Genomic DNA, 72,089 nt, shown 5'->3' on the forward strand with positions numbered 1-72,089 from the left:
AATAAATTAAGATCTGAAGCCAATAACGCAGTAGTAAATAATAGCGTAGATAATTTGATTAAAAAGATTTATGGAAGTAAATATAAAATTCCATTAGACTTTGAATTGATAAATAATAATGCACCTTTATATAAATACGCAATTTAAGAAGATATTATATTTGAGATAACATTTGCTCCTGTAAATGAAATTGTATTATCTAGCGTTGTTAAAGATATGGGTTATAAATTATCGAATATATGTTTAGAATATAACACAGTAACTAATGAAAATATTGCTAGCACAATTCAAACTCAATACAATCAAGGATTTTCATTATTATATGATTATATTGATAAATTTAAAACTGTAACTATTAATGCAAATGATGAAATAATTAATGAGAATATTAACTTTCCTAGAAGATCTATTAAAGGTATATTAATATTTTTTACCATTGCAACATATTCTAATGGCGCAATAAATGTTGATAATTATTATAATCCTGAAATAACAAAAGTAGAAATAACTATCGAAATAATAGCAAATAAAATATTTTGCCAAGGAATGAGAATGATAGACCAATGGCCAGAAATTAGAAAACATTTTATGAATGAAAAAGTAAAATCATCTGAAAATTGTAATATTAATCAAATTGATTATTATACCGGTAATAAATATGCATTATGGTTAGATTTTAGAACAACAGAGGATAATTCATTACATGGTTCTGGGAAAAAACTACAGAACACTAAAGATGGAATACAATTATTCATGAAAAAGAAAAAAGGAAGCTTAAATTTCAAAATGCACATTTATATTATATCTGACGCACAATTAAATATTGTAAATTCACAATTAGATAGTATTCAATATTAGAAATATAAAGTTAAAATTAAGGATATATAAATGAGTGGTAAAAAAACTCCTAATACTAAAGAACAATATTTAAGAAATTTATATTACAACCCTGAGAGTTCGGTTGCTTATTCTTCTACTAAAAATATATGGCGTAAAGTAAAACAAGATAAATTAGATAAGATAATCCCACAAAATTTAGTTAAATATAAAGATATAAATGAATTTATGTTAGAACAACCAACGTATACAACACATAAAAAAATTGTTAGAAAATATAAAACTCGTAAAACTATGGTAAGTTATGTAGATCAACAGTGGCAAGGAGATTTAATTGATATGAAAAATCTTAAAAAAGATAATGATGATTATTGGTGGATATTGAATATAATTGATATTTTTAGTCGTTATGTATGGAGCTTCCCACTTTATAGAAAAGATGCTGCACAAACATCACATGTTTTAAGAAAATTTCTTTCAGGTGGTAAACTAAAACCAGAAAAAATTCAATTTGATAATGGAAAAGAATTTGATAATTCATTAGTTCATGGACTTTTAGATTTTCATAATATTAAATATTTTTCAACAAAATCGGATAAAAAAGCAGCAGTTGTTGAACGATTTAATAGAACATTAAGAACAAGAATGTGGAAATATTTTACAGCAAATAATACTTTTAAATGGATTGATGTTTTACCAAAATTGATAGAAGGATATAATAATTCTTATCATTCTTCTATTGGAATGAAACATATTGATGCTAGAAAACCTGAAAATGCTGAAATTGTTTGGAATAATTTATATGGAGCATTTCTTGTAGATGATTTTGGTGAACCTAAATTTAAAGTTGGTCAAAATGTTAGAATTTCTAAGTATAAAAAGATATTTGACAAAGGATACGATCGAAATTTTACTAGGGAAATATATAAAATAAAAAAGGTAATAACAACAAAACCATATGTCTATAGATTAGAAGATTTAGATGGTGAAGAAGTTGATGGATATTTTTACGAAGAAGAATTAAGTTTAACTACTGAAAATCTAGAACAAGAATATAAAATTGAAAAAGTACTAAAAACAAAAACTGTTAAAAGAAAAAAATATTCTTTAGTAAAATGGGTTGGATGGCCAGATAAATTCAATGAATAGATATTATCAAGTAAAATTAAAAATATATAAATGAATAAGGAATTATTTATATTTGAGCCTCATAATATGTTAATTTCTGGTGTAACAAATTGTGGAAAAACTTATTTTATATTAAATTTATTAGAAACTGTTTACAAAAACTATTTTGATAATATAGTATTATTTTGTCCAACATATGAATTTAATCAAACTTATGATAGAAACATTACTAGAAATAATAAATTTATTATATTAGATCCTAAAACAGTAAAAGAAAATTTAGATAATTGTATTAAAATAGCAATTGATATTTATAAAGGATCAAATACATTATTCATTATAGATGATTGTGCTAATCTACATGATTCAAAAGTTAGAGAAAGTGAGTTATGCTATTTAGCTTTCTCTGGGAGACATTTTGGGATAACAACTTGGGTTTTAAATCAAAAATATAATTCAATTGTTAAAGACTTTAGAGAAAACATTAGATTTCTAGTTTTATTCTACAATAAAGATAGAAAATCGATGAAAAATGCACTCGAGGAAAATGATATTATTCCACATGATTTACATAATGAATATATGGATGAGTTGAAAAATATTAAAAGATCAAAATTACTATTTAGATTACAACACCCATTTAAATATGAATTTATTTAAATTCAATTAGTTTGTTAATCTAGTTGAATTCTAGTTATTAGTAGTTGTAACAAAAATCCAAAAATCAAATAGATTTAACAATATTTTAACTAGCTTGTTAATCTATTTTAATTCTAGTTACATTCTAGTTGAATTCTAGTTGTTAGTAGTTGAAACAAAAATCAACTAGATTTAACAATATTTCAACTAGCTTGTTAATCTAGTTGAATTCTAGTTACATTCTAGTTAAATTCTAGTTGCAACATCACACAACTAATTTTTTTGTTATATAAATGGTAGGTGAAAAGAAAATAAAATCTAAAAATGTTCCAATTGAAAAAACTTTAGATGATTTAGGAATAACAGAAAACAAATTAATTCCAGATGATGGTGCTTTAAATAATGTTACAACAAATAATAATTATGAATATTATCTTTATTGTAAACATCAATTAGAAATATTAATAGCATCTGGAAAATGTAAAAATTTAGTCGGTAAAAATTTAACTTATAATGAATTAGATACAATGAAATCAGATGAAATTATTAGATTATTTAAGATTTATGAAGCCGCGAGAACAGCTAGAATTAATGACGCGATATCAGAAAATGTAGTAAAAGGTTATAGTAAATTATGTAATTATATACTACCAATTGAAGATGAAAATAGATTATATTCCGATTTAAAAAATGATTATTTAGTTATGACTGAATTAAATAAATGGATTGGATATTTATCATTTCAATTAGGCGGATTTATGACATTATTATCAACTGGGGTTATAACATTTTCAAATATTGAAAGTAAAAATATTTCTATAATAAATGAGCGAGGTGAAAGAAGTGAAGGAATTAACTGTGAAGAAAAAACCGAGAACTCAGAAACAAATTGAATGGTCTCGACAATTAGGAATTAAATCACAAGAATATAAAAAAGCTGTAAAAGAAAAAATAAGTAATAAAAATGTTAATAAAAATGGTGAAAATATTGTTATTTCTACTCCTTCTGATAGTAGAATATTTGATAAATATTTATATTTTACAGTTGGATTTGTAATTGTATTCATTTTGATTGGGTGTAATTGGTATAAGAAATCAAATAAAATTCATGATATTAGTAATTCTGAAACAACTGCTATCAAAAATGAAAATACTTCTGAAATTCCAAAATTGATAATAAAAAAAATGGATTAATATTTTAGAAAAAAAGCAAAAAAAAATAATCGAATATCTCACTACTTTTGTCTATCTATGCGGAGCAATTAAATTGTCCAGATAAGTCATTTCGGATTCTAGATATTCATTATTTTTATTAATTTATTTTGTTTTTATTTGAATATTTGAATTTGTTAAACAATTAACATAGTAATTGATTACTAATTTGATTAAAAATTATATCATAATGAAGTTAAAAATACATAATTCATTTATCAGTTTTCATTCTTACATTCTTTTCATTCGGAATAATTTATAATTTCAAATTTCACATATTTTTTTAGCACCAACAACATTTACTTAGGTGTTTTAGCTAAGTATATAAGGCAATTCATTCAACCACTGGAGTAGCTCTGGCCAGCAGAGGCATTTTGAAAATGCACCTTCGTCCACTCTCCGGGTTTCTCCTTCGGTTTCGAATTTCGAGGTTGGTAGAAATTACATTAGGCGCCTTTAATATAATGTGATTTCTACCAATCATTGAAGGAGATCCCGGTTGACGTGGGTCTCCGGGGGTGTAAGTAGAAATGACGGGGGATAAGCGTCCCGTGGCGCCTTTCAATAATGGGATGCTTATCCCCTGAAAACTCTGTAGGTCGAGGATAGGGCAATTTTGCTAAAACTTACCGTAAAAACATTGAAATATTCCTTTTAATCACGAGAGAATGATGACTATCCTCCTGTCGTCACGGCCGAGCTAATTTAAATAAACCTCGTTTTCAGCAACTAATGAAAACGCAGTAATTCAATACCAGCTAACTGGCTTGTGTGTGTTGTATGTACTGCGTGCTTATTATAACAACAACGTTGTGCAACACCTGTTTGATTAATCAATATTCAAATGAAGCACTCTCTTATAATAATATGTAACAGATGTACTGTATGATTGTAGTTGTTTATAAAACGACTAAGGTCATTTTGGATTCTAGATATTCATTATTTTTATTTTTTATTTAATCAACAATTTCTAAATCATGATGACCGTCTTCATTTTTCCCATGATATATTATTTTAAATCCTACTAAATCTTTCAATTCCTCCATACTCAATGAAACCCATTTATCGGGTAAAAACACTTTAAATTCTCGTGATGTACTAACATTACAGTAGCTTAAATTAGCTGATACTTTCTCTCCATATTTAGTTTTTATCTTTTCTAATTTCAATATTTTATGTTCAATTTCTTTTGTAACATCAACTAACTTTTTTATTTCAAATTGTTTTTTTGTTGGTTTTATTCTGTTATTTATTGTTGCTAAGAATGCTTTTCTATCTCCCATTTATTAGGAAAAAAAATTACTTGTGGTGATGAGTGGTGTCTCGTCCTCTGATCTGAAAACGCCATCTTCTAATTACTCATGTCAATAACCATGAGTACGCACCAGTATTTACTGACGCATCCTCCCTCGGCAGGGATTCCAACCTGATGGCATCGCTACACTCAGCCACGACACGAACCCCTGCCACACTAGACTGGGTGCTCAGGTACATGCGCAGCTTTGCCGCACGAAAACCTGCGGCACCAATCATATTGCTCGTTGTGAGTAAGTGAAAGTTGGGGGTTTCATACCAGGGGCACAAGGCACGAGGCTAGGTAGGTTTTTGGGTAAAAATGTTGGGTAAAATATATTGGGTAATTTTTTTCTATATAAATGGGAGATAAAAATACAAGTAAAAATGTTGATAAAAATAGAATATTTTGCAAATATTTGTGATACATATGTCAGTAAATCGAATATATCGCATCATGATAAATCACGTCAACATCAGAAAAATGTAATTGATGTTGAAAAAATTGATACAGATGAAAAAATTTAAAAAAAAACAGATTCTATTAAACTGAATGACATTTATTGCAATATTTGTGATGAATATATTTAAAAAAAGAACTACAGTAGACTTCGCATACCTCGGAGTCATTCACCTCGGAATATTGCTTAGCTCAGATCAAATCAAAAATATTTTTCTTAATGCAATTATTTCTTAAATGAAAATCTCCGAGTAGCGCGGAGTTGCATACGTCGGAATATCGCATACCTCAGAATGATTTTTTTAATAAATTGAGTCCTAAAATCGTGTACCTCGGAAATTCTGAACATCGTCCCGACAATATTTTTTCAAAAACGCATCCCTAGCCTACTGCATAACAACTTGAAACAGATTAATCAATACCTGTTCTTGGACGCGACGTGAATCAACATCTGTACTGTGTTACCGCGTGTATTGCGATAGATGTGCTGATGATCATAAGAATTGGAAGCGTGCCAGTCGCGCTAGTTCTCGGCTGTCTTTAATACGAATAGTCAATTGAATGGATGAAGGCAGAGCTATAGACTTGTCACCGCACATCAAACCCACATGTTTTTAAATTCTCTCAACTGGGAAGGAGGCTTTACTTGGTGTACTACAGTACGATGTTTTTATATAAAAGATGACAAGTCAAATCTCCCGGGGGATATGAGGTTTTGATTGAAATAACAATAAAAACCTGTCAGATATGGTACATATACAATGTTTATTCAACATAGATTAGTATAAATTGCCCATGGGCAGTGTGGTTTACCTTGAAAGCTAGAGGTTGTTTGTGGTAAGGACATTGCTTGAAAAATCTTTTAAATTCGTGACTTCAAAGTTCTATCTTGTATTTCATCTTTCTCAAAGAATTATTTTGTAGTCAAATAAGACCAAAAATATACATTTCGTAGGGTACAGGTAGGCGCGGCAGGGAAACTGTTTTATATTTTCAAAGAAATATTTTTCACAATATGAAAAAATATTCAAATAAAATTCATATGATGTCACATATCAGAGGGTGGCTGAATATTTAGTATTGGAAACCTCTTCCAATGTATGGCCGCGGAATCTAAACCGACGCAGTAAGAAATCGGCGTATTAGATCGTTTTAAATCCTGGAATTTACTACTACAATATTCAGACCTCGACCTATACTTGTAGTTTGCTACTTAATATTTTCAGGTCACAAGAAATTACAATTTCTTATAAATTATATCAAACAGAAAACATAGCGCTTATCTTCTGTTGATGAAATGTCAGACGCGCCAGCCAGCAGCGTTTACGGTATCACAATAGTAGTGTATACTGTACGAGCGTGAGTTTGTGTATGCAACAGTCTTTAGCACTCTGCGCGCATGTGGAGGCCTTGTGTAAGTGAATGTTCGCTTGCACTTCAGTGTCAATCAAATCAATCACCGGGTATTAAAATGAAACAATACCTATAATAATAATTACATTCTCATCAGCAATGAGCATTTTAAATTTGCACGTAATACGGCACCTAGTCCAATGAAACGTTCGCCATTCTATGGCTTTTCCATAATTATTTTAGTAGCGCCGGAATTCCCCGTATATCCCAAAAACAGCCAATCACATTCGCTCGTAGAGACAATGCCCCCCAATCGAGGTCATTGCAATTTTATACGCGAGAGCTAAGAATTTTCCCGCCAAAACAGTTTATCGTAGAATTTTAACAAAAGTTGACCATGTACATCGACGGAGGTTCGTCATGTCTTCAAGCGCATCGATTATACGTCGTTTAACCCGAGAACCAATGAAACAAATGCTCACATAAAAAAACGTACCGCGATTTTACATGAAATTGGCTCAATGCCAACTTCATATCGCTCACAAAGGTAAACCAATAAGAAGGATAATTTGCCCACGTGTCAGCAACAATTTTTTTTTATGACAAAATTTGCGGACCTTTCAAGGGAATCCATCAAAAATTCGAGGGTGTTTTATGCTAACAAACAATTGAAAATTCTGGCAGCCATATGGAATGGCTGCTGACCAGCCTTTCCAATAGGGATAGCCATGAGAGAAAGTTTCCTGAGATATTCAAGTTAGGTGCCATATTTATTGGTCAATGACTTCCACTTTTGATTGAGGCGGACATCTCACCTGCCCAGATACTCACACTATAGACCGGGAGCTGGCTCAATTTATTCAAGTGAAGAGAGGAATACCTGTTTATACCTTCATTTGATTGGTATTATGGCAGGTATACAGGATCAGAACTTCTGCCCATGCGCAGCCTGCTAGTTAGACCCTGGTGGCAATATTTTGAATAAAAAAAACTTGAATAGAGGCTACAATGTGGGTCTAAAATATTGCCACCTAGCAGGCAGTGCATCGGCAGAAGTTCTGATCCTGTATACCTGCCATAGTACCAATCAAATGAAGGTATAAACAGGTATTCCTCTCTCCACTTGAATAAATTGAGCCAGCTCCCAGTCTACTAGGTTTTAAAAAATCTACAAAGAACTATTGCTTCCATTGCGCTAACGAGGTCTGAAGGTGATGGCGCACGGCGGAAACTTAGTAAAATATGATGACGTAACAAATGATACAGTAGCCTTTTAACTGGAATCAAATGGAACCAGTGATTTTTGTCTGACTAGCTGTAAATGGAAATTAAATTGATTTTACCTGCTACCCTTGATTTATTTTAATTTGCTGTTAACAGAAATTGGATCAAATTGCAATAGTTCTAAAATTTCTCTAATTAGTAAAAAAGAACAAACTGTGTTCAATTTTATCACTTTATAGGGTCCGATCTAAGGAATGTAGAGGCGCAGATCCAGGGCCATACAGTGACTACAGCACAGTGAAAAAGGGCACCAACTTTGAAAGGGCCAGTATTAATGCCCAGCGAGCGAGTTTGAGTTTGAGTGCAATCATTGGTATCATGCCACTAAATTTGTCTTCACATTCAATTCGCTTTTAGCCTTTTTTAGATATTTGGTCAAAATTGGCCTTTTCTCGATCAAATTTATAGAGCGACAATAATTTCTTTTTTAGAATAGTGCCCTTTTGAGTAAAAAATGCCTTGGATTGCCTTTTATGATTTTGGGCAATTTATTTCATTCACATTTCGCTTTAGGCCTTGTACAGAAAGGCAATTATTTTTAATGACGTACAAATTTCGTGCCCTTTTAGTTTTTTCCCGAAATTTTCAAAGGCATTTGAAAAGTGCGACTACCGCACGTGCTGCATGTGCGATAGTCTGGATCCGCGCCTGCATCATGCTGAACAAGTGTTTTCATTGGCAACCTATGTGGTTGTCTTTATTCGAACCAATTTGAAAGGTTTTTTTGTGCATTTAAACGGTCACTTCTTTGTCTGACAACTTGATCCAATTAGGCATAAAGAAATCTTCATATTTAAACATGACATCTGCCCACGAATATTTTTTGCGTGCACTGCCGTAGTAAATGGTCGTACCATTGGCTAAAAATGCTGAAAAAAATCCGAACGAACCAGTAGTCAAAATTGTGTGGTTGCATTTCGATAATATTGCCATATCAGTTATTTGATCATGTCCCTCAGAGTAAATGGTTCTATCGGCAAGTCCAACGTTATTTTTACACCACACTATATCATTGCTGCAAACTACAAATACAATATTATTGTATTTGCGTTTCATGATTTCGAATGCTCGATGAAAGTAGTCACGTCCTGCAGTTTTCATGCCTCGATTAGTCCACCGTTTATTCATTATATCTCCACGACGAACATGAACCCCTATGTACGTATATGGTTGACTTGATGATGGCCCAGCCTCGATTTTTGCAACAGAATTTTGGATGAAATCAGCTGCATTTTTGTCTATGTTATCAACAAATCTGAATTCTTGACGGATGACATCTGCCATGTACGAGAAGTATCTCCAAGACTGGAAATATCCATCTAATAATAGAGTTCCTTTTTTTGGCAGCAAAAAATGCTCCCTGGAATATTGACAACAATGTTCCTTATATGTTGTGTCACCATACATCAGCCATGAGTCATAAAGCCACCGGCTTATCGAACGAGCCTTACTGATCTTAAAATACTTCCACAAAACCGCATCATCAACAAGATATATATCTGGTTTTCTCACTGACGACTCATAAGCGATGCCTAACAATGAGGCATACTGGAACATGTTGTTGCCTAGCCTGTCCCTTATCTTAACTGTCATGGCGTAATCGCCTAGTGATGAATTTTCAAATTCATATTTCCGTTTGTATTTGTGTAGATAGATTGTTGTTAAAAGGGTTACAACAATAATGAGAAGAATTAAAGCACGCTTAATCCGACGAGATATCACTATATCATGCATGGTTCTTAACTTTAAAATTCAGCATATCTGAAAATGAAAAAGAATTGTACATCAGTTTTAACAAAAAACTTGACCCGTTGCTAAGGTTGTTTATAAACTAAATCCTCAGATAAATCCGAAGTTAACAGTACAGATACAATCACTATGTCAATTATGTTTCTATGCCAACTGCAAAACATGGTCTTGTCCACTCTGTCCGACATATTATCAGTTTAAAACAATATTATCCTGGAGCAGATTCAGGGGCTGATTTTGATTGGAGCGCTCAACAAGAGGCCCACGGGCACAGTGGAAGTAGAATGATTCAGTATTCAAGATTTTACAGACAGATGTTACCAAAATGTTCTTTCTGTTGATATATCCTCACATGAAAAGAAAACAAAGCCAAGCCCATTTTAGCTGCCCCAAAACATTTACAACATGAAACTAGGGGTCCAGGGACACCATGCCCACTTGGGAAGTGGTTTCAAATGCTCAACAATCTAACAATTTCAATATTCAACGCCCCCTGGTGACCATATACAAAAACCAATGACCTTGAAACTAACCACAATCATAGAACATGTCAGCAGCTACGATTTTGTAATTGACTGTGATAACAAAATAAGCCTCGTTACCAATTTAATATGGAAATACTAAGTTATTCAACTATTCAACGCCCCCTGGTGACCATATTCAAAACCCAATGTCCTTGAAACTCACCACAATCATTGAACATGTCATGAGCCAAGCTACAACTTTGCAATTGTTCATGGTAACAAAATATGCCTAGGTACCAATATAATAAGGAAATACTTAGTTATTCTATTATTCAACGCCCCTAGTGGCCATATAGAATAACTAATGTCCTTGAAACTCACCACAATCATAGACGATGTCATGAGCTACAAATTTGCAATTGATTGTGCTAATAAAATATGCATTGGTACAAATATAATATAGAAATACTAAGATATTGTATTATTCAACGCCCCCCTGGTGGCAATATACAAAAACCAATGACCTCGAAACTCACCACAATCATAGAACACGTTATAAGCTAGAACTTTCTAATTCATTGTGGTAACAAAATATGCTAAGGTATCAAGATAATGTCGAAAAACATTTTCCCACCTACGAATGAGTACTGATGACACCAAGATGGCCGCCAATTGCGTCATAATTGGCTGATCAAAAATACCTAACCCAGGTATAAAACTGATAAAGTAACTGCTAATGTTAATTTTAAGATATCATTTATATCAAATCTATCAACATTAACACTTCCCATTTTGAATACTTTTTTTAATACCATTGAATAACCAACAGTTCCAACTGATAGTAATGCTCCATTATATAATCCAGTTATTATCCACTTATTATCACTCATTTATTTATCAAAAAAATTACTATCTTCAAAATATTTAGTTATCTTAGTGATGATTAATTCAACATTTATTTCATTACTAGTTTGATTTGTATATATTTCAATTATTATTTTTTTAATATCATCGATGAAAAAATCTTCACCTAATTCATAAAATCTTAAAGATTCTCTAATTAAATTAGTAATCTTTTCTACATTAAAAGTTTCTTTATCTATTGTTTTTTCATACTCAAATGTTGTTTCATTAGAAAATGTAATATTTTTGATATGTGTAATTACATCATTAATGTTAAATTTCATTTCTTTCTCACGTTTAAAATCAAATCCAAAACATATACTCGGTCCAACAGTTATATTCATTTATATAATGAAAAAATTACTCTCTACATCTTATAAATAATTCATATATCACAGGAAAGTTATTCAAATTAATTAAATAACCATTATGATTTCTTATTTCTAATCTAAAATTATTAAAATGTGGAATACAAGGTTTGAAATCACATTCAGTTAAATTATAATTTATTTGAGTTCCAAATTGTTTGACAATGGTAAAATATTAATAAACCAGAATTACAAATTGTATCTTTAGTTGCTTCGAATGTTTTTGTAGGATCAATTAAATTACAATAAATATAGTAGTGCGTAAAAGGTATTATATTTGGTGTAGTATAAACATTTGAATAAAGTATATTTGGATTAACTCCTAGCATTTTAGCTAATGGTTTTCTTACTGCGAATTTATATTGTTCATTGGTTAAATTTATTCCTATTTTATTAGTACTATCAATTTTATTAAATTTAATGTTAAAATTGGAATCACCTCTAATTTGTATTCGTGCTTTTCTATTAATTTCTTGAGCTAATGTTTCTAAATTATATTATCCTGGTGTTAGCATAAGTTGAACCCATTTATGATTATTTTTATTAAAAATTAAGAAGACTCTATGGTCATTAGTTTTATCTGATACATTATAAAAAGAGTTACATAAACTTATATTTACTAATTTCAAATCTACACAATTCTTAAATTCTCTATCTAATTGTACTAATAAATTATGAGATTTATAATTTGTAAGTCTTCTAGAATCAACAAATATTCTGCATTCTTTTAATTCTACCATTATTTATAACATAAAAAAATTACCACTCATCACCACAAGTAATTTTTTTCCCTAATAAATGGATGAGAAGATACCATGTGAAATTTGTGGTGAACTTCTAAGAAAAAGTAATATGGCTCGACATATGAAAAAACATGATGAAAATTATAAACCCCCTAAACTAAACTGTCCAAAATGTAATAAATAATTCTCAAGAAATTATGTTAAAAAACATTCAGAGAAGTGTAAAATTAATGGCGCAACGGCTAATGTTGATAGTAATGAAAGAAATAGTAATTCTGCTGAAGTTGAACCTGAAGTTATTTGGAAAAGTCCTTTCTTATTCTATGATAAGGATAATATAAAAGATTATTTCTGTGAGCCTTGTCTAATGAAATATAGCCCTGAAAATATAGAAGATTGGGAGAATCATCAATTTCGTAAAGCACATATAGATAAAATTTCTAATAAATTTGAAACTGAATTCAATGAAAGAAAAAATAATTTATTAGAAAAAATAAAATATGAGAAAACGTTACCAGATAATAAAGAAACATTTGAAAAGTTAGAAAAACAATATAATGAATTAACAAGAAAAACATATTATTGTAAATATTGTAAATTGATTATTACAACAAGTAATTCAAATCTACATAATAGAACAATAAAACATAAAGAAAACGTAAGAAAATACCAGGAGCTTAATGAAGATCTATTACCAATAAATTATAAACGAAAATGTCCACAATGTAGTTATGCGACCTTAAGGCAAGAAGGTACTGTGTTATTTTGTAATGAATGTGGATGGCAAAAGAATTTATGGAGTGAAGAAAAAACTAGAAATTTTCTCATAGATCCAAAATTAAATTATCTAGATGAAATTTTTAAAATATTTTCTATAGAAGATCATACACCAGAATATATGCAATGGCTTAAAAAAATGAAAATAATAGAAAATAAAAATGGTGAAATAACTAAAAAAGATATTATAAAAACAATTATTCCGTCAACATTTAACACAAAACAAAAGAAAATGTATTAAAAAATATAAAAAAAATATTCAAACAAATATTAATGTATCATTTGGAAAATAGAATAACAGATCAATAAATTATGAATTCTTTTTAAATAAGATTGTAAATTATTTAAACATAGATATTATAATTCCATGTGATGAATTAACAAACAAAAAGAAACAAAGAGAGCGAGATGAAATGTGGCGCAAGATAGAACTTTATTTAAATAAGAAAAATGAAAAGGAAGAAGAACCTAAACAAATTATACAAGAACAATTAAATGAAAATGAAGAAGCCAATAGTGATTTCGATTATGATGATATTGATTTCATGTTTTAATGTCCATAAGGTAATGTTTTTATACCATCATCTGAAATATGTCTTTTATCATCAAATGGATTTAAACTAGTTTTTTCAACTTCATTAATATACATCTCGTGATCTTCTGATCTTAAACAATTCATTTTGTGTTTCATTACAATTGAGTTATATAAACACTTTATATAATCTTGAAATTCTATATGTTTATCAACCACATGTTTTGTTATTCCTTTTAACTTTTTAGCTTCATGATCTTTTGTTCTATAACTGTACATTTTACTTCTTATCCCAACAAATTCAATCATTTCATCACCCCCTAATTCATCTTTAAACTTACCAGGAATCTTTTTTTTATCATTGCTAAATAGTTCATGATCTTTGGGATAATTGCTAAAATCAAAATGATTTTTTAATGTTTTTAAGTCTTTTGTTATGTCATTTGTCTTGATTTTTAGTATGTACGCGTCAGTATTGAAGCAAATTAATGGAAATCCACAGTTAAATGTACCATCTTCAGTTGATAAATCATAAACATAATCTGATGGGTTATATATTTCAAATAAATCTTTAACTTCTTCAGTTAAATCTTTTTCTGTGTGGCTTAGATTAAAGCAATTTGGTTTAGATTTAATCAATCCAATATTCATATTGAAGCCTAATGAATTACATAATATATTTAACCCTGATATAGCAACTTTTCCTTTCTGTGCAAAGGTTATCTTTTTATCCTTTGTAAATTTTTTAGCACCTTCTGCTGCATAGAATCCAATGAAGAACCATTTTCTTAAATTATTTTTTGCATTTAATACATAATCTGGAACTATCTTTTCTTTTGTTGAAGTATTACTTTTCACTATTGCATGAATATAGAATTTATCATTATATTTTATAGCAAAATCTTTAGGATTATTTACAAGTAGTCTATAAACTGCTGATGATTTCATAACATCCATGATTCTAAATGTTTTATGTGAATAAACTTCTTCACAGAATTTCTTAATTCTTTCTAATAATTTTAAGTCTTGATTGCATAAATACCAACAATATTTATTACCCCAAACATAATTATACACACCTGCTCAACCATCACCCATGAAAAATCCTTTGATAAAATATTCTTTTTCTTCTAATGTTTCGGGTTCTATATTATAAATATTATCAATTATTTCATCAAATGACATATGATTCATTCTTTGGAAAAATCTTTTATGTAATAATTCATCTCCAATTTTTATATCAGTTGGTTTTATTTCATCGCCATTTCGTTTAATTAAACTATGATCTTCTGTAACATCTACAAATCCTAATTTAGTTCTAACTCTATAGATTTTCTAATTTGTTTTATGCCTTATAATATTCTTTAATTTTTTCCATCCATTTCTTGTCCAAACATCCATTAATCCATTTATTTGTATTAATTCTTTTTCACCATATGAAATATAACATTCATTTTGTTTTGGAATTATTTCTGAAATTCTTCTTACCAATATTTTATTATTACATTTTAATAATATTGGGGTGTCAGCTGTTACAGAATCAAAATATAATATTTCAATATGCTTTTCCCCAAAAAGTGGTTGTAAAACATTATAATAAAAATCATACATTAATAATTTTGATACTTCTAAAACAGTTGAACCAATAAATATAGGTTTATCAAATTTCATTGACGTTCTTTTTAATTTAACTGCTGTTAAATAATCTTCAAATCTTTTATTTCCTAAATGTCTAGGATTGTAAATGTCTTAATCTTTCAGAATTATTTACTAATTCAATATCATTTCTATTTCTAATATTTTCACATGTTTTACCATAAAAACTATTAATCATTAATTTGAAGAAATCTTTTTCAAAATCTGTTTTAGATATGGTTCTCTGTTGAGTATTGAAATCTATATATTTTTCTAACCACTTTGATTGATTAAATTCAATATATCTATGTACTTTCTTTAATTTCATTCCTTGTTTTAGATAAAATTTTAACATTCTATAATGAACAATATAATTGTATTTATTATTTTGAGTAAGTATTAATTTTTCTGTAAAAACATGATCTTTCGGTTTTATTTTCTTCTGGTATTCACTTAAATAACTATCATCTACAGTTAAATGTTCTGGGCAATAAGGTAAGTTTCTTGTTTTAAACTTTATTTTTTCAGGATATTCTAAATCAACTACAAAGAAATAACCAATTGGTGCTTCATCATTTTAAACTCGCAATTGCGCTTTCCCAATCAGTTTTATCATCATTTTCAACTTCTGTTAATATAAAATTTTTATATGGTTGAGGTTGCATCATTGCCCAGCCATATAAATTATTGGCGTCAATATATAATAATTTATATTCATCATTTGCTTTAAAATATCTATCTCCCATAACACCACTAATTCCACCTCTAATTGATTTTTCAAATAATAAAACCATATCTGGTTCTTTTAATAAATCTAATTCTACATTTGTATATTTTAAACCACATTGCCAGGTTAAACCAGGACTTGAATAACAATAACAAGGATCAACATTAAAATGATTTAAATTAACTTCTCTAAATTTTTCAAATATGTCAGCCAATATCATAACATCTGATTTAAAATATAAATCAACTAATTCACCATGATTTTTCATCTTAAAATGGTTCCAAATATTTAATGTTCTATTAAACAGTTCATCTTTCACATACTCCTCTTTTAATTGATCATAAAATTGATCTTTTAATAATTCTGTTACATTAAAATCATTGTGTGTTTTATAAAATGAATAAGGAATTGCGCCTTTATATCTCAATAATTTAAAATCTTGGTCATTTGGATAATAATATCGAGTTATAACAAAATCATTATCAACTAAACTTTTTGATAAATTATCTAATGAACTTGCTAGAAATCTATAAGAATCTAAAAATCTAATGCAACCAAATTGAAATGAAATGTAATTTTCAGATGTTTTAGCTAATAGTTTAAAATCATATTTTCTTACATTTACACCATTCATAGCATTATATTCTTCTATTTCTTGATTAATTGAACCCAATTTCCTTGATAATTGTTTTATAAATAGATGGGTATCATAACCTGATAAATTATGAAATAATATTGGCACGAAATTAACTTTCTTAGCTTGTAAATTGCAATCTTCATGAGCAGCTCCACGATATTTTGAATTTAAATGATCATGATCTCTAACTTTTTTATCAAATGAATAAAAACGTTTTTCACAATAACAACAATGAGTTGCATAATTAAAATCAATTTCATCTTCTTTTGTCATAACTATTCTTTTATTTTTGTTTAATAATTTTGCAAAATCACTTTCTAATTCAATCATTTTATCACAAAAATCATTAACTACATTTTCACCTCTAAAAGAAATATATTGACTTTCATATAATTCAGGATAATTTCATTTTATATAAATTCCATAAGCAGCAGCTCTTTGATGAACTTTTTTAATTGTATTTATAATTGGTGGGTCTTGTATTGTGTCTTCATTAAATTCATTTCCTTTATCCATTGATTTTAATAATTGTTTTTTGTTATATATTTCTTTTCTATCTTGATCAGTTAATTCTTTATTCAACGATTCAAAATCCCCATAAATTACAAATGGAACAATATTCTTAAATTTATGATTAGTAAATTTCAATTCATAATCTTTTTCTGTTGGCATTATTAATTTACAAAAATCTTTATTATCACATAATTCTTTATGTTTTAATAATGTATTCTCTGTCATAAATTTAGATAAACATTTTCTACATAGATAAATTCTATGATGATGATCACTTTCTGTTCTAAAGAATAAATCAATTTGTTTTAACCACATATAATGTTCATTTTCATCTTTTTTGTAATATAACAAATCTATAGCATTTTCATCATCATAATATTCTGTTAAATATAAAGCTTCCAATGTATAATCTTTAATATTTTCACCTTTTGTCTTTGGTAATTGCATTAATTCAAATACATTTATTTTTAAATTATTAACTTTTTCTATTTTAGGAATCATTTTTATAGTTACTGGATATTGATCAATTTTATATAATGTTTCATATTTCCGGAAATTTGTTATTCTAAAACTATGCGTCATATCTTCTGTTGGGTGTAAACAACTAATAATTGACCATAGAAAACATTTATTATCTTCATTTTGAACATTTATTACTGCTTTTGTTGTAAATGGTAATTTAATATAAGATGATGCTTTAATATCCTTTTCTGTTGTAAAGTTTGAATCATTTTTAAACATTTTATTACTTTTTGATGTTTTATTCCTTTTTGTATTGTAAACATTTAAATCTAAATATATAATTTCATTCAATGTTAAGCCAGAACCCTCAAAATATCTTTCTTCAATATGACGTTAAAATTCATAAAATATTTTTTCTAACTTCTCTTTTATTTGCGTTTTTGAAATTATTTCTTCAGAGAGTGTTTGAATATTATAATCCATTTTTTCTTCTGACTTTATAAAACTTACTTTCCCAGAGATACTAATTTTTGGATATTCAACATCTGTTATCAAATCTAGTATTTTTTCTATTTTTTCATTAAATTTACTATAATCTTCTATTGTTGTACCTTTAAAAAATCTAAATATAATAGCCGCAGGACCAATTTTACTATGTAATGTTTCTAAAATTTCAATTGTATCTTTTATTTCTAGTGAATCAATATAATTTCTAACATTTTCCATGTAAGGTTTATTTGAAATGGATTTAGTTTTTGAATTTGTTTTTTTTTACTTTTTGAGGTTTATCGTTAAAATAATCTTTTCCTAAAACATTATTACTCAAATTTTGGTGGTGTTTTTGTGATTCGAGATGTCTATTATAATTCCTTTTTACTATAAATTCATTACAGACTTCACATTTTATTTCATCCACATTCATATTTTCTAATCGTTCTTTTCTTTCATTGGAATTTTCTGAAGTTTCAAAATCTATAACATTTTTTATATGATTTGAAGATTTTTCATGATGCGATTTTTGAGATTAATCAATGTATTTTTTACAATATGGACAATAATATTGATTTTCATTTACATCAATTAGTTCTGTCTTATTCTCTTCCATTTATAAGGAAAAAAAATTGCTTGTGGTGATGAGTGGGGATTACTTCCCCTTGTATATAACAAGCACGCTATTAACCGTTCTCACCCAAGCCTCACAGCATCTATTTATCTGGGCACAGTTGACACGCAATCACTGTACTACTACAGTAATAGCAGACGCGTTAATAACCGTTCTCAGTAGAGACTCACTGTATCGATCTATCCACGCGCAGATGTTGTTACGCGCACTCACTGTATATGTGTGTCACAGAGCAATCGTCCGTTCTCACTAGAGCCTAGCTGTGATGAGTGGTGTCTCAACCTCTCAACCTCTGGTATGAAAGCCCACTTTTCCAATTACTTGCACGTACCCACGTAGGGGGATGGGGGTTTTAGAAATCCGTACAGGGGGAGGGCAGGGGTGAGCTCAAAGTGTACATACTTCTCTCAAGGGGGGGGTGGGTTATAGTACGTAATTAGTGCACGAAACACAATAGGCCTATGATTTTTACAAATATCCCGTATATTTGTTGGGATTTCCTGGGAATCCCCCCGTCTCGGTCTTTCACTTTGTCGATTCGGTAGGCCTACATCGTCATCGGATCTCTAATGAATGCTGGTGATTTTTTACCATGGATCCTGAAAAATTCACTTTTACAGGGAGGGGGGTCATTCATAGAAGTATGACGCCAGCAGGGTTACAAAAAAAAAAACGTACAGAGAGCGTACATGGTGGGAGGGTTAAAATACCCGGAAGTCAAGCTTACACGTTTTATGCACGGCCTCTAGGCCTAAATAGGACCGATATTATTTGATTTTAATTTAGCTCCATGGCCTAGGTATATTAGGTTGGGCATACAGCTCACTTGCGCGAGAATATAGGCCTACCAGACACTGATATCTTTCTTAACCCTTTCGCTACGTGTGACGTTTTGGAAACGTCATATGAGTGACACGTGCTGTGCGTATGACGTTGTAGAAACGTCATGCACCTATTGATTTATAACTCGAACGCGTACACAGCAAACAGTATGGAAACGCATGTAAGACAAGATAGTTAGCTTTCTAAACAACAGATGGCGAAAATGCGTCAGTAGTTGGTGCTGTCAGCCTGTTGAGCACATGGTAATTTGCGCGGGATTGAGATGGCTCCCCACTTACGTACCTCTACCAGCGGAAAAGGATATCCCATATCAATTGAATTTCTTTCATCCACACTGTAGCATCAATCACCAAAGACTGAGATAGGCACTTGGGTGAAAAACTGAAAAAAAAAAATTTCTAACCCATCCTGACCCCCCCCCCAACACGCCCCCCCCTACAGAAAAGGCTGTTGGTATGATTTTTTACTGATTTTCACTAAATAACATCATAATCTTCGATAAAAACGCCAAAAATCGGGGTTAAAAACAATTTGAAAAAAATCGAATTTTTCGGAAAATACCTTACGTACGGGGCGGTGCAAGCGTGTACGCAGCGAAAGGGTTAAACATCCATCGAGATCATGGCATCACTGCCATTATAACACACACTTAAATACCGGCCCTTAATACCTTGTTCTGCCAATAGGATTTGCTGCCCGAGCAAACAGACTACGATGCCTTGCTACAACTGGTCTCACTTGTGGTAGCTCATCCAAGTCAATTGGTCTAGTACTATTGCCATTAGTGCTAGAACAAGAAGAGGTAGTAGGTAGCGTACTGGTATTAGTCGAAGACGTTGTCGTTGTAGACGTATTTGAATTCGTACCCTGCCTCATTAATCCCTACGACAAAGTGTCAAGTGTACTTCGGATAATGTTTATGGCTTCCAAAGCTTCATGTGGTGAGATTGGAAATTCTGACATGATGAAAATTGACGAATAATAAGAGTAAATTGTAAAGAACGAGAATTGTATAGCTGCGCGAAAAGATTTCTGCGACGACCTTGGATGCCACGTCAATTCAATTCAAGCAATATTTATTATCTTTGTAACCGCAATCTGTGGGAACCAGTCTATCTTTTGTCATCGTTGCTCGGGTGGATGTCTATCGTTATAATGCTACGCCGTTTGAAAGGGAACCAGTCTATCTTTGATCATCGTTCACTCAATGATCATCGTTTTTAGATTAACATCATCAAATGTGATCAAATAATATCGTTAAATGAAGTTTTCTTCATCAATGCATGTTCTATATCGTTTCATAACTAATATATATCATCGTTTTGTATGTTTTAGTATCATCGTTTCATATCTTTTTATTATCGGTTTATATCTTTTTAGTCATCATTCAACCTTTTTGTTATGTTTTGGTGGTTTTGGCCCGCCATATAAAACATCCCTTTCCAAAGAATACCCATCAGCAATTGCAATGAGAAATACCATTCAGCCCCCATCCAAACACACAAGCACGTTGGAGAAGTAGTGAATTGTACTGTATGTGACAAACCATGAGTGATGTATTCAAACAAAAAACTTAGTCTGAAAGAAAAGGATCTTATTGAATGTATTCCTGAAGGTTTTATCTATTTTTGTGGTATGGTACCGCAAGGAGCCCTAGAGAAAGACGAGATGTCCGAGGAGGAATGCGAAATCTTGAGTAAAGATCAGTGGCAGTCTGATTCCCATTTGGCACCCTGGGTGCAGCTCCACAGTTCAGAGTTAAGATTTAACTCTGAGTTAACTCATTGAGGTGAACTCACTTAACTGAGAGTTAACTGTAAATCACAGTTAACTGTAAATCACAACTGTGGAACTGGGTCCTGGGGAACGACTCAATGATTTGTTGGAGTACCTTCCACATGTATCATTAGGGGAACCAGCAATTGTGGTCACGCATGGTATAAAACATGCCAGCGAAGGTGGCAGGACAACAGAGGGGTTTGCAGATGTTATGACGCCACTCAAAGGCACGCACCCTTCTGTCCCTCTTTTCCACCTACAGACCCCTGTCCCTCCCTGCTGGCGTGTGGTGACCACTATCGGGTAAACAACATCAGCCGGGTTAACGTCTTCTACCACACCTGACCCCCCAGATGGAGCACACTCCACAGTGAAGTTTTTTTCCATTTTTCTTGGAATTATATTTTTCTGCTCTCCAGGATGAGGAACAGATTGGCCGTATTTACCTTTCGATGGTATAGATAATCTTGAGTCTCAAGACCGGACTGCCTGGTCGCTGATGATGATTGATGATGATGATGATAAACCAGATATGAAGACAATCAATAGATGTCCGGACTGCCTGGTCGCTGATGATTGATGATGATGATGATGATGATGATGATGATGATGATGATGATGATGATGATGATGATGATGATAAATCATCATATCATGATTTATCTAACATGATTACGTTTATGTAGGAACGGATGGATGGATATTCAACAAAATGCGTAGCCCCCAGTAGACTAAAGCGGTTATCTTTTTTTTCTATGAAGCAACAAATTTACAGAATTACTATACTACTCACCAGTCATAGAACACCGACTGAACCCTTCCTCTGAATGGGCATTAAGGCAAAACTGAAAGAAACCAATGCATAGAATGAAAATTTTGAAATTAGGCCAAACAAAAATGATACCTTGTTCCATAGAAATGAAACCTCATTTTTGTAAAATATGATAAAATTTTTTAAACAGTTCATTTCTACAGCAGTCTGTAATGAATTAAATTGATCACTAATGTATTGATCATTGTAAAATTGATCAGTAATGTATAGGGCATATAGGCGGCCAGCCGGGTCAACTTTTAAGCTCAGCAGGGCGGAGAAACAAGGTATCAAATTTTTTAGCCTTGTAATTATTGGCAATGGATATGAATGAATTCGACACCAATAATTGGTAAAAATCCAATGATAACAAAATCAGGTGTGGAGTTAAGCCTACACATGGATCTGGTCGGTAATAACAGAGTTTGAAAGTTTATGGATGCTCAAAATTTGCCTTGGGTTGAAGCTATAGACCTTCACATGTTTTCATAGATATAGACCTATACTACCACATTGTTTTTGATATTAAGCGCCTCCTACTAAGAAAACCAAACAAAAAGTGAAGGGCCATTCAAAGTGGGTACATTATTTCTCAACAAATCGTGAAGCCACCAGCGTCGTTCCCAAAAGCCAAAAAAAAATACCTGCAAAGCAGCGATAACGGGTTTTCTGCCGAGTTGGTATAAATGACGTACTTAGATTTGGACAAAATCAATCTCAAATCAGTAGATAAACGACAGTTTTATTATAGGAGCGCCAACAAGGGACCAACACTAATACCAGATATAGAGATCAATGTGCTTCGCGAAGTACTCCGTGTACTAAATTTAGTCAAAATAGGATAAGGCCAAAGAAAAAATGTATACACGCGCATCGGTCTACAACCCCCGCGTCAAATTTTCTTCTCTGTAACAAAAATCGGCTCCAAAATTAGCGCACCGCGTGCTAGCGCCAACTAGTCGCCGACCAGCTACTATACATCCGTTCGGACTTGTTCCTGACGACTAATCCATCACACTCAATAGTCAAATGTAGGAACATTGAAAAAAAAAAAAACAACCAAAAAACGGCATCACTGCATCATTTTGTGCAGAAGGGCCTGACCAGAAACAGAATATTTTTTTTGGCCTAACGATGTAGTGCTAGATATAATTCATGAGCTACATTTTGAAAATTGTTAGATTGATTGGTGGAAACAATTGATCAAAGCGTATTCAACATTTCCCATTCAAAACCTCTGCAAAAGTGCCGATTTTGCCGCACTTGACTAAAGTCGGCCATCTTGATTCCGATCATGCTGTAGAAAAGGTTAAGGGTACAAACATACATAACTAACTACTAAGACCATACATACAAGCATATCGAAAACTTTTAGAAGACTAACAAAATATCATTTGATTTGAAATAGCGATCATAGAACAGATTAATAGGATTGTTAAACATGTTCAATAAATACGTCCAATCATTATCCGACAATCGATGAACGGGCTCTATCAAGATAAACTTGTAATTATATCCATGAAACGACTTAAGACACTTCATGCAACGAAGTTGAATTATAAGATAAGGTTGTTTAAATGTGGTTTCTTTGTTATGACCAGTACTGAATCTGTCCACAGGATGACTGGCACATGCGGAGTGTTTAGGTATACAACTAAGTCCTTTCTGTCAAGTGAGTAGTAACGATGCAACCATGGCCCGCATCTGAGGGCCTGCGGCTGCCGTTGTTCTGTACGCATCATATGCGAAGGAAGGTTTATGCACATGATTTATACCCTCCTCTAAACAAATGACGCAAATCTGAAAGTTTATCAAACTATTTAGCTCAAATTCATCAAAGTAATTTACACTGTTCAATGTGTTTAGTAGCCATTATTATCACTTTCCCTGATTGGAAATAATCAGAGCAATCCTCTTTTTGACTGACGCAGAGACCAATCTCAAGGCCGTCTGGTAAAATAATGAATTTTGGGATTAGTGATAAGCGAATGGCAAATCCTTGATCTAGTTCGGTGTCTTTTTTTTCGTTGCGAGATTAATTCAACGAAAACATATTCGAAAAATTCTAGCCCACGCATTCAGAGCATTATAATGATCATTGCATTGATTAGAGTATCTATTACTGATCAGTAGTCGAATCTGAGGATACATATTTTGTCAAAAATATAGTGGATAAATCAGATGCGGATCCAGGGGGTGCTTTGGGTGTTGCAGCATCCCCCCTAAAGCCAACCGCACATGTTTGCTATATATTTTATGGTCTAATGCGATCATACGCCGATACAATGGTCATAAGTCATCAATACTTTTCCAATGCCATCATTTTTCCTGCATCTAAAGCCCGCCGTACACCTTTGCGATTTATTGTATGATCCCTATTTGATCAGATATAAAATGTAGGTTCATTGTATTATCGATCATATGCAATTTTTCCATGCGAAAATAATCGTAAATGTGTGCGAGCTTATATTACGTTGTGGATATCTTTATTGAAAGCCATTCAGAATTCTCGATGAAGCAGTCATTTGGACTAATAGAGGAACCAATAGATGGTACGTGTTTTGTTATTTGAGGTGCAATCAACAGTACAGGAAGGCATAAAGGTCAGATGATATCTGTAACAATCGTCGCTTAGTAAATTCTGTAGCGCCCATTTTTATTTTCTCACGCTGTTGCCTGACATTCGGGTATCAAATTTCAAATTCAATTCTGTCTGTCTGGCACGCGCTTTGAGACGACCTCGGGATTCATGCATTTCACTTTAATTGATAATTAGTATTATGTATTAGTAATACACTTATCTATGATGAACTTGAGCAAGTAAAATAATCCAGTAGAGGCCATCAGTAAGTACTTTTGTGTCCTATTAAACCAGTCGGTCAAAAGAACTAGGGGTCCAGGGAAATCATGCCCACTTGGGAAGTGGTTTCAAATGCTCAACAATCTAACAATTTCAATATTCAACAACCCTAGGTGAACTACAAAAACCAATGACCTTGAAACTCACCACAATCATTGAACATGTCAGTTGCTACCATTTGTTAATTGATTGTGATAACAATATACCAATATAATAAGGAAATTCAAAGTTATTCTACTATTCAACACCCCTTGGTTACCATATGGAATAAGTTATGTCCTTTCTCACACAGTAACTTTTCGATGTCAGAATTTTCAAAAGTAAAACACCCCCTGGTGAGTGAACGGGGTCCCCAATCAAAGATCCATTCAACTTACCCTAAAGGTACCTGTGTTCCATACATCTCACAAAAGTTTAAAGTAGTGCCTTGTGGATTTGACAATGATCGGTATGTACGGTAGGAAACATAGAGTATTATTAAATGGTTGAAGCCCGCGGCCGAATGAAATAATATATTCTTCTAATTATGATACCTCGTCGACACAACAGCTTTTCTCCGCTACATCTCTTCGGCATGTTTAGTTTAGGCCTACGACTCACCGGTACTCTAATGATTCATCCTAGTACATTGTAAATACACGGTCAATTTGGTTAAGAAAATTAGGTATTGTTAAACTAACTGTTTGAAGCCCGCGGCCAAATCACTGGTAGTAATAAATTTATTTGTACTTGATTTGATTGTCATAATGAGGAGAAACTCACAGCTGATCCCCGGAACGACGATGAAGAGACACACGTCAATTCGTCAATGTTAACGGCTCGTGAGTGCTTTTAACATCTAGAGCAGTAAATTTCCTGTGTATCAGTAATATGATTTGATGAGGAAAATGGGTATGTGTTAAAAATTACTGTTTGAAAACCGCGGCTGAATGTGAAGCCTTGCGGCAATAAATTAGCTTATTTACGCTTGAATAATCGAAGTGACGAGCAACCTCCTGTGGATTTCGGGATGACGACTCAGAAAAACATGTCGCCTCAATGAATGGGACCCAATTTTCGATGTTTACGGCCTGACAGTGCTTTTGTTACATTGATTTAACAAAATAAGCACAGAGTATTTGTAGATCGAAGTGAGCTGAAGGATATCATATGGATTGTATCGGCAACAGTGGCAAGGTAACAAAGCCTATGTTCTTTTAGTGAAAATAGTGTGACATTAAATAATAATAATAAGAAACACGCGAATCTCAATAGGGTTTTCTGTGAAGTAACAGAAACCCTAAAAATCAGTACAATTACAATAGGGTTTCTGCGAAGGCAGCAGAAACCCTAAATACAAGATTCCCACAGATTGGCCAATATCATTTTCCATACCTTTTCCATATTTTTCCCATACATAGATTATAAATTTTCCATACCACTAAGTTTTACATTGCCAACCTGGGATTTTTCCTCGTTACACCTAGAAACAGACCGCCCATAAGTTGTTATTCCACCGCGAATTGGCGGCACTCGTTGGATAAATCATGTGAGAAGGGTGATAGAATGCTTCCTCCTTGGTTTTAATGCCATTCAACAGCATTTGATCAAGGTGAGTACCGTACTATTCTTTCAATGTAATGTCTTCTAGGAATCAATTTTTTCATGTACGCTAAATACTACGAAGCCATCCATTGATTGCTCACTAACTGGCTGTCAAATCATTTGAGGTATTAACCCTTTCGCTACGTGTGACGTTTTGGAAACGTCATATGAGTGACACGTGCTGTGCGTATGACGTTGTAGAAACGTCATGCACCTATTGATTTATAACTCGAACGCGTACACAGCAAACAGTATGGAAACGCATGTAAGACAAGATAGTTAGCTTTCTAAACAACAGATGGCGAAAATGCGTCAGTAGTTGGTGCTGTCAGCCTGTTGAGCACATGGTAATTTGCGCGGGATTGAGATGGCTGCTCGAAAGAAAGTTTTCAGTGCTAATCAAGTTTTAGGCAAGATTTACGCCGACGACGACAGTGAAGATGACGATTTAGATGACGGGGTGATTTCGGACTGGGCGGAGACGACTCTTGGGACGAAGATGACTATGCCCTTGACCTCGATGCCGATTTCAACTTTGATGAATTCGAGGAGTTGGATCAGCCTCAACCAGGTATATGCCTTTAGGCAATCACAAAACTCTATTACATAAAGCTATAATGACGATGATAAGATGACCCGGTTGTTTTATCTATTTATTTTTATTTCAGAAGTGTGCAGCACTGATGATAACGTATTGGATTTAGAAGAGGAAGGAGACCAGGATATTATACAAAGACAAGAGTGCACTTTCGGTGAGTCATACATATAATTGCTCAAAAGTGGTACAGCAACTTTAGAGATGAATGAATATATAGATATATAAATGAATACATAAATACACGAATAACAGTTTTATTGTCTTTAAGGCGATGCCCAACAATCGACATCGGCCCCTCCAGTCTTCAATCTTTTTTCGCCCGACCAACGCAGAGTTCCCGCTGTGCCAGATTCTCCAGAAACTCCAACACCACGTCCAGTTCAAAAAAGTACTTTTCTTCTTACTCCATGTGGTGCAATTGTTCTGCAAAAAAATAATCATTTTGAAAACAAATAAAAATATTGTGTGTTGAACAGTTTATTTTTCTCTTCAGAAAAACGTAAAGTCACAACACCACCAGCACCAAGGCCAGAACCTCTGGTGAAGATACGCTGCACAGATACAACACCTGTGACCACCGTTTCAGCACTGAGGCAACATCCTCCACCAGTTGCATCACAACCTGTTCCAAGACAGCCCACACATGCTCCACCTGTGGTACAACCAGTTGCCCAACAGCCAGCGCCAAGAAAACAAGCTCCCCCTCTGGTACAACCTGTTGCCCAACAGCCAGCGCCAAGACAACAAGCTCCCCCTGTGGTACAACCAGTTGCCCAACAGCGAGCGCCAAGACAACAAGCTCCCCCTGTGGTACAACCAGTTGCCCAACAGCGAGCGCCAAGACAACAAGCTCCCCCTGTGGTACAACCAGTTGCCCAACAGCCAGCTCCAAGACAACATGCTCCTGCCGGCCGTCGGATGCGAGCTGATGATGCTCCCTGGTTTTGGGAACGAACTGAAAACTTTCGTCCAAAAGCCATCCCATTCACTGGGGAAGAAAAACTTCTCGTTGATATGCCACAGGGAGCTAAACCGATTGATTATTTTTCCCTATACCTTACTGAAGAAATAATAGCACACGTGGTCACCGAAACAAACAGATATGCCCAACAATTCCTGACAGCTAACGAAGACACCCTGAAGCGGCGATCCAGAGCCAGGTTATGGGAGCCAGTCGAGCAGGCTGAGATGAAGACATTCCTGGCTCTTCTCGTATTACAAGGAATTGTATATAAACCGAGAATCAACATGTACTGGACACAAGAAAAGCTTGTGGCTACTCCAATTTTTGGTGAATGTATGAGTCGTGATCGGTTTCTGAACATTTTAAAATTCTTACATTTCGCAGATAATGAAGCAGACGGCTATGACCCGAGAGATCGTGATAGAGACCGACTTTATAAGGTTCGCCCATTGGTTGAAATGTTTCAAACACGATTCCGAGAGGTATATAGCCCGGGTGAAAACCTTAGTATCGACGAGTCGCTGTTGCTGTGGAAGGGTCGCTTGAGTTTCAAACAGTTCATTGCCACAAAACGTACACGTTTTGGCATAAAATTTTTTGAATTATGCACAACAAAGGGAGTCACCCTTGACCTACTAGTTTACGTAGGGGCAAACACACTCCCTGTACAGCCTCCAGAGATTGCGGCTCTGAACGTTTCCGAGCAAATAGTCATGCATCTGATGAGAAATTACCTCCAAAAAGGTTACACTCTGTTCATTGATAATTACTACTCATCGCCATCTTTAGCGGCATTCCTGCTGAAGAAAGGAACGTACGTTGATGGCACGGTTAGAGCGAATCGTCGCAACTTTCCAAAGGAATTGGCAGACCTCCAAATTCAGAAAAATTCATCAGTATTTTTCAAGGCTCCGGATGAGAACGTTTTGGCCGTAAAATTTCGGGCACATGTTGATAAAGCTAGTGGGAATCCAAAGGTAGTCCATCTCCTCACAACTAGGTTTCCAGCGAGAGTGGACGATACAAGGAAGAAAACGACGAACGATGTTGCAATTTGCAAACCCACTTGTGTATTGGCCTACAACAAGCATATGGGTGGAGTCGATATGGTGGACCAGCAACTTCACTACTACCAAGTCATCCGCCGAACGATGAAATGGTATAAAAAAGTAGCAGTCAGGCTGGTGATGCAGGCCCCCCTAAACTCCCATCGGATGTTCGAACTACAGGGTAACAAGAAGGATTTCCTTGGGTTTATACATGATGTGCTCGACGTGATGGTTATCACAAGACCAATGATTGCTCGTAATGTTACCCGTGATGAAGCACTGACCCGTCTCACTGGCCGTCACTTTCCAATGAAGCTTCGACCACTTGGAAGGAAGACCCAACAAAAACGATGCCGCGTATGCTATGCACGAAATGATCTTGGGCGAACTGGGCGGCCAAAGGACACTATCTGGGTTTGTAAGACTTGCCCTTCTAGACCGGGTCTACACATCGATCAGGATTGCTTCGAAGTGTACCACACAAGATTGGACTATTCAACATTTGATGCTGAATGAATAATTTCTAACTGTCGACTTCGCTAGAAATGATTTGCATGTAGAAAACACAATATTTGTTTGACTTACCATTATGTTTTGCGGACTGCATGCAAGATGTTTTGTTTTTTTTGTCATTGTAATTACTGTTGCGTTGCTTTTACTGAAAAATAAAAGATAATTAGTTTGCAAAATCTCAATTTGATTTTTAGCCTCCCCACTTACGTACCTCTACCAGCGGAAAAGGATATCCCATATCAATTGAATTTCTTTCATCCACACCGTAGCATCAATCACCAAAGAATGAGATAGGCACTTGGGTGAAAAACTGAAAAAAAAAAATTTCTAACCCATCCTGACCCCCCCCCCCAACACGCCCCCCCCCTACAGAAAAGGCTGTTGGTATGATTTTTTACTGATTTTCACTAAATAACATCATAATCTTCGATAAAAACGCGAAAAATCGGGGTTAAAAACAATTTGAAAAAAATCGAATTTTTCGGAAAATACCTATCGTACGGGGCGGTGCAAGCGTGTACGCAGCGAAAGGGTTAATCACGTGAAATAAAACCTTTGGCTCATTGGCTAAGCCTGGGGGATCCGAATGACGATATCAGTGAGGAAATTCCTTCACTTCACTGATTGGCTTAGCAATTTGTTTGTAAAGAAGTTTTGACAGATAACACGTGCATTACGTTATCTATACACTTTAAGGTTACGATCTTATTTATTTACAGGCTCAGGACACGAACTCAGATTTTTATAAATCTAACAGAGCTGCAAAAGCAAAAGCCTCTCTGAAAGTATAAATGTATGGATGTTGCTTCATTTTTTGCTGGATATACTTAAAGTGTTGGCTGTAGTGAGTTTGAGATTCTAAAAGGAAACAGCAACAATATCTGAAATCACAACCAAGATAGACTCAGCAAAAGAAAATATCACAGTGTATAAAACAAGGTAGGCCAACTAACTACTAGCTGGATTTAAAAATAAATGTGAATTAAAATAAAATGGTGTATATTTTATTTATAATTTTTTAAGATATAAATTTACAAAAGATTAACAATATTGAGTGATTACAGAACATAGGCCCATTCATTGTGGTGTAAGTTCTTTTTTTACTGATAAATCTATAAAACACACACAATCTATTTTTGAATTTAAATTTACATCGTAAATGTTTGATTTAATTTTTTTTCTTTCAGTGACGGTCCACATCTTCGGAGAGGCATCATGAATTTACCGAATAATCTTAAAGGGGATCTGAGATCTTTTGAATCTCCCAGAGTTAAAATTGTAGATGAACTGATTTCAGCTTTGACGAAACGATACGTTGATTCCTCTGATATCATCAAAGCCAGCGGTGTTTTCAACTTGCAACTCTTTCCCCGTTCTTTCATCACGACTTCATTGTCTTGCCAAGTTGTCAATATCCAATTATACTAGGTGATGACTTTTACTTGACCGCAGTGTAAAGGTAAAATATTGGCACAATACACCCACACTAACGCTTAGCAATGATACAATTATAGTATACAAATATAGCTGCCAAGCAGCGATGACGGGTTTTCTGCAAAGCCATTCAGAATGATGGGAATTGTAGTAAATTGAAATACCGATACATAGAATAAAATGCAATGACATATTCGAACCTAATATGCTGTGTAAACGTCAAATATGATTCAGCTTTGAAACCGAACATACGCGGACGTACAATCACAAATATTAATTTATTTGACCAGGCATTTATTTTGGCATTCAAAAATCGTGATACTGTATTATCACCATGCTTGAAAATGGATCTGTCCTATTAAGAACTCATCTTAAGCACCTGCTGAGTCGATAGATTGAGTCAATTTACAGATAAGAACGTACTATGATTTAGAATAGATTTAAGAAGTTAATGTTTTTATTGAAATATTTGAATAAATACATATATTGTAGTGTAGATTCAATCAATAAATTATGAATTGATCTGGTCTGGGTTTCCGGCTGATGTTGATTTTGGCTTTTATGGATTACAAATTCTATAGTGATAAACAATTGATACCTGCAACATGTGTGTAAACCAAACCTATTCCACTAGTTGCGTGTGTTTCCTAATAAACGGGAGAGTCACTCTTGATCCGAGTTATTAGAACCAGAAAGAAACTTTCCATGATGGGTTTCTGTGTAATTGTTTCTGTTTCATTCACCGAACTCGCTGTCAAAAAGGCGATTCTCGATATAAATAGTAATGGGTTTTCCCCGCGGGATACCCGCTTTGGGAAAGGCACCTGAATCGATGCTACGAGTTGGAATCCCAATATTTAGACGTAATTTATTATTCTTTGAAAAAAATTCTTAGAATTTCTTATTATGATAGGATGTGCAGGTTTTGATTTGGTAATGATGTTAATAAAAGTTAACCTCTTAAGGTATTGTTTTCTATCTATTATTTGTGACGGATTAGTTTCGATGCTCCTCACAACCCGCCCCACCACGTGTCACTTATTCATGGACGCGCGGATTGTATCATTTGTAATAGGTCTACCACATGAAAGAGTCCATGGCCTACCGTAGAATAGTAGGGCCTACCGATCACGCTATGTGCGATGAAAGAAGTGTTTGAATAAAACAAATTTTTAATGAAATAAACATTATTTATCATAATTAATCAATAGATCAGGTGCCGCCTAAATAATTGTTTGTTTCGTGAAATTTGTACAAAACTTTGCGACTTCGTCATGTCTTGTGACCCTGAAAATACTAGAAGAATCATCGGTAAGCTTATAAAACGGCGAGGTCAACATAGTAACAACAACTTCGGGGATTGAAAAAAAAAACTCAAAAGAATTATTTTTTATACTGATGAGTTATACTGATGGGGAGTAGCGACCGTCATTGACACCGGTTATTTATCCATTCACTATCAAATGTGACGAGCCCAATAAATGATTGCGCATAGATTCGGCCTCTCAGCATTTAGCACAGCAGTTCCGAGAAGTGTTAAGACCGATCAGCGCGCGCGCTATCTGAAACCGGTGCTAGTACGATCAATATCTACAGGTATATACGTGTTCAGTATTACACAGCGAGTACCAGTATGTTGATCGAGCGTCGTCGTAGCAACGCGCTATACAGCGGCTTGAACTAGCGAGTAACGTTAATTATCTTTTAACCAAATTAGAGCACTTATAACCATCGGAATCAAATATAAACCAAGCTGCACCATCTACATCAAGTAGAGAATACCTGTGTGAAATTACAGAATTGTCGGTCCACACAAACAGCTTAAATCATGTCATAAAGAAACATCCACAGACGGACAGACAGACATGACGACGATGCCATAGATGGGTTCGTCTGACGACGAAACCCATCAAAAATAATGTTCATTTAGTTATAGAAATTCATTGACTTTTTGAAAATTCTGTAATAATATTTGTTCTGTCCTAATTTTTATTACTGTATGAACCAATGATATGCTTTGTAAATATGATGTAATAAAATAAATTTGAATTTGAATTAAATTTGAACATGAGAATCAAGCATAACTTGTGTTTTTTCAACTTGTCTTTTGTTAACAGTTCCAGAGTTTCAATTACAATCAAATCCAAATTGGCTAAAAAGTACATAGGACTAAATGAAATGAACCGTTAGATACTGCAAAGCTATTCCAGGGTTATGTCGATCGTGTTGAATCACTTTCCTTGAGTTGAAAGAATCAGATCTTCTATGGTGCAACATCGGCCGAAGAGAGATATCTTGGTGTTGACTGTCCTTGACCATCTAACTTCATGCGTTTGACATTGGAATCAGCATCATACCCATTTGAACTGCAAAATATTCATACAACATGAAAACCTACAGTACATGTATACAGTAATCAAACTTTCACCGATGTTGGATATTTGAATGAACGTTGGGCTAATTTCAGTATTCTAAAGCAGGAAATAATAAGCCCAATAAATAGGCCCTATTCCCATTGGAACAATTGTATAATGCGTACAGCAGCACTTATCAGTCAAGTATGGAGAAATCGGTATACCAAACCTACAAACAGCAAAATGTACAGGCCTACGATGATTTCTGGTATACAAGCCGTGACCACATGAACGTTTTGGTTTGACTATTAATGTCAGCAGGTCAGAGAAGGCCTGGCCAAATTTAATCACATGGCTCAAATCAATTAGCCTTTCTGCGTGTGAATACTTGACTGTATTGTTTTAAAAATAGGCCTATCGAGTGAATTAGTACAAAGACTGAATTAGACTTTGACTAGTCCTGACCAAATCCTATCCATGTTATAATTGCACCAGTTATAGTAACATCACTGTAGGGCCGACGAGAGGGAAAAAGTTGTGTTTGTAGTACATAGGCATGGTAGGCTTGTCGTACTCACTTAACACTTAAAATGCTGTTGTTACCTGTACGTGACTGTACGGTAATTTCTACAGGTTAGCCGTATGTGAGTACGTTGACGCTCAGACTTGCAATATTGGGATTCGAAACCAAACGAAAAAAAATCCAGTTGTAGTCCAGTGATTTACCCACGGTGCCACAGAACGTAACTGCAGGGTGGATGGAATTTGATTTACAAATAGCCTAGCCTCACCTAACCCAAACTCTATTCTTTCACGCATGCGCGTTTGCAGATTATAGGAACTCACGCACGGCGTTAGTAGGGAACTCACGTACAGTTAACCTGTGGATATCACCGTACAGTCACGTACGCGTAACAACTTCGTTCTTAAAAAATGGTATTGGCTACTATATAATAGGCCTATAGACAAATAAATACCGGTAGGCTTTCTTCTTAGCTTCCACACTTCACAACCGAACCAACTGACCAACCAGTATATTTATTCCCAGTACGCACCAACCGGCACAGGCCTAACACTGTTTGTAAACTGTGTGTACCGTAGTAGGCTCTTGATAATCACCTGATACTTTTCTGTCGTTTGTTTTCTCTCTGAGACGAACGTAATTCTGCGCCGTAATTCTAATAGCCCTCCGCGACTCAACGACCTTGATTTAAACTTGATCAATTCAAAATCTGTTTATTGACGCTTTTGGTTACATGAACTGATCAGCAATATACTTAAATGAAATTACCGGAATAACAAGAAATCAAAAATATTAAAGAGGTAACAAACAAATGCCCGTAAACCTGTCAGACACGCGAACGCTGGACTCGTAAACTATTGGACTCGGACCAGCTGAGCAATAAATTCATAAAATTGACTTTGAAATTGATTGTGGAGAAGAGAGGGAATAATTCGATAGCTCTTCCTCATAAAGAAGAGAGAAATTTCGGAAAGAAAACACAACAATCGTGTGCAATCGTATGAATCGCATTTTAGGCTAGTTATATTCAATTCATATAATCGAAGAATCGAAAATTCTTTAGAAATGCATGCTATCCTCTTGCGATCATATGCGATCGTAGCTACCATATGAATTGCATTTTACGTTAATGATTTTATATTCATATAATTGTCAAATCGTAGAATCGCATGCTATCCTTTTTCGATAGTATGCGATCGTATGAATCGCACTTACATTATAGTGATATTCAATTCATAGAATCAGGAATGTACAATCGCAAATTCGTCGTATGAATCGCATTTTAAGTTAGTGATATTCAATTCATATAATCGTAGAATCGTGGAATAGCGTTCTGAAATCATAGAATTGCAAATTAATAGAATCTCACATTTCTTCCTTAACCCGTGCGTACCGTTACCGGAGGTAACAGTCGTTGAACTCTTTGTACTAGCGCGGAGTTACCTCAGGTAACATTAGTTTTGCTATTGCCCTATAGATGGAATATGCGTCGAGCTTTGAACTTTAAGTTACTTCTGTTATCGCAAGGTGGCCTTGGCAACACACTGAAGCCGTTCCTATATCGATGGATACAGTTACCAGCTGCTTATGACTCATTGCGCGCGTGTATGTCAGCGCGTCTATTCAGGTCGCATACTTGACACAGATTACTTGCACTGCGCGTTTCTATCCTATTCATACAATGGCAATAAAAACAACATGTAAACAACTAATAAACGCAGAATACTTTTTTATACTGCTGAGAATAAAACTAAGAATAAGATCGAGAATAAAACTACGTTATTTGCGAATTTCATTCCAAGTTTTGAGCTTTTGTTTTCATATTCAGATCTGAAATGCCACAGCAACGGGTGGCCAATAGGCCTGGTTTCAGGGCATCATTCAAAATCAACCCAGCAACTTGATCCTTCCCTATTCATCAATCAAAACTCTTATCAGTTCGTTTGTTGCAAATAGTTTGTGAGCGACAGTGACGGCTCAGCAACAGTGACGGGCTTCGCTGTATAAATAGACAAGCAGAGTCTCTCGATCATTATTCACAGACAAGATGTCGAACAGAAGACGAGTATTTTCAGCAGCAGAAGTAAATCGGATCATCGAAGCAGACGACGACGCCATGAGTGCAGATTCGACCAGGATTCTGCCGAGGAATCTGACCATGGACATCAGATTTCTCCAGAGATCTCATCGGATTCAGATACATCCGACGGAGAAAATGAACCACCGGTCGATCCAGTTCGAGATATAGCGCGTGGGCGTGGCCGGGCACGTGGATGCCCTCGCAGTAGAGCTAGGGCTCGAGGCCGAGCAATTGACGATCCCCCTGCAAATTGGGTGGATGTTTCTCGACAAAATCCAGGGCCGACCCTGTTACGATTCCGGCCGCCGACCGAAAGTGGACCGGCCAACTTAGATGGAATTTCCGATGACGATATCGGCGATCCGCTTGCGTATTTCAAACTGTTTTTCACCGACGAAATCGTTAGCGACATCGTGACAGAAATAAATCGCTACGCGGCGGAAAAGATAGGCGCAGGAAATCTCAAGCCAAATTCGCGTCTGAGGAAATGGCATGACGTAGATGTGCCAGAATTCTGGACATTTCTTGGCGTGTTACTTCAGATGGGCGTCGTGCGTTTGCCATCAGTGCAGATGTACTGGAGTGTCAAATGGACTCACTCGGTGCGGTTTTTTCGCGACGTTATGCTACGGGATCGTTTCCTAATCCTGTACCATACAATGTTGCACGTGTGCCATTCTGACCCGGATCAGAATCTCGAACGGGGCCACAAGATTACTCCCCTAATGCAGAAAATCGCAGAGAGGTACCAGCACCATTACGTTCCATATCGCAAGTTGTTGATGCTACGGGATCGTTTCCTAATCCTGTACCATACAATGTTGCACGTGTGCCATTCTGACCCGGATCAGAATCTCGAACGGGGCCACAAGATTACTCCCCTAATGCAGAAAATCGCAGGTACCAGCACCATTACGTTCCGTATCACAAGTTGTTGATGGACGAATCAATGATCGGCTTCAAGGGCCGAATTGCGTATAAACAGTACTGCCCGAAGAAACCCACAAAATGGGGTTTGCTGGCACGTACGATAGCCTGTCCTCATACAGGCTATCTGCTAAATATAATCCTCTACGTCGGTCGCGACGACAATCTGGTAGTGGAGCCGGGGCTCTCGAGAACATCGCAAATAGTTATGGATATCGCTAGACCGTTTTTTGGCCGTGGCCATCACATATACTGTGATCGGCTCTATAGTAGCATCGAACTGGATGAAAAACTTTATGAAAATAAGTGCCATTACACAGGCACAATCATGCTAAATAGGCGGGGCCTTCCGGCGCCAATAAAAACTGCGCGGCGTTTGAATCGGGGTGAAATCGTCGCCTATAGAAAAGATAATGTCTTGGCATTGAATTGGCAGGATAAACGTCTAGTTTCCGTGATTTCTACATTCAGCTAAGGCGATGAAACCGATGCGGTAAATGTGCGCATCCAACAGGAGCATATAGTGAAACCGCGAGTCATGCTTGATTATAACAAACACATGTCTGGAGTTGATCTACATGATCAATACAATAAATATTACGATAGTTTGCGTAAATCCATCAAGTGGTGGAAGAAGGTGTTTTTCTGGTTATTAGAATCCAGCGTGACCAACGCCTACATTCTATGGAAGCTGAATAACGACGACCAGCCGCGAGCTCAGCGAAATTCGCTCCACTTTCGGGAAGCCTTGTCGAACGGCTCGTTCCGGATGCTCCAGCTGTGGATACGCCGACGCGAGGCCGCCCGTCCCTCGGGCCACCCCGCGAAAGGCTTGACCGGAAATTTCACAGAGTGATGGCCACAGCGCATGCTTCGAAATCGTGTAAAGTGTGTTCGAATTTTGCTGCAGGAATTCGAAAGCAGACGAAATTTTACTGTGGCACATGTTCGGATAAGCATGGATTGCACCACAGGGATTGTTTCAATCTGTACCACACCGCGATCGACTATAAGAACCAGGCTTGACTCAAAAGATATAATTAGAACTATCGAAAATAGAACAACCACTGTACAATCAATGATAAATAAATTCAAGTTGTTTTTTTTTCATTCAAATTACACTGGTTTTTGTAACTTTTTTCAAATTTTGGGGGTCGGTTTGACCCCCTGGCATTTTCGGGGTCAGAGATACCCTTCAATATTCGCAAATACCTTGAGGATTACTTTGTTTCAGCAGCAGGAGAGGATTACCAGCGATTGAGGAGACAAGAGAGGAGATATTGACCAACTAGGGGTCCAGGGACACCATGCCCACTTGGGAAAATGGTTTCAAATGCTCAACAATCTAACAATTTCAATATTCAACGCCCCCTGATGACCATTTACAAAAACCAACGACCTTGAAACTCACCAAAATCATAGAACATGTCAGCAGCTACGATTTTGTAATTGATTGTGATAACAAAATATGCCTCGTTACCAATTTAATATGGAAATACTAAGTCATTCTACTATTCAACGCCCCATGGTGACCATATTCAAAACCCAATGACCTCGAAACTCACCACAATCATAGAACATGTCATGAGCTACAACTTTCCAATTGATTGTGGTTACAAAATATGCATAGGTACGAATATAATATAGAAATGCTAAGATATTGTATTATTCAACGCCCCCTGGTGGCCATATACGAAATCCAATTACCTTGAAACTCACCACAATCATAGAACACGTTATGAGCTACAACTTTCTAATTGATTGTGGTATCAAATTACGCTTAGGTATCAATATAATGTGGAAAAACTTTTTCCCACTTACGAATGAGTACTGGTGACACCAAGATGGCCGCCAATTGCGTCATAATTGGCTGATGAAAAATACCTGTCTGAGGTATAAAACATCCCTTTCCAATGAATACCCATCACAAATTGCAATGAGAAATGTTAAACCAGTAGGAAACTACAGGACTCAGAATTTGGGCAAAAAATTAACATTTTTGGGCACTAAAAAGGTCATAGGACGGCCATCTTGAGTCCGACCGACCCAATTTTTGAAAGTTCAAAAATATGTAAAAAGTGCTGATTTTGGCGAACAACAATGGCTGCCAGTCAGCCATCTTGATTCTGACAGGGCCAGTTTTTGGGCTGAAGATGTGTCTAGGGTAGATACACGTGTAACCCAAATATCAAGACGTTACCTTGAAGCGTCTTCAAAACTTTCCAAAATAACTGGATTCCGTCTACGGACAGACGAACGGACGGACGACGGACGAAAAGTGAACGCAATAGCCCGCTGGGACTAAAGTCCCAAGTGGGCTAAAAAGAAAAAAAAAAAGAAAAAATTTCAATTTTTTTTACCTTTCGTTGACCTTGAGATATTGACCCTCATAATGACCCCGGGACTCGAAAACTTTTCCCCATGACCAACAACAGCCTTAGCTTGGACAAACAAGAGAGTAATAGCCAATTTCTGCCTGATTTCTAATTATCCTTGTCTAATTACTGTAAAAAAACGGCCAATTTACCGTATTTTCCGGCCAATAAGCCGATTTTCTAGCCTCAGATTTTTACCCAAAATATCGTGATCGGCTTATTGGGCGGATACAATGACATAAAAAAACACTTCCTGATCTATGCCACTCTAATGCTCTCAATGATCGTCAAAATCAAGAAAAGTGGTCGATATTTATTTGAGGTCATTATTTACTACCAATTATAATCTATTTTGAACTATTTTATTTTCACTTTGATTGTTCCATCACCGCACAGCGGCAATGGTATACATTTATATAACGCGCGAGTTCATCGTACTACCACGTGTCAGTTCATAGATTAGTATATATGCAAATCAGCAGTGAGCCGTGTACTGCGTGTATGGCTGTGTGTATAGTAATCAGCTGAGTGAGTAGTCTATATATAGCACAGTCACTCGGCGATGATAGTATACACAGCACTCTCACACATCGGCGGGCGCTACTGTCAGCCTCTTAAATCGTCAATTAAGACGAACTAATTGACAAATCAGTGAATTAAAATCTCTGATGAAGGGCCTCGGCTTATTGGGTGAAGCTTTATGAAATCCATGTATTTTAGGCTAAAAAACTGCCCTCGGCTTATTGGCGGAGTCGGCTTATTGGCCGGAAAATACGGTAGTACATGCGACCTTTGGGTGACCTCCTTCTGGGGTCCCCCATCGAACCGCAGATGAAAAAAAATTTCTGAAATGTAGCTTCTTAGATAGAGTAAGTTGTCCTGAAACAGAAAATATATAGTTTTACTATGTCCCATTTAGTGTAAAGCCCTCAGAAATGGAATATGATGGTATGCTGAAAATGGTTAAATAAAAATCAGCAAAATCTGAGGGTTTGAAAATAAAAAAATTCGCATGGAAAGAGTTTTAAAATATGAATAGAATCGAAAGGATTGCAAATACTGTGCGATTGTGCTATTCAGAAATACCGCACAGTTCTAGCCGTTTAGCACTTACACAAGAAAATAGGCGGTAAAAGTGCAGATCCGCACCTCTCGTGATTGACGCAATCTACTGAATTACAAATCACTGTTCTAACTTCAGAATGTCTCACAGAATCCAATGCAGTGATTTATTTTCTCTTCTAGAAAGCAGATTTTTGGCCCGGTTTTTATCTCAGAATCGTGACTATCTTTCGATAGGACGCCATATTGGATTAGGAAATCTAAAGTGAAGATTTGTCTTAAGTTATTACTGAAACGATGTGAGGGTAATCAGTACATAAAACTAATCAAATTTTTGTCAACTGTCACTGGGGTTATTAATGCTAACCAAATTTCAAGATATCATCGTTGAAATAGACAAGAAATTTATATTTTTCTTCCTCAAAATGAGTGGGTCATGAAACATTTTTTCAGCAAACATTCTAAACAAATCTTCACTTTAGATTGACCCATACAATATGGTGTCCAGTTGAAAAATCGTGACGATCTCGAGAAAAATTCCAGGCTAAAATGTACTTTCTAGTGTAGATACCATAAAATAAACCAGTGTACTGAATTGCTGATGACATTTTGGGTCTGAATCAGTGATATTTAATGTAATTGATGGAACCATTTTTACGAGATGTGCATATCTGCACTAGGCCTACCGACGAAGCTGCCTGCGGTAGGCCTAATACAAATCTCTTTCTCATCAGGCGCTTTTACGAAATTGAATCTGATTCGGTTTAGCTAAATCCGATTCGATGTCGGAAAACAATAGGATTAGTAAATCGAATCGTTTTTCGTAAATGAGTGGAATCAATTTATCAATTTAAAGGTCGCGATTCAAAAGAAAATGGGCGTCAATAGTGACCGAACTATTGATAGATGATGGTCTGCGATAGATATCTTAAGCCCACGGTCGAGGAGGACGCCATGTTGGATTTCACTGACTAAATCGCCACTAACTTGCTCGCCGAGCAAGTTAGTCGATTTAATAAATCAATTTACTAAACCGCGTCCATAAACGAGTTGATTTACCAAATCCGATTCACTAAACCGCGTACCGTAAACGTGAAACTTAAATCGATTTACAAAGATTCAGTTTCGTAAAAGCGCCTATTATGGGTTGAACAGTACAAACCCGACATCACTTCGATGTAGGCCTACAGAGCTACCCTTCAGTACACAGTCAGGAACACTTTCCAAAAACGGCAGATTCTGCCAATTTCGGCGTTTTCCGCCAATAACGGCGGAATCAGCCATTTATGGATTACTCAGTTTTAAACTGCTTCTGCCAATTTAGCCGAAATCGGCGTTTTCTGCCATCTTTGGCTTGTTCTTAAAAAACGCCATTTCCGCGGTTTTCAGCTGTTACAGTTTTTAAACTACATCGCCAGAAACGCGTTTTAGCTTAGATAGTTTTACAGGTGCTATTTATAGTGCTTAGTTCGATGGGAGTCCCTACTATGACATCATCGCTTTTCTGCTGGCATACATTTGTATATTTGCGCCGAAAAATCAATCTCATTGATCCATTCCAGGCTTCAAGAAAGAATTAAATATAAATGTATGGGTTTCCGATGGCAAATGTATTTGAATTCTGTTCTTTCTGTATACCTGTATTCTATGTAATAAATATATACATACATGTATCCCAAATTGTTTCGAAAATGTTTGTTTTATTTGGAAATGAATCTAGATACAGCTGTATTGATTTTGAGTGTTGTAACGTCATCGGCCACCAATTCATTCAATCACTACCCATCACAAGTCCAATTAGCTGGGAGGCATCGAAGATGTTAATTACCTTCAATTAACCAACATCATATGCAGTCCAATATAGGCCTATCCCTCAACCATTCTATGCTTTATTAGGCAAGATAAGACCATGGGCAAAACTTAAAACTAGATTTTTGATACACTAGTTTATACATGATCCATGATTGATTTGTCTTATGAGAATGATAATTATAATAATAATTTTATTTTTATTATATAATATTTACACATCCGTTCACCTCAGCAAATTAATTATTTTATTCCGAAAAAAAGTACCGTGTAGACACTAGGGAAAACGTCTAAGCGGGTGGGGGAATCCTCTTATATAATAAGTGGACTGCCAATAATGGCTTAGGCCTAATAGGCCTAGTTTATGATTATAAAACAAGCTACGCCAAAAACGGCGGAATACGCCAGAAATGGCGAATGTTTTTATGTGTACCCATGGCAACGTTAAATTGAAAACTTTATAATAGTTTTTAAAACTAGTTCCCAAATTTATTTCTAACAAAAATCATGATTAATAAACTTGTTTCATGCTGTTGTAGTTTTGAGAGTTTTCCCGGAGTTTTTGGGCTGCATATGACGTAATCATTTAGAAAAACGTGAATTTGACCACTTTACCTAGCTCAAAAATTTCCATCCTAGCGTCATATGAAAGCTTATCGTCTGCTCGAGATTATGACGTAATCGGCAACATGCGCTAATTTGACCGGAAGTGCGCAAAAAACTCGAAACTTAGTGAGCTGAAACTGGCTGATTAAGCCATAAACGACTGTAAAAGTTTCAAAACTGAGTGATCCATAAACGGCTGATTCTGCCGTTATCGGCGGAAAACGCCGAAATGGCAGAATAAGCCGTTTTTGTGAAGTGTTCCTGACTGGTACACCGAGTAAAGAATCTGTACCCCGGCAGGCAAAAGGATAGCAAACAAATTCAGTCATATTTTCACATTCATTGGGTCGATATGCAACGCGTATACCCTATTACCGGCTCCAAGAGTATCTAATACTTACCTTCACAAATGAAATCCTTTATATCAACTGTAATGGTTTGAAATGCCATTCACCGCCAACGGCAAAAGGTAGAAAGTTTCTAATGTCCGATCGACAGTACCGGTAGCGCCGCTACTTAGCAATAATAAGAACTAATGTTATTGACGATGTTTTGTTAAGTGGAAAGACGCCGAGTACCAGTATATATCCGATAGGTTCGAATCCCCAATTTCTTCGGAATGATTTGATTTTAAAATAGCGATCGTTTTAATAGATTTGGTGTACCTTATTAAACTTACCCACCGTCAACACACCTGCCGGATGTGAAACAGGGGACGTCCCATTCCAATGACGCTAAAGATTTTGTGTTAATTTTATGGTACTGTAACGGCGGTATGAATTAAATTCAGCTTAGACTAAGAGAAATATATTTTAAGGCAAACTCTAATGGGCTAACTGCACATCATCGAAAGACTTCTCATCCATCGATACTTGATAAAAATGAAATAAAACATCTAGTTCCAATTATCTCATGTAAGCATAACATTTATTTTGAAAATCTCAACCTTACATCAAAACATTTTAAAGCCTTCTATATCAAATGCAATCTTTTGCTAACATAAACAATAGAAAAATGGCCATACCTCTATCATATTAATTATATCACGAATGCTAAATATTGCGATATTAATTGAAATCGTTCAACCAACAAATGAATTTAGTTAACATAATATCATCACAAACCATTCATATCCTTGGCAAAGGACTTATAAGCTTTTAGAATATCCAAACAGGAAAACTTTAGTCTCATTTCTATGCGAGTAGAAATACATTATCATTATAACATCCATATCTTTGCATTATATATAACATCCATATCTGTGCATTATATATATGTTTATAATGTCATATCTCTTAATAATAATCAATCCAATAATTAGATTAATAATACTAATTTATTTATAAATTCATAATTGATAATTAAACTATCAACTCTGCTATAATTGAGTTACGCATGAGGTAAAAAAATTATGACATAAAAACTCCTGGCGCTATACGACATTGGACAAAAGAAACTTTCTACCTTTTGCATAATGTATATGCCTATGTATAGATTCTCAGTCAACCCGAAATCCATGCATTACATATATTGCATATGTTGGAAATGGCTTCTATCTTCTTATTATGTTTGTACATAGTTCCATGATTAAAAAAAATTGTGGACGATCCTGCCAAAATCAAACGGGCTTTTAATCTTGAAATGTTTTCGTATAATGCAATATCTTATCTGTGAAGAGTTTTCTATACATTTTATCGCCGTGAATTCCCAGAAAATGTACCCCTAGTAGAACTCCTGCATTCCATAACAATATGATATCTAACTCAAGATTTAAAATATTCAGGTTGTTGAGTACCCCAACATAAACTTAGAAATGTTGTTAAATGTTTATCCATCCATCATGTTATCATTTCCTCATCCTTTCATTGGAGTACTAGCCTGCTTAGACCTTTTTGATAAATATGTGTCTAGGTAACATGGATATGTCGCCAAGATTGGAGAAAATTTATAATGATAAAGAATTAGATTTTTCAAGGTTAATTGATGATGATTTTCTGTTTGAATTTTTTGTTTGAAAAATTGTGTCCTTACGTTGAATCATCCGAGCTTGGGCAATATGACTGTATAGGTAGTCTTAATGTACTTCATTTGAATATTCATAATTTACCGTCTAAACTAGATGAACTAGAAAATGTAATCAAAAGCTGCCGACAATGCAATTAAGAAATACATGTGATAATGTTATGCGAGAAATTTCGAAACGATGTAAATTTTGATCTCTATAATATACCGTAGAATTTTGTAGAACGGCACCGCACTAATCTAATTCGAGAAGGCTCTATATAAATGATGAAATCGATTTTAAAATTCGAGGTGATCTATCAATTTTTAAAGAAAGGCATTTTGAATCGTGTATCCTCGAAATAAAATGAATAAACTCTAAAAATATAATACCATTTGAGATCTATAGAATCCCAGGAACAAGTGAAATGGAATTCCTGTCCGACTACAACAACTTGCTTGAAGCTATGTCGAGAAAATAAACTTGCTATATTAGGCATGGACCAGAATCTTGACCTAATTAAAATAAATCAGCATAAAAAACTGCGGAATTTTTAAATTCAAATCTTAGTCATAACTTATTACCAACTATCATAAGACCTACTAGAGTAACTTCTAAAACAGCACCTTTAATAGATAACATATATATTAGTTCAGAGTTCAATAATTATGAAAGCTACATTCTTACTAATCATGTATCTGATCATTTTGCGTGCCTCACTACAATTGATACACAAAAGCATACAACCAAAGTAGTCAATGAACAGTTTTATTATAGAGATTTATCTGATGCAAATGTCGTTAAAATAAAAAAAAATGTCTAACATAAATTGGAACACTCTGCAAGAATTAAACTGTGAAGCCGGTTATGATTTTGTTGCCAAAATTTAAAACATTCTGTAGATGAAGTATCTCCTTGCAAACTTAAAACCACTAGAAAACTTAACATTAATGGACCTTGGATGACTAAAGGCCTTTGTATAGCTTCGCGCACTAAAGATAAAATGTGTTATAAGGTAATAGGACTTGAGAAAACTCACCCACGATTTGTAAACTACTTAAATTATCGGAACAACTTAAATTATATAAAGCGTAGGGCCAAGAAAACCTACTACGCTGACAAAATTTTATCGTTTGAAAATAATGCAAGAAAGCTGTGGAGTTTTTTGAAAACAGTCATAGGTCAGCAAAATGATAAAACATGTGTAACTTCTAGTAATTTCATAATTAAAAGAAAAGTAATGAGTGATCCTGTAGAAATATGTAACTCTAACAGTTGCATCGTGGATAATTAAGATGGCAACTCCATTGGTGTTTTTATCGTAGATTACGATAAATTTTATCATTTTTAACACACCAAGGTCAAAGCCCATATTCAAGTGCCTGTGCCTGGAGACAGTATAATTGTGGATAAAGGGCTTAATGTTGAAGACCTGTTTGTGCCTCAAAATGTTAGTATTAATATTCCATCGTTCTTTAGCAAGAGAGTGCATGTAGAATGTATCATAGGTTTCGCAAAGACATTTAAGATTTTGACGCAGCCTTTGAACTATACAGAAACGGTGCTGGCAGGAAAAATTATAAAAATTTGCTTTTACTTGTGTAATTTTAGACGTTGCATAGCGTCAAGAAATGCCTAAAACATGTAAAAATGTTTGAAGTAATAAAGTATAAAAATGATAATATTCTTTTAAAAAGAAATCTTCTGGATTAGCTTTCAAATGATTTTGAGCCCACTTGGGACTTTAGACCCAGCGGGCTATTGCGTTCACTTTTCGTCCGTCGTCCGTATACGGAATCCAGTTATTTTGGGAAGTTACATGTATCTACCCTAGACACATCCCAAAAACTGGCCCTGTCAGAATCAAGATGGCCGACTGGCAGCCATTGTTGTTCGCCAAAATCAGCACTTTTTACACGTTTTTTAACTTTTTGAGGGAAATTTTGAAGCCGCCTTGATCAAAATTACCTTCATCTTTCGTATATATTTGAACCCCCGAGGGCCCATCAGCATAACAAAAATTGGGTCGATCGGACTCAAGATGGCTGTCCTATGACATTTTAGTGCCCAAAAATGTAAATTTTGGCCCGAATTCTGAGTCCAGTAGCTTCCTAGTGGTTTGCCATTTCTCATTGCAATTGCTGATGGGTCTTCTTTGGAAAGGGATGTTTTATACCTGAGACAGGTATTTTTGATCAGCCAATTATGACGCAATTGGCGGCCATCTTGGTGTCATCAGTACTCACTCGTAGGTGGGAAAAGGTTTTTCGACATTATATTGATACCTAAGCATATTTTGTTACCACAATGAATTAGAAAGTTGTAGCTTTATAATGTGTTCTATGATTGTGGTGAGTTTCAAGGTCATTGGTTTTTGTATATGGCCACCAGGGGCTATGAATAATACAATATCTTAGTATGTCTATATTATATTTGAACCAATGCATATTTTGTTACCACAATCAATTGCAACGCTGTAGCTCATGACATCTATGATTTTGATGAGTTTTAAGGACATTAGTTATTCTATATGGTCACCAGGGGGCGTTGAATAGTAATATAACTTAGTATTTTCTAATTATATTGGTACCGAGGCATATTTAGTTATTATGACCAAGTTGCAGCTCATAACATGTTCAAAGATTGTGGTGAGTTTCGGACATTGGGTTTTGAATATGGTCACCAGGGGTGTTGAATAGTAGAATAACTTAGTATTTCCATATTAAATTGGTAACGAGGCATACTTTGTTATCACAATCAATTACAAAATCGTAGCTGATGACATGTTCTATGATTGTGGTTAGTTTCAAGGTCATTGGATTTTGTATATGGTCACCAGGGTTAAATATTGAAATTGTTAGATTATTGAGCATTTGAAATCACTTCACAAGTGGGCATGGTGTCACTGGACCCCTAGTTCAACTTATAATGTTCTGGGAAGTGAGGTTCTTTCTGTGGCCATCCCGCGACGAGTATTTGTTCTGTTTGTTGTCGTTAAACCCTGAGTGGATACCTTAGGAGTGGTAAAAAAACTGAGTCACTAGCCGTACAGAAAATCGGAACCAGCCGAGTCACTGCCAGGGGCAAAACTGAGGCACCCTTCACACTTAAACATGCCACCACTCATCACAATCGCTGTCTGTCCAGTGTTGTCGAGATTCGGGAAATCAAGATGTCGTCTCAGGTCTTCCGTGACGAGTTCTCCTGGAGTTGGTTTAAATGGTAAAAAGGAAAATCAGAAAAACTTGTGCTGCCACCTCTTCCAGTTTAGAATAAAACACAATTTTGAAACATTGAATTACATATTTTGAATAATATCTATAGTATAATTTTTCAACCACAATGGGTCTGAAATATGAAATAAAGAACGCGTCTAGTTTTCCACACATAGTTTTAATAAATTCCGGTTCTCTTTTAACGACTATCATTTGCAAGTCTTTGAATGTATATATCACACAAAATAGCAGATTTCAGCCTGGGTGCACATCAGCTGTCCTTGATAGTAGTAATCATTGTTTTTTTTTAAGTTGGAGTTCTCCATTAACAAGCGCAAGGTAAAGGCTGAATTATGTCGACAAGCAACGCGACGCCTACCGATTCCTACCGACGCAACTGAGAGCAACCGCGATCGTAGCCCAGCTTATGTCGACTGCGCTCCGATTCGCAGCAACTGAGGCCGACTAGCGGGATATGAGATCCTCCCAGTTGCTTCCCTGCTTATGTCGGTTGCGATTACTAGCAACTGCAACGGCTCAAATGGTCACGTGATAAGCATTTTGAGAATAAATTTGAATTATTAGGAAATATATTTCTATTAGAAAAGCTATTTCTTTAAGACTTTGATCTTTCTGATTCTGTTTTGAATACAACGTGCTAGCGACATCTATAAAGATGGCCGCTCACACCATAATTCTACCAATTTCGTTTCTAGATCTTCGGTCCAGTCCTCTGCCGTGCTGAAGGTTTGGTTTACGTTTTGAACTACTTGGATTTGAAAGTTTATGACTAATTACGAATGACGCTAACTAGTGGTGATAATTTGTACTATGTATATGCGGTCTCTCATTGGCTGGAACCCCTGCGCTCAGTTCCGTCGCGTCGCAGATGAGCTTATGTCGGCTGCGATCGAAAGCAACTGCCCGCCAGTAATAGGGATAACAGGCTTTCATACCAAAGGTCGAAGGGTCGAGCTCGTAAAAAATTAAAATAATAATAATTTACAGTTGAATTAGTAGCGCACACTCCTAATTCAACTGTAAATTATTGTTATTTTCATTTTTTACTCACTCGCCCCTTCAACCTTTGATATGAAAGCCTATTATCCCTATTACTCTTAAAATATTCATATATATGAATAAAATATAAATGAATAACATATATAAGTAACGAGTAATTAACAAGCTCTTATAGAATAGATATATAGATAGATATATTTACAACATTATTTCAATATTCATATTTGTATAAGTTAGATTTTTAAACATTAAAAGTGTTAGTAAAGTGTGATTGAAATAATGCATAGCTGTTTATACTAGAACATGATTCTATTTGAGCCTATATATCATTGAACTTCTAAAATCAATTAAAAAAAAAAATTAGTATTAAAATGGAAGCAAATAAGTACTACTGTCCAACATGTAATATCAATATAGATAAATCCCAAAAAGCACGACACAATAAAACTAAAACACATTTAGAGAATAAATTGAAACTAGAATATGAAGATGATATATTAGAAACTAAATTAAATGAATTAAAGAATGAAAAAGAAACATACAAATGTGATACATGTAATCAATCATTCAGTGATAAAAGATATTATAAAGAACATTTAAAATCTAAAAGTCATATTAGAAATAAGAATAATGATATTTTAGGTGAAGATTATTTTGATGAAGATAATGATAAGAAACAGAAGACAATTAAAAGCATAAAAAATAAATTAAACAATAAAAGACCATACATGGAAGATGTAAGAAAATATATTAATTCATTAGATAATAAAAAAGATATAGAGATAACCGAAGCATTTAAAAGTGATATTGGCCCAACAGCTATCGAGTTTAAATTTCATAAAGGAAAAACATTTAGAAAATATGAAAGAAATAATAAAAATAATTACTGATGTTGAATATCCTAAAATTAGTATATCTTTAAAGTAAAGTTTATAAAATCTGAAGATAAACCAATATATAATATAAATTCTCATTCACAACATATTATTTTAAAACAACATATAGATGATAAATTAGATAAATATTATAATGAAGTAAAAACTAAAATAGAAGAGAAATATTTTTAAGGATCTGGTTTAATATTTGATGAGATAATATTTATGACTTTACATGTTTATAACACAAAATATAATAAGTTAACTAAATCAAAACCAATTGATGAAAATAATGTATCATATTATAAAGAACAAGATATTGAAGCATCGAGTTATATTATACTACCATTTAAAACTAATGCTGTTATAAATGTACAAAATGAAGATGATAAATGTTTTCTATGGGCTATAATAAGTTGCTTACACCCAACAGAAGATATTACACATAGTTTTAGATTAACAAATTATAAACCATTTGAAAATAATTATAAGATAGATAAGTGTCCTGTTATAATTAAAAACATCCCAAAGATAGAAAGAGATAATAATTTAAGAATAAATGTATTTGATTTAATCAAATTACCAAATACAAAAGGTAACAATATAAAACATTATACATTAGAACCTTTATACCTATCAAATGATTATGATTCAAACGATGTTATAGATATACTATATTATGAGAATCATTATATGTGGATTAAACAAATAGATTTATTCTTTAGAACAGAAAGTGATAACCATAATAAAATATCTCTATGTAGAAAATGTTTACATAGATTCAGTAATGAAAGTACATTATTAAATCATAAACAATTATGTGAAAATCATGATTATTGTAAATTAGTTTTACCAAATGAAAAGGATAAAATATTAGAATTCAAAAAATATGATTACAAAAATAAAGTTCCATTTGTTATATATGGAGATTTTGAATCATTAAATAAAGAATTAACTGATCAAGATAGAAAAGAAATATATTATAAAAGAAAGAAATTAAATTCTAATGAAAATGATTTTTCAGATGAACCACCAATAACAAATACAATTAAAAAGATTCATCAATCAGCTGCTGCTTTCGGGTTATATATTAAATCTGATTATCCAGAACTTATTAAAAGTGAATTATAAAATTATAATGACAGAAGAAGATAAAGAAGCATTTGAGTTTTCAGATAAATGTTATTATTGTGAAAAGATATTTAATTATAAAGATAAAACAGTAAGAGACCGTGATCATTTGAATGAAAAGTTTAGAGGCGCTGCGCATGAGAATTGTAACTTACAAGCTAAGAAAATTAATTTTGTACCAGTTATATTTCATAATCTATCAGGATATGATGCACGTTTATTCATCAAACAGTTATGCCATAAAATAGAAGAAATTAATAATGAAATAGAAAGATTAAATTCGAATAGATCAAAAGATAAAATACCAACTTATAAATTTAGAATGTTAGCTAAAACATCTGAGAATTATATATCATTCCAAATTGGTTGCCTAAGATTTATAGATTCATATAGATTTTTAAATAGTTCATTAGATAACTTATCAAATTCATTAGTTGATGATGAATTAAAAATATTAAAGCAACACTACCCAAATAATGATGATTTTCAATTAATGAGATATAAAGGAGCAATTCCATATTCTTTCTATAAAAATCATAATGATTTTAACATAACTGAATTATTGAAAGAACAATTCTATGATGAATTAAAAAATGAATATGTTAAAGATGAAGTCTATCATAGAACATTGAATATTTGGATTCATTTCAAAATAGAAAATCATGGACAATTAGTAGATTTATATTTAAAATCAGATGTATTATTATTATCGGATATATTCGAAAGGTTTAGAGATGTAAACCTAAAATATTTTAATATTGATCCATGTCATTGTTATTCATCACCAGGTTTAACATGGGATTGTGGATTAAAATTTACAGATATAAAAATGGATTTGTTAACAAATATAGATCAATTACTATTATTTTAAAAATCTATAAGAGGAGGAGTTTCAGGTGTATTAGCGGATAGATATTTCAATGTAAATGATAACCCTGGATATAAGTTATTATATATAGATGCAAATAATTTGTATGGTTGGGCAATGATGGAACCACAACCTTATGGAGTATTTGAAATAAGTGAAGTTTTACAGAATGAAAATAATGATAAATTTGATTGGAAGAAAAGAATCCTAGATATTGCAGATGATTCAGATACTGGTTACTTTATTGTTGTAGATTTAGAATATCCTGAAGATAAAAAATTTAAATCTAGAAATCTAGCTTACTGTCCCGAACATAAAACTGTAACTCATGAAGAATTATCAAATTACCAAAAAAGAATTAAACCCGAAAATCATATTCATACAGAAAAGTTAATGGTAACTCAAGAAAATAAATATAATTATGTAGTACATTATAGAATGTTAACGTTTTATCTAAAACAAGGAATGGTTCTAAAAAAAGTACATAGATATATTTCATTCAGTCACTCTAAATGGTTAGAAAAATATATAGATTTTAACACCAAACAGAGAACTGAAGCTAAAACTGATTTCGAAAAAGATTTCTTCAAGTTAATGAATAATGCATTCTATGGAAAAACTTGTGAAAATATTAGAAATAGAAATGATATTGAGTTAGTCAGTAATGGTAAAAGGATAAGACATTTACAAACATATCCTAAGTTCATTGGTAACAGAATATTTGATGAAAATTTAGCTGCAGTTAAGATGAGAAGAACATCAATGAAATTTAATAAACCAATCTATGTTGGCGCTTCAGTTTTAGAATTATCAAAATTACTAATGTATGAATTCTATTATAATGTATTACAACCTCATTTTAGAGAAAAACATATAGAAATATTATATTTTGATACCGATTCTTACATATTAAAGATAAAAACTGATAACATAACAGATGATTTAAAAACATTAAAACATCATTATGATTTCAGTAATTATCCTAAAGATCATGAATTGTTTAGCAATGATAATAAAAAAGTTCCAGGGAAGTTTAAGGATGAATTAGTTGGTGAAGAAATGATTGAATTGGTATTAGATCTAAAATGTATTCATATAAAACTAAAACTCATGAAGCTAAAAAGTTAAAAGGAATAACCAAAAGTGTAGTAGAAAAGAATATTCATTTCAAAGATTATATCAATTGTATATGCAAAGAAGAAGTTAGAAAACATAAGATGAGATGTTTAAGATCTGAAGATCATGAAATATTTATTGAAGAAATTGAAAAGATAAGTCTAAACCCATTTGATGATAAAAGATATATTTTAGATGATGGAATTCATACAGTTGCTTATGGTTGTAATTTAGATGAATACTTAAAATTTAAAAGAGAAGAAACAAAAGAGAACGAGATAATGAAAAGAATTCTAACGTGTTAATCAAATTTTAATAAAAATATGTATTATAAATGGAGAGTAAACAAACACACAGTGAGAACAACAAATTATTTCTAGATAGAATAAAAGATACTTCAAATGTCAAATCAGTAGATTATAAATTTAAGAAGTTAACAGAATTAACAATCCATAAGAAATATCTAATTACAGATATTGTTACGGTTACTAACAAATATGGAGATAAATTAGTTATACACTTAGAATATGAAGGATTAAAAGGAAATACATATAAATTCAGAACATATTTACCGGATAGATTTCATAGATTATCAAGTGAAGATTTAGAAGAATTATGTTCTGGAGATTTCTATTTCGTATACAAAGGTAAGAATGAAAAAGGGCACCATGAAATAGATTTCGAATAAGAACATATGTAAAATAAATGGTAGAATTAAAAGAATACATGATATTTGTTGATTCTAGAAGGCTTACAAATTATAAATCTCATAATTTACTAGTACAATTAGATAGAGATTTCAAGAATTGTGTTGATTTAAAATTAGTTAATATAAGTTTATGTAATTCTTTTTATAATATATCGAATAAAACTATTGAACATAGAGCCTTTTTAGTTTTTAATAGACACATAGATTCATATATTTAAAACCGGGGTTATATAATTTAGATACATTAGCACAAGAAATTAATAGAAAAGCCTGGCACAAATTAGGTAGTAGTTCTGGGTTTAGTATTAGATTTTTTAAAAGTGATAGTTCTGATAGGATAAAGAAAAGGTTGTCTAATAGTGAAAAACATAAATTTATGGTAAAAAAACCTATAGCTAAACTGTTAGGAATTCTTCCAGATAGATCTTTTACAAATATTGACGCTACTACACCAAACTTAATACCTTACACACATTTCTATATTTATTGCAATTTAATCGATCCTACAAAAACATTCGAAGCAACTAAAGATATAACTTGTAATTCTGGTTTACTAAACATTTTACCATTGAAGAATGTTAAAGAATTTGGAACGCAAATAAATTATAATTTAACAGAATGTGATTTCAAACCATGCATTCCTCGTTTTAATAATTTTAGATTAGAAATTAGAAATCATAATGGGCACTTAATTGATTTAAATAATTTCCCTGTAATTTATGAATCAGTTATAAGATGTAGAGAGTAATTTTTTTCACTATATAAATGAATATAACTGTTGGACCGAGTATATGTTTTGGGTTTGATTTTAAACATGGTAAAGAAATGAGAATTAAACTAAATGACGTAGTTACTGATATAAAAAGTAAATCATTTAACAATGCAACAATGATTAATAAAGAAAATTATAATATAGAAAAAGTAATTGATTTAATTAAATCACCTTTAGAATATTATGAATTAAATGAAGATGGAATTATTGATGATATTAAAAACATATTAACCAAAATATATGATAATCATAAAAGTAGTAATGAAATAAATGTTGAATTAATCATAAATAAGTTAACTAAACATTTTGATGATAGTAATTTTTTTTGATAAATAAATGAGTGATAATAAGTGGATAATAACTGGATTATATAATGGAGCATTACTATCAGTTGGAACTGTTGGTTATTCAATGGTATTAAAAAAAGTATTCAAAATGGGAAGTGTTAATGTTGATAGATTTGATATCAATGATATTTTAAAATTAACATTAGCAGTTACTTTATCTAATTTAACTATTGATTATTTGGAAAAACAAAAATATATTCCTCCCATATAAATACATAATTATTTTACTAAATAAATGGCTTCTGCAGTTATAACTATTATAGGATCGGCAATTGTTAACGCTTTAGCATTTACTGGGGGCGGTTATTTATTTAAGCATATTGATAGAAATGGATCATTAACAGAACAAAAAAGACATAACTTAGCATTAGAGAAATACAATAAAGCAGCAGAAGAATATAGAGAAAAGAGGCAAAACTATATGGATTATATTAACAAGGAATTATATGATCAGAAGATTTCACATAGAGATTTTCAATCAGTTGATGATGCAATGAGTTTATATAACGCGGTAACCAATAAAGAAAAATTACATCTACATAAACCTACAATATCAGATTATTATACCCCAAGTAATGAACAGAAGAAATATGAAATAATATGGATTTTAGGTGGAACAGTTATTGTTATATTTGTTGCTTATAAGTTTACTAATTAGTAATTTTTTTGCTAAATAAATGGATGATAAAGTTGATAATATTGATATCATTCCTCATGATATAAATAAAACTAAATTAAAAATATATTTAGAAAAACAAATATTAGAATTTGAAAATGATTTAAAAGTTAAAAAGAAAAAATATTTAAAATCTAAAATTATATATTATTTGATTATAAGTGGTTCGGTTACAATTAGTTCTGTAATAACATTTCTAGCAATATTCAGCCCATTAACACCTTTAGCTATATCAATTGGTGTATTAGGATTAAGTTCAAGTGTTTTAACTGGTATAAGTTCAAAATTAAATATAAAAAGTAATAAAGAAAAAAATTAACTAATATAAAAGAAATTAATAAATTAAAGAATACACTAGATTATATAATAAGTTTAAATGGTCATATAACAGTTGAAGAACAAGATAAATTATTAAAAGAAATTAAATTAAAAGAATTAAATTTTGCTGTTTATTGTGCAACAAAAGGATGTGGAATTAGTTGGAATGATCATTTAAATAAACCAAGTTTACCATTGATGTTATCACTTTTTAGATTTCATACATATTTTCAAATAAAATTAATATTAGATGAATTAGAATGTCCTTTACCAGTTTCAAAATATTTTAAAGAATTGAATAATAATATTAATTTTTCTAAGTTTTATAAAATATGTAATGAATTTAATATTAATTAGGGTTTTCTGTTATTTCACAGAAAACCCTATTGATATCCGCGTGATTATTATTATTATTATTTTCTTCCACACTATTTTTACCAAAAGAACATAGGCTTTGTTACCTTACAACTGTTTCATATACAATCCATATAATATCGTTCAGCTCACTGAGATCTACAAATAGCCCGCGTGTTTTTTCACGAATCATCGTTACAAAAGCGCTGTCGGGCCGTAAACATCGAAAATTTAGCCCCATTCAATGGGGCGACATGTTTTTCGAGTCGTCATCCCGAAATCAACCCGCAGGCCGACTGTCACTTCGATTATCAATTCAAGTATAAATGAACTAATTTATTGCCACAGACTTCAAATTCAGTCGCGGTCTTCAAACAGTGATTTTAACAATTGCCCATTTTCTTCATCAAATCATATTACCGATACACTGGAAATTTACTACTTTAGATTTTAAAAGCACTGTCCAGCCGTAAACATCGACGAATCGACGTGTGTTACTACATCGTCGTTCCGGGGATCAGCTGCGAGTTTCTCCTCATCATGAGAATCAAATCGAGTACAAATTAATTTATTACTACCAGTGATTTGGCTGCGGGTTTCAAGGAGTTAGTATAACAATACCTATTTTTCTTCACCGAATTAACCGTGTATTTACTAAGATAAATCTTTAGTGTACCGGGGAATCGTAGGCCTAAACTAAACACGCCGAAGAGATATAGCGGAGAAAAGCTGTTATGTCGACGAGGTATCAAAATAAAAGAATATATTACTTTATTCGGCCGCGGGCTTCAACCTCTATATCAATACCATCAATACTCTATATTTCCTACAGTACATACCGATCATTGTCAAATGCACAAGTTATTTACTAAATACAAGTATATAACACACTCCTATCCGTATGCTGGACTCACTTGACATTCGGAGTAAGCGTTCGCTGTGGGGGAAAGGGATCGTTCGCTGTGTCGCTTGAAGTGTTTATCGAGTTTGACGCGGCTTTAGGCCTACCGGTACTGAGCTTTACTGTATCAAACAAACGCAGTACAATTGTTGCTTTTATTAACGGACTCATTGGATTGAACTTCAAAACAAAATTTACGATATTTAGGTGGGTTGTTAAATTCAATAGGCCTACGACCAATCTGTCCGGATGTTAGGCCTACGCATATACATAGGCCTACATAGGCTAGTAGCTATGGTGGCTGATTAGGGCCAAGTTAAAAAAAAAAAATTTCGTGCAATATACCATGCAAAAAATATATTGCTTCGTTTCTGCGTCCGTTTCTGCGCGGCGCAAAAACGAAATTTACCGCGCTAAAACGCGCCAAAACGAGCGCAGAAACGAAATTTCGTTTTAGCGCCCGTTTTGGCGCGTTTCTGCGCGGTGATTTCTCGTTTTTGCGCCGCGCAAAAACGAAGTTCGTTTCTGCGTCCGTTTTTGCGCCGCGCAAAAACGAAATTTACCGCGCAGAAACGCGCCAAAACGAGCGCAGAAACGAACCTTCGTTTTAGCGCCCGTTTTAGCGCCTTTTAGCGCGGTGATTTCTCGTTTTTGCGCCCCGCAAAAACGAACTTCGTTTCTGCGTCCGTTTTTGCGGGGCGCCAAAACGAAATTTACCGCGCAGAAACGCGCCAAAACGAGCGCAGAAACGAACCTTCGTTTTAGCGCCCGTTTTGGCGCGTTTTAGCGCGGTGATTTCTCGTTTTTGCGCCCCCCAAAAACGAACTTCGTTTCTGCGTCCGTTTTTGCGGGGCGCCAAAACGAAATTTACCGCGCAGAAACGCGCCAAAACGAGCGCAGAAACGAACCTTCGTTTTAGCGCCCGTTTTGGCGCGTTTTAGCGCGGTGATTTCTCGTTTTTGCGCCCCGCAAAAACGAACTTCGTTTCAGCGTCCGTTTTTGCGCGGCGCAAAAACGAAATTTACCGCGCAGAAACGCGCCAAAACGAGCGCCAAAACGAACGTTCGTTTTAGCGCCCGTTTTGGCGCGTTTCTGCGCGGTGATTTCTCGTTTTTGCGCCCCGCAAAAACGAAGTTCGTTTCTGCGTCCGTTTTTGCGCCGCGCAAAAACGAAATTTACCGCGCCGAAACGCGCCAAAACGAGCGCAGAAACGAACCTTCGTTTTAGCGCCCGTTTTAGCGCGTTTTAGCGCGGTGATTTCTCGTTTTTGCGCCCCGCAAAAACGAACTTCGTTTCTGCGTCCGTTTTTGCGGGGCGCAAAAACGAAATTTACCGCGCAGAAACGCGCCAAAACGAGCGCAGAAACGAACTTTCGTTTTAGCGCCCGTTTTGGCGCGTTTTAGCGCGGTGATTTCTCGTTTTTGCGCCCCGCAAAAACGAACTTCGTTTCTGCGTCCATTTTTACCACGTGGTGCAGTCCCGAGCCGTGCATTCTAGGTCACAACGGCACCACGTGGTAACTACACGCGCACGCCCTACTCTCTTCTCAACCGTGAATATAACCACTATTCTTGACGCACTGGCTACCGCATCAAAACGTCAATTTTTACAAATATTTAATTTGAATTTGTTTAATTTTAAGTGAAGGCAGTGCTACTGGCTTTCGTAAAAAATCAGAAAATCACCGATAAAGGAAGTTTTATTGCGTATAAACGTAACTCTGAAAATTAAATTAATTAGAAAATAATTGGTATAATAATACAACGTTTTAAGGCCGTAATTAGTATCACGAGATGAACCCTGGCGCCACCATCCGACCAAAATTACCGCGCATGAACGAAGAAACGAAGTTCGTTTTTGCGCGGCGCAAAAACGAGAAATCACCGCGCAGAAACGCGCCAAAACGGGCGCTAAAACGAACGTTCGTTTCTGCGCTCGTTTTGGCGCGTTTCTGCGCGGTAAATTTCGTTTTTGCGCCGCGCAAAAACGGACGCAGAAACGAACTTCGTTTTTGCGGGGCGCAAAAACGAGAAATCACCGCGCTAAAACGCGCCAAAACGGGCGCTAAAACGAATGTCGTTTCTACGCTCGTTTTGGCGCGTTTCTGCGCGGTAAATTTCGTTTTGGCGCCCCGCAAAAACGGACGCAGAAACGAACTTCGTTTTTGCGGGGCGCAAAAACGAGAAATCACCGCGCAGAAACGCGCCAAAACGGGCGCTAAAACGAACGTTCGTTTCTGCGCTCGTTTTGGCGCGTTTCTGCGCGGTAAATTTCGTTTTTGCGCCGCGCAAAAACGGACGCTGAAACGAACTTCGTTTTTGCGGGGCGCAAAAACGAGAAATCACCGCGCTAAAACGCGCCAAAACGGGCGCTAAAACGAACGTTCGTTTCTGCGCTCGTTTTGGCGCGTTTCTGCGCGGTAAATTTCGTTTTGGCGCCCCGCAAAAACGGACGCAGAAACGAAGCAATATATTTTTTGCATGGTATATTGCACGAAATTTTTTTTTTTTTAACTTGGCCCTAATCAGCCGCCATACTAATCAGCCACCATAAGTAGCCTCTACTAGGTTAAGCGTTCGCTGTAGGGGAAAGGAGATCGTTCGCTGTGTCGCTTGAAGTGTTTATCGAGTTTTACGCGACCTTAAGGCTTTAGTATGGTGGCTGATAAGGGCCATGCGTAAAAGAAACACGTATATGCAAATGAGGGCGACATTATGACAAAACCACAAAACTAAAATAAAGCGACAAAACATTATTTCGGTTTTGTCGCCCGCGACAATTTTTTTTTTGTCGCGGTTTTATCACCCGCGACAATTCATTATTTTGGTTTTATCGCCCGCAACAATTCATTACTTTGGTTTTGTCGCCCGCGACAATTCAATATTTTGGTTTTGTCGCCCGCGACAATTCAAGATTTTGATTTTATCGCCCGCGACAATTAAATATTTTGGTTTTATCGTCCGCGACAATTCATCATTTTGGTTTTGTCGCCCGCGATAATTCATTATTTTGGTTTTATCGCCCGCGACAATTCATTATTTTGGTTTTATATTTTGTTTTTGTCGCCCACGACAATTCAATATTTTGGTTTTATCGTCCGCGACAATTCATCATTTTGGTTTTGTCGCCCGCGATAATTCATTATTTTGGTTTTATCGCCCGTGACAATTCATCATTTTGGTTTTATCGCCCGCGACTATTCATTATTTTGATTTTGTCGCCCGCGACAATTCATTATTTTGGTTTTATCGCCAGCGACAATTCAATATTTTGGATTTATCGCCAGCGGTAATTCATTATTTTGTTTTTATTGCCTGCGACAATTCATTATTTTGGTTTTGTCGCCCGCGACAATTCATTATTTTGGTTTTATCGCCCGCGACAATTCATTATTTTGGTTTTGTCGCCCCGACAATTCTTTTTTTTTTTGGTTTTGTCGCCCGCGACAATTCATTAGTTTGGTTTTTGTCGCCCACGACAATTCAATATTTTGCTTTTATCGCCCGCGACAATTCGTTTCTTTGGTTTTATCTCCAGCGACAATTCATTATTTTGGTTTTGTCGCCCGTGACAATTCTTCTTTTTGGTTTTGTCGCCCGAGACAATTCATTATTTTTTTTAAATATTTTGTTTTTGTCGTCCGCGACAATTTTTTTTTGGTTTTGTTGCCCGCGACAATTTACCATTTTGGTTTTGTCGCCCGCGACAATTCTTTTTTTGGTTTTGTCGCCCGCGACAATTCATTAGTTTGATTTTATCGCCCGCGACAATTCATTATTTTGGTTTTATCGCCCGCGACAATTCATTATTTTGGTTTTTTCGCCCCGACAATTCTTTTTTGGTTTTGTCGCCCGCGACAATTCATTAGTTTGGTTTTGTCTCCCGCGACAATTCAATATTTTGGTTTTATCGCCCGCGACAATTCATTACTTTGGTTTTATCTCCAGCGACAATTCATTATTTTGGTTTTGTCGCCCGCGACAATTCATTATTTTGGTTGTGTCGCCCGAGACAATTCATTATTTTGGTTTTATCGCCAGCGACAATTCATTATTTTGGTTTTATCGCCCACGAAAATTCATTATTTTGGTTTTGTCGCCCACGACAATTCACCATTTTGGTTTTATCGCCAGCGACAATTCATTATTTTGGTTTTATCGCCCGCGACAATTCATTATTTTGGTTTTGTCGCCCCGACAATTCTTTTTTGGTTTTGTCGCCCGCGACAATTCATTAGTTTGGTTTTGTCTCCCGCGACAATTCAATATTTTGGTTTTATCGCCCGCGACAATTCATTACTTTGGTTTTATCTCCAGCGACAATTCATTATTTTGGTTTTGTCGCCCGCGACAATTCATTATTTTGGTTTTATATTTTGTTTTTGTCGCCCGCGACAATTCATTATTTTGGTTTTATTTTTTTTTTCATTAGTTTCAATTCATTAGTTTGGTTTTGTCTCCCGCGACAATTCAATATTTTCGTTTTATCACCCGCGACAATTCATTAGTTTGGTTTTGTCGCCCGCGACAATTCTTTTTCAGTCCACTTGGGACTTTAGTCCCAGCGGGCTATTGCGTTCACTTTTCGTCCGTCCGTCCGTCCATAGACGGAATCCAGTTATTTCGGGACGTTTTGAAGACGCTTCAAGGTAATGTCTTGATATTTGGTTTATACATGTATCTACCCTAGACACATCGTCAGCCCAAAAACTGGCCCTGTCAGATTCAAGATGGTCGACTGGCAGCCATTGTTGTTTGCCATAATCAGCACTTTTTAAACATTTCCGAAGTTTTCGTGGGAAATTTTGAAGACGCTTTGATCAATTACCTTGATCTTTCGTTTATATTTGAATCTACCAAAGGCCCATCAGCATAAGAAAATTGGGTCGATCTGACTCAAGATGGCCGTCCTATGACCTTTTTAGTGCCCAAAAATGTCAATTTTGGCCAGAATTCTAGGTCCTGTAGCTTCCTACTGGTTTGCCATTTCTCATTGCAATTGCTGATGGGTATTCTTTAGAGAGGGATGTTTTATACCTGGGACAGGTATTTTGATCAGACAATTATGACGCAATTGGCGGCCATCTTGGTGTCATCAGTACTCATTCGTAGGTGGGAAAAAGTTTTTCCACATTAAATTGATACCTAAGCATATTGTGTTACTATATTCAATTGGAAAGTTGTAGCCCATAACGTGTTCTATGATTTTGGTGAGTTTCAAGGTCATTGGTTTTTGTATGTGGCCATCAGGGGGCGTTGAATAATACAATAACTTAGTATCGCTATATTATATTTGTACCAAGGCATATTTTGTTACCATGATCAATTGCAAAGTTGTAGTTCATGACATCGTCTATGATTGTGGTGAGTTTTTAAGGACATTAGTTATTCCATATAGTCACCAGGGGGCGTTGAATAGTAGAAAAGCTTAGTTTTTCCTTATTAGATTGGTACCTAGGCATAGTTTGTTACCATGATCCATTGTTAAGATGTAGTTCATGACATCGTCTATGATTGTGGTGAGTTTTTAAGGACATTAGTTATTCAATATAGTCACCAGGGGCACTGAATAGTAGAATGGCTTAGTATTTCCTTATTAGATTGGTACCTTGGCATATTTTGTTACTATGATCAATTGCAAAATTGTATTTCATGACATGTACTACGATTGTGGTGAGTTTTAAGGTCATTGGGTTTTGCATATGGTCTCAAGAGGGCGTTGAATAGTAGAATAACTTAGTATTTCCATATTAAATTGGTAACGAGGCATATTTTGTTATCACAATCAATTACAAAATCATAGCTGCTCACATGTTCTATGATTGTGGTGGGTTTCAAGGTCATTGGTTTTTGTATATGGTCACTAGAGGGCGTTATGTATTTAAATTGTTAGATAGTTGAGCATTTGAAACCACTTCCCAAGTGAGCATGGAGTCCCTGGACCCCTAGTTTGGTTTTGTCGCCCGCGACAATTCATTATTTTGGTTTTGTCGCACGCAACAATTCATTATTTTGTTTTTGCCGTCCGCGACAATTCATTATTTTGGTTTTATCGCCCGCGACGATTCAATATTTTGGTTTTAACGCCCGCGACAATTCATTATTGTGGTTTTGTCGCCCGCGACAATTCATTATTTTGGTTTTGTCGCACGCAACAATTCATTATTTTGGTTTTATCGCCCGCGACAATTCATTATTTTGGTTTTATCGCCCGCGACGATTCAATATTTTGGTTTTAACGCCCGCGACAATTCATTATTGTGGTTTTATCGCCCGCGACAATTCATTATTTTGGTTTTATCGCCCGCCACAATTCATTATTTTTGTTTTGTCACCCGTGACAATTCAATATTTTGGTTTTGTCACCCGCGACAATTCATAATTTTGGTTTTGTCGCCCGTGGTTTTGTCGGAACATTAAGCTTTTTGGTCGAACAGTGTGTTAAGGTCGTTTTGGAAATTTACTCGGTCTGGTATATTTTGGATTACTGTGTATGTCATTTGTCAGGAGATTAAACAGAAGACGACTTAGGATACTACCTTGCGTGACTCCACTAGTTAGACCGTCTCATTCCAAGATGAGGCGTTCCGTTGATTTCGGTTACAAGTTTCCGTTCAGAGATAACTGCTGAGCCATTTGGGCGACCTATCATTGATACTGTTTCCTAATAGCCTGTTTAGTAACGGCTGATGTTGAGCCTTATGAAATGCTTTGTTGAAATCCACCGTTGAACAGGATTCTAAGACTGTGCAGAAAACCCGTTATCGCTGCTTTGCAGCTATATTTCAAATAAAGATTTTAGAGCAAAAATTGGAACAATGGGTGGATTAGGAATATTATATACTAAAGAATTTGGAAAAATAATGGCAAATTCAGATATTAGAACACTAAATTGGAATGAATTACCAAAATATTATAATAATATACAACAACAAAACAATAATGGTTGGGTTAATTTCATTTTAGAAAATAGTGAAGGTTTTACTAAAGCTGGAATACAAAGAATAAATCAATCTATTAGAACTTATTTGATATGTATTCTAGGTGCGCAAGTTGAAACAAGATCCCCAATAATTGGAAATGATAACACTTCATTTGATGCGCAGAAACAATTCAAAGTATTATTTGAAGATTCAATTCATAATGATAAAAATAGATCTATTCCAGAAAACATTGTAAGATATCAAAATTATTTAGATAAATCACATATTAGATTAAATTATTGTATAGGCCCTAATCTATTAATTATTTCTAATGATTTAGTATTAAAGATGGGAAACATAATTGGTTACAATAATCTAATTAGAACTGCAACAATAAATAATTCATTTGGATTAAATGATATAAATAAAAAGATAATTACTGCTCCAAAATTAATGGAAGGTGAAAAAAATAAAAAACATATTCAATCAACAGAAACTAAAACTAAGAATATTAAATTGGATAATGATTCTAAAATAAAAGATTACAATACATCAGAAAATATAAAAACTGATATTATTCAACATGATATAATTAAACTAAATGATGATAATAAATCCCATGAAAATACTAAATTAGCTATAACTTGTATAGGAATTGTAATCGGAGGAATATTATATTTTAAATTTTAATTTTTTTATTATATAAATGGCAAAAGTAGATATTCCATTGGATCCTTTAGATGAACCTGGCATAACTGATGAACAACAACCTGATTTTAGTGAAACAAGTTTTAATGATAATAATGAGCCAGAATATAATAATAATTTACCAGAAGTTGTTCCTGGTTCTAAAGCCCCATCAACAGATGAATATATTAGAGGAGCTAAATCGAGAATAGATATTCAAAATGAAGTACCAGAATTAGAAAAAAAAATTAAATTATGAAAATTTAAAAGATGATTTTAAACCAATGTTAAAAAGATCTGGTTTCAATATAACAAATAAAGGTATGGATTATTTAGTAGAAGATTTGAAATATTTAAATGGCGATTATTATTGGAAATTGAAAGGCAACTATTATTTTAAGATTTCAAATCTTAAAAGTAACGATAAAATAATAACACAATCAACTTTTAATTTATTTAAACCAGATAGAATTAAGAAAATCATTAATGATGTTATAACTGATGTTACACAAAAAGAAAGAGATGATAATATGAAAGAATTTAAACAACGAAATGCTAAATTTTTTAAGATAATTAATGAAAAAAAGACAAAAACAATTCCTATATAAGATGATAATTCCAAAACTAGTAAAATGAAATCAAACACTGAAGTTCAAACTGAAAAACTTTTACCGGATGGATTACTTGATGCAACAGATCAAGAATTAGAAGATTTAAATATATTTTCTGATGAAGCAATTAGAGAAATTATTAGTATGAGAAATGAAGCTGATAAAATTGCACATAATAAAAGTATAAGAGATATTAAAATTAGTACTTTAGAAAAAGAATTAACTGATAAAAATAAAGAGATAGAACAACTAAAGTATGATTTAGACCATCAAGCAATTGGTGAAATGGAATATAATCAAAAAGAATTACGTTTAGAAAAAGAATTAATAATTTAAAAGATAATTTAGAAGTACTGAAAGGTGAAAGAGATATATTATTAAAAGAATATGGTAATAATTTTAAAAGATTAAAAGATGTTTTTAAAAGTTTGTTGATAAAACCAGATTCTGAAATATCATTGAAAGATAGAATAAAATTATTATTCAAATTAGAAGGAATAACAATTCTTTCAATTCTAACAGCTGTAACTATGTTATTTACAACAATTGGTTTAGCTATATCAAATTCACTGAAATCTACTCCTACTCCCAATAAACCAGATAAACCCCCAGATAATAATTCTATACAAGATAAAGTTAAGGATGGTTTACAGAAATTAGCAAAATATTTATGGGAACTATCAAAGAAATCTGCTGCAGCATTGCCAGGAGTTATTGCATCAATTGTTGGTTTCATATTGAAATCTGCAGGAAACATTATTAACTTTGCTGCTGAACATATTATTTTATTCTTAATTACAGTTGTAAGTGCAATTATATTTGGGTTAGTAAATATGATTTCAAAAAATAAATAATTAATTTATTTGTTAAATAAATGATTGGGAGTTATATCAATCCTTCTAAGAATCATAGAATATCTAAATGCTATTAAAGCAGAAAGATCACATCATATAATTACTCATAACCCTTCTTATATTAATCCTGATGAAACTTTATATGTTAGAATCCCTAGATTAACACAAAATACTTTTTATGTTCCAAATAGTATTTATTTATCAGCCGATATAAAAGTAACCGGTAATAATGATAATTATGTTGTTGATAATGTTGGGAGATATTTGATTAAAAAATTATCAATAAAGATTGGACCAGAAACAGTTTTCTCATTAGATGATTATAATTTATTTATGCATTATAAAGATTTATGGTAAACTAAAGAAAATAGAAATAATATGATATTTCAAGGCATCCAATCAGAAAACCAAAATAAATTAAGATCAGAAGCACATAATGCAATATTAACTAATGCTGTAGATAAATTGATAAAAAGTATATATGGAAGCAAATATAAAATTCCATTAGACTTTGAATTGATAAATAATAATGCACCTTTATATAAATATGCAATTCAAGAAGACGTTATATTCGAAATAACATATACTCCTGTAAATGAAATCGTAATATCTAGCGTTAATAAAGATATGAGTTATAAATTATCGAATATATGTTTAGAATATGATACAGTAACTGATGAAAATATTTTCAAGTATAATTCAAACTAAATACAATCAAGGATTTTCATTATTATATGATTATATTGATAAATTTAAAACTGTAACTATCAATGCAAATGATGAAATAATTAATGAGAATATTAACTTCCCAAGAAGATCTATTAAAGGTATATTAATATTCCTTATCATTGCAACATATACTAATGGTGCAATAAATGTTGATAATTATTATAATCCTGAAATAACAAAAGTAGAAATAACTATTGAAGGAATAGCAAATAAAATATTTTGTCAAGGAATGAGAATGATTGATCAATGGCCAGAAATTAGAAAACATTTTATGAATGAAAAAGTAAAATCATCTGAAAATTGTAATATTAATCAAATTGATTATTATACCGGTAATAAATATGCATTATGGTTAGATTTTAGAACAACAGAGGATAATTCATTACATGGTTCTGGAAAAAAATTACAAAACACTAAAGATGGAATACAATTATTCATGACAAAGAATAAAGGAATCAAAAATTTTAAAATGCACATTTATATTATATCTGACGCGCAATTGAATATTGTAAATTCTCAATTGAATAGTGTTATGTATTAAAATTTTAACTATAATAAAAATATATATAATAAATGAAAGGAGGTAAAGTATATAAACATATTCCATACATCGATACACATGAAAATAATGATGGTTTATATTATGTAATACCTTGTAATATAGCTTTGATATTTGATCCTATTTTCAAAATTTATAAAACTAAACTTATAGAAATCGATTATAATAAAAGTGAAGTTGTTGATAATTTAAGTAATGTAATTGATAATAATGTAATACCTTCTACATCTAATAATGCAATACCTTCTACATCTAATAATGTAATACCTACTACATCTATTAATGTAATACCTTCTACATCTAATAATGTAATACCTTCTACATCTAATAATGTAATACCTTCTACATCAAATAATGCAATAATATTAAATGTTAGTGAAAATAGAAATTATTGTGATTATTGTAAAGGTGAATTTTCAAACGCTCCATCAAATTGGAATAATCATATGAATACAAATTCACATATTACTAATGTTATAAAACGTGTTGGTTTAAGAGAATTTTTAGAACACCCATTTAGATATGTTACAAAGTTTGTTTCAAATCAAAAAGTAAATGGTAAAGAATTATATGAAGATTTTTATTATTAGCAACGCCTAATAAAGATGAATTAGATTTAACCGATGCTATTAAATTAGAATCAAACATTGTAAATGAAATATTAGGAGCAAACACTAATAAAGATAATAATGAAAATACAGGAAAGCGCATTGATAATAAAGATTCTATGAAACTTAAATCAGAAAATAAAGATATAGTTGAGATGACTAATAAGTATATCAATAAACCAATTATTTATGAAGATACGGTAGAGCATTTGAATAAATTGTTAGGGTCTGATAGTGAAAGTGATTCAGAAAGTGATTATCTAACACTCAAAAAGTAATAAAGGTTGAAAATTGTATAAAATAATAGTAAATAAAAAAGGGGGTTTTAAGTATTAAGGTATCTAATACGTATTTAATACATATCTAATACATATCTAATACGTATCTAATACGTATTTAATACATATTATTTGAAAATACCTTAAATTATATTTCTTTTTTAAATTTATATTGAAACCTCAGTAATAATAAATAACCTTTATTATTTTCAAACTTATTCATATATTAGTTGAAAAAAATAAAAATAAATTGATTGAAAATTATATGAATAATATTTATTTTAAAAATGGGGTTTTAAGTATTAATGTATTTAATACGTATTAGATAGATAGATATATAAATAGTTATTTTATAAACTTATATTCATAGGGAAATTGTAATCTCAGTAATAATTTTGAACCTTTATTATTCTTTAATTTATTCATATATTCATCATGTAATTCAGTAGGTATAATTTGATTTTCTTCCAATGATTGTTGCATAGATTTTCTATCTTTATTGTAGAATAAAACTAGAAGTCTTATATTCTCCCTTAAGTCTTTAACAATTGAATTATATTTTTGATTTAAAACCCATGTTGTTATCCAAAAATGTCTCCCAGAGAAAGCTAAATAACATAACTCACTTTCTCTCACTTTTGAATCATGTAAATTTGCGCAATCATCTACAATGAATAATGTATTTGATCCTTTATAAGTATCAATTGCTATTTTAATACAATTATCTAAATTTTCTTTTACTGTTTTAGGGTCTAATATAATAAACTTTTTTATCTTAACTATATCTCTATTATATGTTTTATTCATTTCATAAGTAGGACAAAATAATATTATATTATCAAAATGATTCTTATAAATAGTTTCTAACAAATCTAATATGAAATGTATTTTACCACAATTGGTTACTCCAGTAACTAACATATTATGCGGTTCGAATATAAATAAATCTTTATTCATTTATTCTTTTAATTTTACTAGATAAAATCCATTCATTAAATTTATCATCGTATCCTTTATATTTCACCAAAGAATACTTTTTTCCTTTAAGAGTTTTTGTTTTCAATACTTTTTCTATTTTGTATTCTATTTCATCTGGATTTGGTACAAGTGATAATTCTTGTTCATAGAAATAACCTAATATTTCTTCATCTTTTAGATCTTCTAGTTTATAAACAAAAGGTTTAGTTAATATGATCTTTTTAATTTTAAATATTTCTTCTGTAAAATTAGGGGTATAACCTTTATAAAAGGTTTTTCTATATTTAGATATTCTTACGTGTTGTCCAATTTTGAATCTAGGTTCACCGAAATCATGTGTAACAAACGCGCCATATAAATTATTCCAAAATATTTCTTCTGTAAAATTAGGGGTATAACCTTTATAAAAGGTTTTTCTATATTTAGATATTCTTACGTGTTGTCCAATTTTGAATCTAGGTTCACCGAAATCATGTGTAACAAACGCGCCATATAAATTATTCCAAACTATTTCCGAATTATCTTCTTTTCTAGCTTGTATAGGTTTCATATTTATAGAACTATTTTTAGAATTATTATAACCTTTCACTAAATCATCTAATACATCGATATATTTATATGTTTCATTAGCAGTAAAATATTTCCACATTCTAGTTTTCAATGTTTTATTAAATCTTTCTATAATAGATGCTTTTTTATCTGAGTGTGTTGAAATATATTCTACATCGTTATCAGATAATAGTTTTTTAAAATGTTTGTTATGAAATTCCTTACCTTCATCAAATTGTATCTTATCTGGAATAGCTTCTTTAAATATAGATTTAAAGGCATTTGTCACTTCTATTCCAGTTTTATTTTTGATTGGAATTGACCATGCGCATCTACTGAATATGTCTATAACATTTAATATCCAGAAATATCCTTTATTATGTTCCTCTAAGTTCTTCATGTCAATTAAATCTGCTTGCCATTGTTGATCGATATATGAAACCATAACTTTTCTTGTTAAATAAGTTTTATCCATTTTCTTGTGTATTTGATATGTTGGTTGATTTTGTAACCGTGATTTTAATTCACTATATTTTATATCACCATTTTCATTATCAGATTTAATGTTATTCCATAATTCTGAAACGTTAGAATATGATACTTCACTTTCTGGGTGATAATATAACTCTCTTAAATATTCTTCTTTTTTCATCTTATTTTAATCCATTAATAATAATTTAGATTTAGTTTCAATGACTTTATGATTTGACTTATTTTCTGGTATGATAGGTTTATTGTCATTGGAATCATATTTATCATCAGATTTGAATTTTGATTTATATATTACACCAGATAATATAATAACTGTTACTAATCCAATTGTAATATATGATTTATAATTACTTCCAGCATTAGAAGAATTAGATGGATTATTATTTGAATCAATATCAGATAAAGTCTGCGATTCATTTATATCAGTTAATTTCTTTTTCTTAGCTTTTTTTAATTCTGAAGATCTTTTACCTAATTCTCTTGCCCATATAATTTGTTTCTCGGATCTAGGCTTCTTCTTAACGCTATCACTCATTTATTTTAGTTAATTTTTGTTCTGATTCATTTTCTGTTTCGCCGTTTGGTTGTAGTACATCTGTTTCGTTCTTCCCTGATTTATATTCCATAGGCTTGATGTTCGAAAATGTAATGACGCCAGTAGAAATTAATGTCATAACCGATCCTAATTGGAATGAAGCATAACCAACCCATTTTTTGACGCCTTATAAAACGTTACCATTATGAAACTTAAACAATGTTAACCATTCAGCGTCATTTTACAAACGACAACCGTAAATCGATGTGCAAAACGTCACAGGTTTATGTGTACACATACAAGCTATTTGGCAAAATATTATTGATAAAGATGTAGAATGGCTCCCTGTGATTATATAATGACCTCTATTTGAACGTCGAAATGTTATACTGCATTGAATATCATGATAAGAGGTATTGTAATAGTAAAGGATGTATGATTATATCAGGAGCGGCAGGCATAAATAGAAATGATAAGTAAATCGGATTAGTCGGTTAAATGGCGGATGTATACACGATTTGGAAGTCTGATATAAAAGTCAGACCCTGACATGGGGATGCTAGTGGAATGACGAAGCTATCTACGATCTGAGTAGGGCCGGCGTGAATTTCATCGGCGGCTACAAGCGGTCTATATAAAAACGTGTAAACAAATAATTTCAATATTCAAATGTTTTAGAAAATATGTTCGATATTAGGGGTATGCAGGTTTCATGAGATTAGCAATCTATAATAGCATAGCTGTCATATACGGCTCCGCGTCCACTGATGGCATGTGTATAAGGTGACAATTCAATTCAATACTTTATTGATCCTTATTACATTGAAATTCCGGGATGAAATTCCCAAATTCAATAAAGTTACAAATTTTAGAATAAGAAAATACAAAATACAAGACGCATGGGTAATTCATACAGAATAACATGAATAAGTTATTTAAATGACGATGTCAACCCAGACTCAAGTCTAGGATA

At 33.5% G+C, this 72,089-nt stretch overlaps 1 protein-coding gene across 9 annotated transcripts; it reads right to left on the minus strand.

The window, feature by feature from the left end:
* Nucleotides 1-8,040: 8,040 nt before the first annotated feature.
* Nucleotides 8,041-43,512, minus strand: LOC141910898 (galactoside alpha-(1,2)-fucosyltransferase 1-like). 9 transcript variants are annotated; one of them, XM_074801772.1, is made up of 6 exons: nucleotides 43,412-43,458; nucleotides 29,913-29,985; nucleotides 27,556-27,737; nucleotides 22,255-22,306; nucleotides 20,353-20,469; nucleotides 8,041-9,967 (listed from the first exon to the last, which is right to left on the minus strand). In XM_074801772.1, exon 6 carries the CDS (start codon nucleotides 9,938-9,940, stop codon nucleotides 8,939-8,941), a length of 1,002 nt encoding a protein of 333 aa, XP_074657873.1. In that variant the 5' UTR covers nucleotides 9,941-9,967; nucleotides 20,353-20,469; nucleotides 22,255-22,306; nucleotides 27,556-27,737; nucleotides 29,913-29,985; nucleotides 43,412-43,458; the 3' UTR covers nucleotides 8,041-8,938. The 9 variants fall into 9 exon arrangements, with proteins under 9 accessions (XP_074657873.1, XP_074657874.1, XP_074657878.1 ...); XM_074801773.1 differs by lacking the exon at nucleotides 43,412-43,458 and adding an exon at nucleotides 30,052-30,172; XM_074801778.1 differs by having other exon boundaries at nucleotides 9,676-9,967.
* Between the last annotated feature and the right edge of the window lie 28,577 nt (nucleotides 43,513-72,089).

Source organism: Tubulanus polymorphus, chromosome 9 (assembly GCF_964204645.1).
Source record: "Tubulanus polymorphus chromosome 9, tnTubPoly1.2, whole genome shotgun sequence".
Taxonomy (NCBI): Eukaryota; Metazoa; Nemertea; class Palaeonemertea; order Tubulaniformes; family Tubulanidae; genus Tubulanus; species Tubulanus polymorphus.

Coding starts and splice junctions, on each gene's coding strand:
- LOC141910898 (XM_074801775.1), bottom strand. CDS start 9,940: ATGCATGATATAGTGATATCTCGTCGGATTAAGCGTGCTTTAATTCTT.